Genomic DNA, 72,089 nt, shown 5'->3' on the forward strand with positions numbered 1-72,089 from the left:
ATTCCTCATGACCCACAACCTGAATAAAAAAGACACACGAAAAGCTCCCTTTTTACTTGCCAAAGAACAAAGTAAACAAACAAAAATCTTCTTCACATCAGTTAGGGAACTGTACCTTGTTTTCCAAGAAATAAACACAGAAGAGAGCTCACAAGAGAACCCTTGGGGTGGGGAGTAAAATGCTCCCCTTCCTTTGGCAAGTCCTCCTCAGCTTCTGCCAGCTTGACCAGAAGAGCTTCCAGCAGCCTTCCTGCCTCCTCCTTCTACCCAGACTACCATACGTTAGTTGCAGACTACCGGAAGTATTGTTAAAACATAGCCCTGTACCAGCTATTCTCCTGGTCAAAATCCCTCGCTGGTTCCTCGTTAACTGCTACATCCAGAAGGCAGAAAACCCTGCTCCCCCCCAAAATCCTCTCCCCGAGTAATAAATATTCCTCCCCTGAGTTAACACCTGTCAATAAAAGGTAGCAACCCGAATCCAGGGCACAGCTGTCCGTTGAGCCCGCCTGGTCTCACCTCTCAAGAGTGGACTCTCCCTAGTACACTCTTCATTTGCACTGCTCAACCGATATCTGGTCCTCCTTGAATTCTTTTCTTGTGATGAGACTAAGGGGAGACAGGATGGGCAGGAGGGAGCTTCAGGGCCCAGAGATCTCCCCAGCTCACCTGGCAACAATATGTTATCTTGCCTCCAAGCCTGTCCAGTGCGAACATTCTGTCCCTTCCCCCTGCCCCCCCCCCACACCCCCATTACAGCAACGCTTGCCATTCCATGACCACACCAGGTATTCTCGGCCATTGTGCCTCGGTGGAACTTTTCTCCTCATTTTGAATTTCTCTTCTGCCTCCACGCCTTCTCACAGACCAATACTTACCTGTCAAAAGTTCTAAAGCCCTTCTCAGGGCTTCCTCAAGGAGCCACACGGGGCCAGTAGAGGTCTATGATGGTACTTACCTTTTTTTAGTTTGATACCTGCCTACCCCACTAGATTACAGATTCCCAGAGGGCTACACCTCTTAACTAACAGTAAGGAGTTGACGAGTTTTAACTTCTCTAAATAGTTTCTTTTTCCCAAGTACACAATTGTTGCGACTAAATAAGAAAATGTATAAAATATATAAAATGTATACAAGTACCTCCTAGAGTGCATGCCATGATGGGTGTCCATAAATGTCTTGAATGAATGGATGAAACCTGGTATGAGTTCTCCTCTCCTAAAATTGTAACCAATATAAAACAAACTTTCAGAAATAGTTGCATTTTTTAAATATGTACAGTAGACTTTCAATTATCTACTTGTACAGATGTCAGAGGCCAAGATAGTTCAAATAACTCTAAGTTAATCTATTGTCTTTTGAAGGAATTTTGACATTATTTGAACACGTCAGTTTTGTTTTTCTTGGGCAAAGGTTTAAATGTGTTTTCATCCCTGACTAATTGGGAGACTAAAGCCTTAAAATATATGTCATAGCAGTAACAGACTGACTTAAGGTTTGTTTGTTTTTTTAACCATACCTAAAAAGTGATAAAATATACTATTTCACAATAATCTTCAAAGAAGTTAAGTCCAATGGTTGAACATCCTGACTTTGGACACTTAACCATCCATCCGTTGTTATTTGTGTTTTTTTCCCTCCTATTCCTTGGAAATCTCATTTTATCTTTTAAAGTTTATTTATTTTGAGAGAAAGAGAATGCACACAAAAGCACAGGGGAGGGGCAGAGAAGAGAGGGAGAGAGAAGGACATGAAGCTCAAACTCATGAATCCTGAGAGCAATGACCTGAGCCAAAATCAAGAATCAGATGCTTTACCAACTGAGAGACTCAGGCATTATAAAATGCCAATACGACATGCAATATTCACTGAGAGCAGAGATTCTGGGAAAGTGTCCCATTGGCCACTCTAGCTTCCATCAGCCCCAAGTGACTCTGTAAGGAACCAGTTATACTCTGATAACTTTGAGATTTCTTTTTTATTTCAACCATCTAAAATTTTCAGGGATCACAATCTCCCCCTTCTTCCCATGCCCAGTCTCATGTTAGATTGGAAATTCCACAGGCTGCTAGACCCAAATAAAACCCTAGAGATTATGTGATCTAATCTTTTTATTTCATAGGCACCCCAAAGCTAGTGAAAGCTAGGTTGAGATCTCTTTCCATAGCCCTGTGCAAAGTTTCAGACATATTTGCCCCATTACCTAATCTTAGGCATGAGTCATAATCATCATCCCTTGTAATTTTTGCTTGTACTTAGCCTCTATTATCACTCTTCTCCAGATATTCCAAAGCATTGCTTGTACGTCTCTGCTGGAACTTTAACCATCCTTCCTTTAAATGACTTTGACCCTTACTACTCCATTCAAAAGATCAAACCCTGGACTGGGATACTTGCCTGGTTGCATCATCATTCTCCAATCTCTCTCCGGTCCTATTCCAAGGAAAATACATTCAAGTGCGTAACTGACTCATTCAATTACACAGGAGCCATTTTGTAAATTTGTTTTTTAAGCCATGGACACTCTCCTTCTCCACATATCTCACTTAATCCTCAGAGCGATGCTATGAGATGGTAACTATTCCTACCCAATTTTATAGGTGAGGAAAAAAGGTCAGATCTTGTCCAAGATGAGCACAGCTAGTAAATGTTGGAACTTAGATTTCATTAGATTTAGTCTGTCTCCAGTGAATTCTTAACCACTGTGCTATATTAAGTTGTTTCATATGATTGTTCACTATTTGTTCACAAGTCCTGATTCTCTTTTTATTATATATAAGAGTCAAAATGTAAGTCTACTTAAAACTTAAAACAAAAAATCAAAAAAAAAAACAGTCAAAAGATTTGAGCACACACTTCACCAAAGAAGATACCCAGATGGCAAGATCATGAGAAGATGCTCAACATCGTTAGTCATTAGGGAAATGCAAACGTAAAACACCGTAACATATCACTACACAGCTATGAGAATGGATAAAATGAAAAAAGGCTCACCATATCAAGTGTTGGTGAAGAAGCATACCACTTCTTCCAGTTGTACCAACTGGAACTCTCACACCGCTTTGTTCGTAATAACCAAAAGCTGGAAACAGCCCAAATGGCCAACAGCAGATGAATGGATAAGCAAATCGTGGCAAACCCATACAATAGAATCCCATTCAGCAATTAAAAAAAGGAATGGACCACTGATACAAGAAACAACATGGATAAAGCAAAATAATTATGTTGAATATAAGGAGCCAGGAGAAAAAGAGTACATGCTGTACTATTCCATTTACATAGAATTCTAGAAAATGGAAACTAATCCATGGTGGCAGAAAGCATATCAGCAGTTGCCTGAAAATGGAGGAGGGAGGGGTGTGGTAGAAGGGAGGGACAGCCAAGGGGCAGGAATGACGACTATGTTCATGGTCTTGATGGTGGTGATTGTTTCACAGATGTATACTTCCCTTAAAACTTGCAAATGGAGGGGTGCCTGAGTGGCTCAGTCAGTTGACCATCTGACTGCAGCTCAGGTCATGATCTCATGGCTCATGAGTTTGAGTCCCGCATCGGGCTCACCACTGTCACTGAGGAGCCTGCTTCAGATCCTCTGTTCCCCCCTCTCTCTGCCCCTCCCCTGCTCATGCTCTCTCTGAAAAACAAATCAACATTTTTTTTAAAAAAAAAAGCTTACAAATTTAAATTTATGCCACTTATTTTAGGTCAGTTACACTTCAACAAAGCCAAGATTTAACACACTAACTTATGAGGAGAAACGTCATCTTGCTTGTTTGCTTTGAATGACTGATTTATTCTTGTTTGTGAGCCTGCACCCCACTGATTATAAGGAAAAACGACACAAAGTAAAATTGGCCAATTAATAGGAACTCAAAATCCTCCTTTCGGTCTCTGAGTTACTGTCCTCCCCAAGGCACCTTGGTGAATGGGGAAGTTCACACAAGGTGGTGAACACTGGGTGTCACCCATGCACACAGGTCCTTGGGTTGCCTACCTTGCAAGCCCTGTGGAAGGGCTGTGTCCTCACTGAATCTACTGATGGCAAGATGATCGCATCTGCCACTGATCACAGACCACTGCCTCACCCCATTGCCTCCTGTCTTCTGTCCTTGCCTTAATAGCCTCCTTTTCTATCCCCAAGGCCTCTACTGATCCTCCCATCCTCTCCTCATTCCCTCACCCTCCGGAGGGGTGTTAACCTTAAAAACTAATACTGCTAAGGGGCGCCTGGGTGGCTCAGTTGGTTGGGTGACCGACTTCAACTCAGGTCATGATCTCATAGTTCGTGAGTCTGAGCCCTGCATGGGGCTCTCTGCTGTCAGTGCAGAGCTCACCTCAGATCCTCTCTCTCTCTCTCTCTTTCTCTCTCTCTGTCCCTCCCCTGCTCACACACACTCTCTCTCTCTCTCTCCCTCTCTCAAGAATAAAAACGTTTTTTAAAAACTTAAAAAGATAATACGGCCAGTTATATTACCAGCAAAGTAGTTTCATTTGGGACCAGCAAAGAATATAATCCAGGAAAAGCAAGCAGAACCATAGGCAAGTCTGCCAAACAAAGGAGGGGGATGCTCTTTTACAGAGGAAAGGGGGGGGGGGGGAGTTGGAAAAGCTGTTATAAACAAAAAGTCCATTGGAGTAAACTGGGAGTTTGAGGTATATAATGGCTTCTCATTGGCTGAGTTGTGACAGATAGCATTGGCTGGGATGTTGCCAAGGAAGGAGTCAAGACTTTCTTCCTCCTGCTGGGATGGTAAAGCAGTATCCATATGCAAGGTCTGTGTCTTCCTGTTGGGTTTGCTACTGACCATGAGTGGTAGGGCATGGAAGCTTCCCCTGCTGGCCTCCTGACTCCATTCTGAATGAGATTTCCTTTATTAACTGTCACATTTCCCCCCTTTTGATCAAGCTCTTTCTTTAAAAGGATTGCTGATTGTCAGGCACCTGGCGGCTCAATCAGTTGAGCGTCCGATTTCAGCTCAGGTCATGATCTCGTGGTTCATGAGTTCAAGCCCCACATGGGGCTAGCTGCTGTCAGCGCAGAGCCCACTTTGGATCCTCCCTCCCTCTCTCTCTCTCTGCCCCTCCCCTGCTTGTGCTCTCTCAAAACAATAAAACCTTTTTAAAAAACAAATAAAGCATTGCTGATTAAGAGTCAGGTTTTCCATATGTAGTGGTTTTGTCCCGTAGTCCCAGGAGCGACCTCTCCTGGGTGGCCTGTCCTACACCAAGAGGGAAAGTGCGTAGCAGCTGGAAAGCACTTAAGGCCACATCTGAGTTAACAAGGAAGGTTAGGAGGGAGAAACTCTCAGGTTATCCCACCTAAAATCTTCCTAAGGTCATAACTGTTGGAAATCTCAAGGCCTTGAGCCAGCATCACCTTATCGGATACATTTTTAAGAAGTTCGACAGGCAACAAAATACAAACGTTAAAATAATTATACGAGACAGAAGTAACAGCAATTCCAGATTGTATGACGGTTCTAAACTAGGCCTCTAGGTCTGCAAGTAGCCAACTGAAATATTTATTGGCACTTACTCTGACTTAGGGGAGAAAGGTTTTCCTATGAAAGCAAACCTGAAGTCATGTGTGCCGTCTGGGAATCTCTACTGAAAGCGACCATGAAAGCAAAATAGTGAATCCTGCAAGAGCACACTGAAAGAATTAAGTCAGTACATTTGGGAAGATACAGCTAGGTATAAACATGAAATGATAGCTGATAAACTTTTTCCAAGAGAGCACAACTTCAAAGACATTTTAATGCTGTATTGTTAGCTCAAAAGAAGGGTTTGCACTGAAGTGTGTTATTGGTAATACAGCCTGTAAGTTTGTAAATTCAGAGAACATCAGTCTGGAGAAGAATCTAAAGCCAGTGAATAGTTCAGATTAAAGAAGACTTTTGTGATTTTGGAAACTTCTTGTTTTTTGTGTTTTTTTTTTTTTAATTTTTAAGTTTATTTATTTGGAGGGAGAGAGAGAACATGAAAGCGGGGTAGAGGCAGAGAGAGAGGGAGACAGAGAATCCCAAGCAGGCTCTGAGCCATCAGTGCAGAGCCCGATGTAGGGCTCAAACCCACGAACTGTGAGATCATGACCTCAGCCGGTCAAGAGCTGGACGCTTAACCGACTGAGCCACCCAGGCGCCCCTGAATTTGAAAACTTCTAACCCTTCAGAAAAAGCAAACGGAAAGTTAACTTGTCCTGGGATCATGATGAGGCTATTTCCAAAAGGCCACAAACAAAAGAGGTTCCTTCCTCTCACAAGGGCTTGGGAAATGCAGACAGGAGCATTGTCTTTCTACGAAAGAGAAAAAGCAACAGTGAGAAAAAGGTGTACAGGTCTGGCCCAGACATCTTCAGAAAGTGTCTCAGGAGAGGTCATCTGCTTCAATGCCAGGAATTCTTTACTTTCGGGTCACCAGATGCTGGGCAGGTCCAGCCAGGATTTGCTGTTTTCTTTAGTTAAGTCACATGAATCTAAGAGTCTATTCCCCAGCACAAAGGTTAGTTAGCAGTTCCTGATAACAGGCTTTCCAGTGAGGCAGAAGAGTCTTTCTGGAAGGGTCTTTTTCAATAGATGAAATCTCCAGGTTACCGGATGGGGTACTTAAAGTCATGGCCTCCCAGTAGATTACTCTGACAAAGCATGGTTATTTTTAATAGAAGCAATTAGCCTTTACACTCTTGAAGTCTATTTCCTTTTATCAACTATGGGCCAAAGGAGGCAGGGACCAAGTGTATTGGACATCCTGTAATTATCTCAAAGGCTGAGAGTCTAGGAGTTCCCAAATGATAGATGTGAGATTTAGAAGACCAACGGTAATGTTTTAGGCCAAGGTATTTGGAGGGTCTCTACAAAGTTTGCCAACTGAGTCTCTTAGTACATGTGACTTAGTACATGTGACTAACCCCATTGTTGGGTATCTCTTGTCAATTTTTCCAAATTATCATTTGAGAGAGCATCCCTTTGAACCATGACAGAGATCTGGCTGTTGGTTTCCTTGAGAGCAACATTCTTGGCAGAAATATCAGTGAGGTGGATTACCGTGGCCTCCTGGGAGTTAAGTCTGGAATGCCCAGGAACTTTAGTGGCCAGAGCAGAAGATAAAAGCATGGCACCTAACATATTTTAGATATAGGAGCCATTTTAAATTGTATTCCCATTGGAGGGAAGGACACCTCATTGTTTCCATAACATTCCAAAGTCATGAGCTGCCCCAAAGGCATACCAACTGTTGGTATAAATGTCTGTGGTTTTACCTTTGGCTAAAGTACAAGTTCAAGTAGTGGTGTGTATATAATCCAGTCTCTTGGGCTGAATTGTAAATGTAAAGGTGTTGTTTCAATGACTTCAAAAGGCACTGCAGTAGCATACCCAGCATGACATTTTTCCATTTTTATTCTTTAAACTTTAAATAAAAACCACCAGTAAACCATGAAAAGTCTACATATGTTTAAGGAGTTTCCTGTAAATTGTCATGGGATTCAAAAGGTAACCTGTCAGCATTAAGCAGCCATGAAGGGTCTCATCGGGATCCAAATGTAGTCTTTGTTTTGGGATCAGATGCCCCAAGTATTAAAACTGAGTTTGAGCAAACTAATTCTCTTTGGAAACTTTGTGTCCCTTTAAAGCCAGAAGCTTTAACCTCTTCCTGTGAAAAGGTTTGAGAAGGGGGGCAGGGGAGCAAATCATCTGCATACTGGAACTGGTACAGCCTGCAGAAAACCATATACCATCCACATCAGTTTTTAATGTTTATGGAAGTGAGAAGGACTCTCTGTGAAACCCTGGGGCATTAGTATCCAGATAGATTTCCCTTCCTCCCAAGTGAAAGCAAAAAGATATTGGCTCTCCTGATCAACTGGAATACTAAAAAAAGCACTGCATAGGTCAATTACAGTGAAAATTCAATGCAAATGGATGTTCATAATGGATGGGGGTTGGGAATAACAGGGTGCCGGGGGATGATAATGTTATTTATTGCTCAGAGGTCCTGGACAACCTCCATCGTCAGTCATTGAGCTTTCTCATAGGTATGGTAGAGGTAACGCAGGGACCAGTGCAGGAGATAATGAGGTCCTAACACTTGCAATCTTCTATTATGGGCTTGATGACTTGAAGGGCTTTTTTACTGACAGTGCATTGATTAATTATGGGAAGACATTGTGAGGGATATATTCGGAATCTGCCAATATGAGGCGAGGATTTTGGCCATAAAGAGGACGGTAGTTGATCCAACAAAAATGAATAGAAGATGTCCAAGTGTCATTTAATGTCCCTGGTTGGCTATTTTGATTACTACTGTCAAAATCTAGAATTATTTCCCCCTTTTGGGAGAAAGGAATTCAGGCATGCTACTTTTCCAAGAAATCTCAGCCCAATAAACGAGTAGGGTCAGAGGAACTAAGGAGAAAAAGTGTGGATCTCTCAAAGGACTTAGGCCAAAGGGGAGTAGGTTCAGAGAGAGAGGCCTCTCAAGGTTCATTGCAGGCCCTCACAGTAACTGTTCTGGTACTCCAGGCAGGGGCTGCTTTACAGCAATGGGGTTTAGCACAGAGAGCATAGCTCTGGTGTCAGTATCGATAGAGAGAGATTCATGCCCAACCTAGAGAGTAGCTTCTCTGAGCAGATGAAGAGTGAGGATTAGGAAGAGCACCTGTAGTTCCTCGGAACCCCACGATTGGGAATTAGGACACTGGAAAGACGGACTAGAGGGCCGCGGGCTCCTGGAGCACTTCAGTTTGTAACAGTCTGCTCGTTCCAATGCCCTGGCTCTTTGCAGTAACAGCAGAAACTCCAGGATTTGAATTTTGTTTAGGAGACTTCACTTGCTGGAGTTGAAAATTGAGAATTTGAGCGGTCTTTCTGTTAGGTGACTCATCTAGGACGCAAGTGAGCAGGTTTGCCAAATTAACTAAATCTGGAGGGGTTGTTTTAGCTAAAAGAGAAACATCCTGGGGTCCCTTCAGCTAAAGGGAAAGATCCCCGTTCAACCTGTTCATAAACATCGAGTTAAATGCTATATATGTGTATATATTCAGGCTTGCACACACACGTATGAGTGTGTGTGTGTATACACACACACACACACACACACACACACATTTATTTTTGAGAGAGACAGAGAGCGCATGAGTGGGAGAGGGGCAGAGAGACAGGGAGACACAGAGTCTGAAGCAGGCTCCAGGCTTTGAGCTGTCAGCACAGAGCCTGACGCGGGGCTCGAACTCACGGACCGCGAGATCACGACCTGAGCCGAAGTCGGACGCTTAACCAACTGAGCCACCAGGTGCCCTAAAGACCGGAATATTCTTTAAAAAGACAGTTTGGATTGACTATAACCGTCATGAACAAACTCATCAGGCTTTTGTGTGCAAGCCTGAATTTTGTTCCAATCAGCAGGCAGGGGAAAAGCTACTGCAATTGCTTGGGGGGGCTTTCCAGCCCATGCTGCAGCATCTTGTCGAAAGTTAGGGGTTTGGGGGTGCCTGGCTGGCATGCGACTCTTGATCTTGAGGTCGTGAATTTGAGCCCCACATTGGGAGTAGAGATTACTTACAAAAAAAAAAAAAAAAGTTAGGACTCTGCCTCTCTAAATTCCCTTCAGAATGTTCCCTTCTGACCAGTTTCATCCAATGTTTGGCCTAGTCCTCACCAGCAAGCATGCGGGCTAATTGATATATATCTGAGAAACCAGATTGGTAAGTCTGAATGACTAGGCTAAATTCTTGAGCAAACCTATGGGAGTCGTCTGTTACAATAGGAAACTCATGAAATATGGTTCACAATTCAGCCTTAGTCCAGGTAACATAAGAAACTTGAGTTTTGTTTAGATCCTTAGCAGACTGAATTTTAAAGAGGCAGGTTTTCCTAGGTCAAGGAGAGGAGCAAGTTGGGGGGGGGCGGGGAGGGAGGAAATGGGAAGTTTGGCAAAGACAGAAAAATGGCACAGGGATCGGGGTCCTGAACCCAGGTGGCTGCCCCTTGTTTGCAGACAAAGAAGATGGGAGAGGAGAAAAAGGCCTCAGAAACCATTTTGCCTCTTTTCAACTGTTTGCCTCAGTTAATTTAGAAATAGTACTTTGCAGAGGCAAGCTTAGAATCCTCAACCCATGCGGAAGCCTCAAGGTACCCTTTTAAAATAGCATCCCAGGGGCACCTGGGTGGCTCAGTCTGTTGAGCGTCGGACTTCGGCTCAGGTCATGATCTCACAGCTTGTGAGTTCAAGCCCCACATGGGGCTGGCTGCTGTCAGCTTGTCAATGCAGAGCCTGCTTCAGAGCTTCTGCCCTCCTCTCGCTGTCCCTCCTGCACTTGCACTCTGTCACAAATAAACAAATATTAAAATGGGGATCTCGTTCAGGTTTTGGTTTGTTTTGGAGTCATGGCTTTCTAATTTAATCTTGAGTAAAACAAGCTTGGGGAGATCAAAATTCCCCTTAATGGCCATTGAAGTTCTAATTGGCTAAATCAGTCCACTTGGTTATAAAATACGCACACTGATGGGCTATAGTTTTTAAACACAAAACCAGCCAGGGGAGCCTGGGTGGCTCAATTGGTTAAGCGTCTGACTTGGGCCCAGTTCATGATCTCATCATTGCTGGGTTCAAGCCCCGCGACTGGCTCTACAGCTCTGAGGCTGGAGCTTGACTCCGATTCTGTGCCTCCCTCTCTCGCTGCCCCTCCCTCCCCAGCTCCCGCTCAAATAAATAAACATTAAAAAATTAAGAAAAAACTGGCCAGAGTCCCAGTCGCAGGGGCAGCAACATCAAAGCATTTTGATGGCTGGAATCCCATTTCTTACAGGTTCTTCTCTACAGCAAAGACAAAAGTTCCTAAACAGGGAAGTGCAACAGAAATCGCCTGGTTCCAGAAGGAATCAGAGCAAAGGCCAGATTAGTTCTTACAGGAACAGTCCAGTTCCAAACCGAAGTCTGACCGAAGGCCAGCAGTTCTGACAGGAATGGTCTGGCCCCAAAAAGCAGTCAGACTGAAGGCCAAATGAGTTATCCTAGAAAAGAAAACCCAAGGCCTTAAAACACATCCCCAAGAAGGCCTGGAGAGCGTGTGGCTCGAAATCGAGGAGAAAATTAACCCTCAAACACCAGGGTGGGAGAGAAAGCAGTGAGCCCAGTCGGTTCCGTGGGTACCCGCACCTGTTTGCTCGCCAGCCTCAGAGTCGTTGAGGGTCTTTTCTGGATCCCACTTCCAATCACCGAGTAACGTTAACTTTAAAAAATAAAATAGACAGTTACCTCGCTTGCAAAAGTGAGGTTTTTTTGGGGGGGGGGGAGGGGGATGGCAGAGAATTGCAACCCAGGAAGAGCAATCTATGGCAAAACGATAAGCAAGTGCCCCAAACAAAGCAGGGGAAGGCTCTTTTCCACAGGAAAGGGGGACCCTGGGAAGCCTGTTATAAACCAAAAGTCCACTGGAGGAAACCAGGAGTTGGGAGTGTAGTGGCTTTTCATTGGCTGAGTTGTGCCTGTCTCTCATTGGCTGGGCGGTTGCTAGGGGGGAGGACAGCCTTTCTTGCTCCTGCTGGTATACTCAAGTTATTCACCTGTAAGGTATGTCTCTCCCTTCAGGGTGCAAGTGGGAGAGCGTGAGAGTTCCCCTGCCAGCCTCCCAACTCCGCTCTGAGATTTCCTCTTATCAGTTTTCACAGGAGTCCTGCGTAAACTTTTGGAGGAAGCTGTGAGGTATCACTCACATTATTTCGGGCTATCTGTGCAGGCATCTTTCCCATGTAATGCCCGAGGTCGCGAACCCCCCCGCAAGAAACCACCAGAGTCGTAAGTCAAAGCCAAGCGGCAAGGGTCATTTATTGCAGGTTCGAACCTGGACCTCTGTGCAGCACTCGTCGCCAGTGACGCTGAGAGGCCCTGATCAGGGTTGGTACAGCGTTTTTATAGACAGAGACAAATAGCACAGGGGAGGTTTCAAATTATGAGGGGCCTGATTAGTTGGTTTTAAAGTAAGGACATTTGTTGTTCTCTGATTGGGCGTCCTTTGTCCTTTGGCGGGAAGGCTTTGTCTATTACTTGTGGCGGGAGGAAAAGGGGGAAGGGGGGAGGGAGTAGGGGAGGAATGTGTTAAACAAGCAGGTTTACAGAAGCGAGAAATGCCGGTTAGTTTGTGTACAATCACTTATTCTATTGCATATCAGACTACATTCAGGAAAGGTTTCACAATGCTCGTAGCAAACAGCAAGCAAAACAGACTTCTCAGCAATTGTATTTCTTATCAAAGATCCATAATAAGCAGAAAAGAGGACTTAGCTTTAAACTAAGGCAGGGCTGTCATTTGGATTTAAAGCTGTTCTTTTCACCCACAGGATGCCTGCTGGACATGGCTCTGAGCTGAATGTACCGCTACTTTCGGAGCCCACAGGTTTTCCAGCATCTGCCTGAGAAAGTGGGATACTAAGCCCATGGCTCTGATTCTTCCGTGTCACTCAGGATGTTCCTATGACCATCCTTGTAGCAGGGCTGGGACTAGACGAGGCTAGCAAGCACCCAGGGGGCAAAATTTAAGCAAGTGCGCCCTGTCAGCATTGTCTGCCTGAAAGGGAGCACCACCTTAAATTTTGCAACCCAGGCACCTCCCGTCCTCCCCAGGTCCCTGCCCTGCTTGGTGGTTTGGTTTGTGCCTGGGCAGGGAGTGGGGGAAGAGTAAAATGGACTTTTGCTATGTATATTTTTAAAAATTTTAAAAATGTTTATTATTTATTTTTGAGAGACAGAGTGGGAGCAGGGGGAGGGGCAGAGAGAAAGGGAGACACAGAATCTGAAACAGGCTCCAGGCTCTGAGCGGTCAGCACAGAGCCCACCGTGGGGCTCGTACCGTGACCCGTGAGATCATGACCTGATCCAAAGTCAGAGGCTTAAGCAACTGAGCCACCCAGACATCCCTGTAGCTTCCTTTTTAAAGAATCTCTCTCCCCTCCCATCCTGCAAATCTCCCCACTAATTCCCTAGGCAGGTTGTCTTCATTTATTGTCATATACCAGGTTTTCTTTCCCTGTGGCTTATAGTACAGCTCAACCCAGAGCTTTCCAAGTTTTGCTATCATGAAAGGAGTCTTTGGGGAGGAACCGAGGAATTCTTTTTCCTCCTGACAAAGTGTGACTCTCAAAACCCTTGCCTCACTAGAAACCAAAAAGGCCACTTAGGTAGAGAAAGGCTGAGATTAGGTCTATCCCATGGCAGTCTTACTACGATCAGCCCCAAATCTCCCGAGGCAAAAGGATGCCTCTGGCAGGCTAGGAAGAAGGTCACATACAAAGGAATGCAAAAGAGAAAATCCCGTTAGTATATTTCAGAACTATTATCCCTGTTATTTACAGTTAAGGTTTTATTTAAATTCACATGCAGTTTTCATTTCTATATATTTTTGCTTCCACACCATTGTCTATAATTACTGAAGATTGCTTTTCTTAGATCAATTCACTTTATAAACTACTTAGAGGAGTCACCCATAGCAAACCAACTTAATATGATAATTTTTGAGATAAGGTTTAATTTTGCAACGATGAAAACATTATTTGGGTGACAGATATAAATCGTTATAAAAAGATAACTTTTGTATTGATCTCATTAAATAAAATTTTAATCATTAGCATTTAAATCACTTTCAAAGGCAGGTTTGCTTTTTGGTGTTCTAAGGTAAGAGATTTTCTAATTTCTTAGGCTTTAAGAATTTAAAACTTCGTGGTTGGGGGCGCCTGGGTGGCTCAGTCGGTTAAGCGGCCGACTTTGGCTCAGGTCATGATCTCACGGTCTGTGAGGCCGAGCCCTGTGTCGGGCTCTGTGCTGACAGCTCAGAGCCTGGAGCCTGTTTCAGATTCTGTGTCTCCCCCTCTCTGACCCTCCCCTGTTCATGCTCTGTCTCTCCCTGTCTCAAAAATAAATAAAACGTTAAAAAAATTTTTTTTTAAATATAAAAAAAAACAAAAAACTTCGTGGTTGTATGATACACAGTCAAGAAGCAAAACACAATGTCTTTTGTAATCTTTTTTTGAATACGGAAAGTACAAAACAAAAGGGATAAAGTTAAAAGAAACAATCTAAACACTTAAACATTAACTTACCTAAAAGTTATTGAATTTTACTGGATGCTTAAAGAGATGCACATAGTTCCTATTGTGCATTTATATAGCTGAATAATGGTAGGAAATGCTGGTCCCAAAAGAAAAATCACAGATTCCTTCCTTGAATAATCAGTTTCTGAAGAACAAAGAAAAAGGGCTTATTCCTCAGATTGCTTTATTTCATATCACCTTCTCAATGTTGGCTACTCTGTAAATTGAGGGGAATTAGGTAAAAAGATCATGAATATCTTTATGATCTGGTTCTAATATTCTATAGCTCCATGATTTTTTCCATATCTCACATATGCATTCTCTATAAAAGTTGTTTCTAGGAAAGCCATCAGTTGTAAGTGATGTTAATGTTCGTACTTCCTCCTTCATGCATCAGTTTTATATTTTTATTCTACTGTTTGTTTATACTTTCCACAGAATTATTGTTTATCAAAAATATTGTGCATGACCTTGTGCTAAGTGGACCCTTACTGGGTGTTTGGGAGAGAGAATAAATTTAAAGACAAAAAACATGGTCTACATCCTCAAGGTATTTAAAAAAATTTTTTTTAACAGTTATTTATTTTGGGGGCACCTGAGTGGCTCAGTTGGTTGAGTGTCCAACTTCGGCTCAGGTCACGATCTTGAGGTTCATGAGTTTGAGCCCCGCATCGGGCTCTGTGCTGACATCTCAGAGCCTGGAGCCTGCTTCCGATTCTGTGACTCCCTCTCTCTCTGCCCCTCCCCTGCTTGCTCTGTCTCTCTCAAAAATGAATAAACATTAAAAAAAAATTTTTTTACATTCATTTATTTTTGAGAGAGAGAGTGTGAGCAGGGGAGAGGCAGAGAGAGACAGAGACAGAATCCCAAGCAAGCTCCAGGCTCTGAGCTGTCAGCCCAGAACCCGATGTGGGGCTCGAACTCATGGACCGTGATATCATGACCTGAGCCGAAGTCGGACGCTCAATCGACTGAGCCACCTAGGCGCCCCTCAAGGTATTTTTAAATGGCCATTTTTATTTAACTCTGCTCAGAAACAGGAAGAAAGAGTTTCAGGAAGCAAGGAATTTTCAGTCAGAAGACCAGTGTTCAAGTCTAGATTTTACTTCTGTGTGATGTTGGACAAGTAATAATGCCTCTCTGAGCCTCAGTTCCTTTATTTCCAGGGTGAAAGTCGTATTATAGACCTTAGCCTGCCGCATCCCACATGAGGATCAAATGAGATCACTATCAAGCTTCAGATGAGAGTGAGGCCAGGGTTCTGCAACCCCAGCACATGACTTGTTCTAATCTGGTAGAAGCCTGTGAAAGACGGAACAGGTGTGTGTGGCTGGGAAGGAGGGTGTGGTGGTTTTGATGGGTGGAGAGGGATCAAGCTATGGTAGACAAAGGAATTATCCTAAATGAAATTCAGGAGCTAGACCTCCAGCAAGAATATTCAACACATGTTCTGTACTGGGAAAGAGTCATAGACAGGAAGTGGATGGGTGAAGTGGGGGGGGGGGGCTGCTGAGGGGAGGAGCAGAGGCAGATTCAGATGTGGGGAGTTCTGGGGGCACCTGGGTGGCTCAGTCGGTTAAGCATCCGACTTCGGCTTAGGTCATGATCTCAAGGTTAGTGAGTTCGAGTCCCACGTCTGGGCTCTGCGCTCAGCTCAGAGCCTGGAGCCTGCTTCGGATTCTGTGTCTCCTTCTCTCTCTGCCCCTCCCCAACTTGTGCTCTGTCTCTCTCTGTCTCTCAAAAAATAAATAAATGTAGAAGTGGGGAGTTCTGTTAGGGGCCAGCTCAAAAAGTCAGGGCTAACCTCATACGTGAAAGGGTTGGTTCTCTGAATAAGGACTGGCAGACAGAAGCAGGAAGCAGAAATAGAGAGGTGTCATAGGCCAGGTGTGCTTGTGTTGACTGAACTGTGTAGGCAGAAAAGTCTGATTTCCTAGTCTCCTAAGGGTATTGAGGGCAGGCAAGGATGGGATCTTTGTAGGTTGCAGCAGCAGGGGAAGACAGAGCGGCTACATTGTATTATTAGCACATTAGAAACAGGGTCAAAGGAAGATAAAATTTCTACTTAACATTGTTGCTAAGGCTAACCCTGCATTGAGATTTAGTCTGTTAACTGTAAGGTTTATTAGCCGTATATAACCGCGTTTAAATGGCCACTCTTAAAGTTTATAACGATTTCTTACTTGCTCATTACGAATAATCTTTACTGCATACATAACTTTGAAGACTACTGTGGAGATGGTTAGTTGTTTTATATTGCTGTTCTAAAAGTCTTATTCCATATAGCTTGAGATTGACTGACTGGTGTCTGTTAGGCTGCCTGTAAAATGGGACAAATCCAGGCATGTGCTGGCCCCCAGCCCCTGAGACCAGCCTTAGAGGCACGGATGGCACCGAACAGATGACAAATGGAATTCAGTCAAGGAAGAAAAAAAAAAACAAAACAAAACTGCAAAGAGGTGCCCAAATCAGAGCTAGGTAGGGTGCCACCAGGAGGCAGAGATTTACAACAAAGTTTACGACTGGTCCTGATTTATCCTGATGATCTTGGGAGCTCAAGCTTGCCTTTATAGGGCTGGCTGATTTCATCCCGTATTTCCAAAAGGCCAGATATGAACCTTAACTTTAAAAAGATTTATAGGGCAACCTGGGGGGCTCAGTTGGCTAAGCATCTGATTCTTGATTTCGACTCAGGTCATGATCTCACGGTTCATAAGGTCAAACCCTGCATTAGGCTCTGTAGTGACAGCATGGAGCCTGCTTGGGATTCTCTCTCTCCCACTCTCTCTGCCCCTCCCCTGCTTGTGCTCTCTCTCTCTTTCCCAAAATAAACTTTTAAAAAAGATTTATAAATTCTTTCTCTATAAAACTAATAATCAGTTAAAAAAGAAGATACAATTATAAATCCATTTACAATAGTAGCAAAGCTCAAGATCTCTAGAAATAAGGAAGAAAGATACAGATTCTTTAAGAAGGAAGTTATGTGGGGCGCCTGGGTGGCTCAGTCGGTTAAGCGTCCGACTTCAGCTCAGGTCACGATCTCACTGTCCGTGGGTTCGAGCCCCGTGTCAGGCTCTGTGCTGACTGCTCAGAGCCTGAAGCCTGTTTCGGATTCTGTGTCTCCCTCTCTCTGTGACCCTCCCCCGTTCATGCTCTGTCTCTCTCTGTCTCAAAAATAAATAAATATTTAAAAAAATTTTAAAAAAAAGAAGGAAGTTATGAAATCTTGTTGTAGTATATTAAAAAATAATACAAATGGAAAAATAGATCATGTTCTTAGGTGGACTCCTTAGTAGTCCCCAAGTTTAAATTTTCCCAAATTGATCTATAAATGAAAGGTAATTCCAATTAAAATCATAAGGAGAGTTTTGTTTTGGTTTTTGAGAGAGAGCACAAGTAGGAGAGGGGCAGAGAGAGAGGGGAACAGGATTCAAAGCAGGCTCGGTGCTGAGAGCAGGGAGCCTGATGCGGGGCTGGAACTCACCAACAGTGAGATGATGACCTGAGCCAAAGTTGGTCGCTCAACTGACTGCACCACCCAGGCACCTTGAGTTTTTTTTTTTTAATTGAATAAAATATTCTTAAACTCCATATAGAGAAATAAATATTTAAGAATAGCCAAGAAATTAATTAAAAAGAGGAATAGTGAGAAGTATTTGGATTAGCGGGCAATAAAATACATCATAAGACATTGTATTGGTGGAGGAAAAAACAAACTGCACAATGGAACAATCAAGATCCCAGAAATGGATTTCAACATGTAGAGGAACTTAATGTTTGACCAAGTTGAAATTTCAATTCAATGAGAAAAGGATCACTAATTTAATAAATGGCTGGCACACCAGGATAATCCATCTAGAGGGAAATAAAGTTGGAACCCTATCACATACCACATAGAAAAGTAAATTCCTGGTGGATTAGAGAATTATGTGTAAAGAAAAAAGTCATAGAAACAACTTACACAATTTAGATGATTATTTAGACAACCTAGGTGTTAGGAAGAGCTGTTCAACCAAGACAGAATTATAGAAAAATGTTTCTTACAGCAAAAGATATGAAAACAATGCCAATAGATAAAAATTATATTTATTAATGTGATGAACTAACCTTGTATTAAGATTAGTGATATGTCATCACTAGGTCATGATGTATCATCCTTTATAACGGATTCGTTTGCTAATATTTTGTTAAATTTGAAGTCTACTTTGATAACAGTATAGTTACACGAGCTTTCTTATAAGTGTCTGCATGATATATCTTTTTCTTTATATTTAAAGTATGTCTTTTGTAAACAGCATGTAGTTGAGTCTTATTTTTTTGGCCTGGTCTGACAATCTCTGCCTTTTTTATTTTTAATTTTTAATGTTTATTTATTCTTGAGAGAGAGAGAGAGCACGAGCAGGGGAGGGTCAGAGAGAGAGGGAGACACAGAATCCAAAGCAGGCTCCAGGCTCTTAGCTGTCAGCATAGAGCACGATTTGAGGCTGGAACTCACCAGTCATGAGATGATGACCTGAGCTGAAGTTGGACGCTTAACCCACTGAACCACCCAGGCAACCACCGCAAACCACCCCCCCCTTTTTTTTTTAAATCTCTGCCTTTTAATTAAAGTATTTAGTTTACACTTAATGCAATTATTGCTATAGTTGGGTTAATATGTGCCATCTTTTCTGTTTTCTCGTTGCCCTGCTTAATCTTTTTTTCTCCTTGCCTAACATTTTTGGAATTACCAAACACTTTTGGGGATTTCATCTCATCTCCTATATTGACTTTTTGGATCTATTTTTGCTTAAGATTTTGCTTAAAAAATCAAAGCAAAAAAAATTTTTGCTTAAGAATTATCATATGCATCCTTAACTTATTATAACCTACATTGGATTCATATTATACCACATCATGTATATTGGAAGAAACTTTAAACACAATTCTTCCATTTTTCCTCTCCCGTTATTTCTGCTATTTCTGTTCTATCATACATTTTACTTCTACATAGTGATAAATCCCGCAATAAGTTCCATTGTGTGTATGTTAGAGTCAATTATCATCTAAATAAATTTTAATTTATATTTCTATATATTTACCATTTTGCAATTCTATATTCCCTTACAATGATTCTTATTGTTGTTTAATATCATTTTTCTTTGTCCTTAAGAACATTAAAAAATATTTCCGGTAATATAGTGCTTATAACAATGAATTCTCTGTTTTTGTCTCTATTTCAACTTATTTTTAAAAGATATTTTTACTATATAGAGAATCCCTGGTTAATAGGTTGTTACTGCTGCTTCTTTTCTTTCATCACTTTAAAAATATCCTTCCAGGGGCGCCCGGGTGGCTCAGTCAGTTGGGCGTCTGACTTCGGCTCAGGTCATGATGTCAGTCGGGGCTTGCAGGTTTGAGCCCCATGTCGGGCTCTGTGCTGACAGCTCAGAGCCTGGAGCCTGCTTCGGATTCTGTGTCTCCCTCTCTCTCTCTGCCTCTCTCCCGCTCACACTCTGTCTCTCTCTCTCTCAAAAAATAAATAAACATTAAAAAATAAATAAAAATATCCTCCCATAACCTTCTGGCTTACATTGTTTTGATGAGATGCCATCAATAATCCTTGTTGTTTCCTGTATGTTATGCATCTTTTCTCTATGATCGCTTTTAAGACTTTATCTTTTTATTTTAAAGTCTCCTGTAGTCAAGACCGGAGGGTTTGAATAGCCCTACTAGGACATGACCTTTCTTGTGGCCATGGTATTTAGTGAAATCTTTCTACTCTGGGTGGCTGGAACTCTGACATGTTTCTTTGTTGGGAAAGCTCTGGAATTTCTATTTGGCACACAGCTCTCGGTAGCCAGGCATCGCAGAGCCCTGCCCTGGCAAAAAAGACACAAGGGGATGCCTCTGCAAACATCTGGAGCTGTCACTGCACATAGCTCTCTTTGTTCCGATTTCTTATAGCGCAGTTGCAACCACGTCAGCAGCCTTGAACCCTGTTCTCTGTTTTCTTTTCCCAACAAGACTACTGCTCTCTATTTGGGATTGACTTCCTGGTGCCACAGTTTGGGGAAGTGCCCCCAGGCAGAAAGCAGGTGTGAATATGTACCTCATTTTGCCGGTTCTTCTCTCAAGGATCACAGCTGCACATTGTCTCTTGTCCAGTGCTGGAAACAGTTGATTGACGTATTTTGTCGAGTTTATGATTATGGTGGGATACTAATGATTCCATCACAGGCAGAATCAGAATCAGTTATACAGGCTAGTTTTCTACATGACCAGCACTTAATCTTCCATCACAGGCATCGAAAAAAAAGCCAAGATTTTTGCTAGAAATTGTTGTGAAATATAATTCTTCCTTTCCTGACTTTTAAAATCAAACTTTAAAGACAATTTAACCCTTTACCAAGAACTTAGTCATGGTTATAGGTAAAACGTGTTATATTATGCTATCTACACTGATGCCTTTAAGATCTCTTGAAATTAGGGGGACCTGACAGTATGAATGAACGAATGAATGAATGAATGAATGAACGAACTGCTCCATATGAGTGTTGTTCCTTTCCCGCTTCATTCTCCCTTCCTTTTGTGGTCCAGTTGACCTCGGGAAACTTAAGTCGTTCCTGTCTTATTTTAGTTTACATACAGCATGAAAAATCTACTCCCCAAATTGCCCTCATTTGGTGCCTTCCAATACTTAACATGACTGATTTTTGTTTTGATCTCTTGTTCAGAATTATCACCTCCGTTGCTACAGATGATAAATCTGCTGAATATTTCCACTTGTTTGTATTGTAATTGTAAATTGCAATTGTATTGTATTGTAATTGTTCCACTGTATTGTAACGGTTATAATACTTCTGCCAATTTTCAGAGAGGAGTTTAGATTATTTTCAACTCTTTAACTTACTTTCCATTCAATTCAACAAATTGGCCCGTGTCACAGGCCATCTTTGTGCCACGCAAGGTGTAAGTGTTGGCGTTACAAGGATGGATCAGAGTGTTGCGACTCTTCTGTAAAATGGAAAATCACAACAATGGCTTCGTCGGTGTGTTTTTTGCATAAAATCTTGGTATTGTTTTGCAATTTTGTTCATACTCTGAGCATAGTTCTCTCAAGGCTACATAGAGTGTAGGGCTGACGATAATGACATCAATTTGGATGTTACACTATGTTTCAATATTTCTGCCTTTTAATTTATTTTATTGTTATTATTTTTTGTTGTAATACAGTTGGATTTCATCTAACTTTTGTGGGCCTTGTGGGCAGGTGTGATAACATAGAAGGCTTGAGCCCATATACATACATGTGTGTGTGTATTTTTTCAGACTGTCTTGGCATTGTGATGCCCTTGGTATAAAATTTTTTTCATATTAAACAGAGACTAAGGTTTGTATGAGTGAAGGTTTGGCTTGAGAGCTTTGCTCTAATTCTTTCTAGGAGTAAGACTCAAAGAAAATAATTTACTCACATGCAGCCATTTTGCTTCATCTGTGAAATGAAGTAAGTTGCCTTATGTTTCTGAGAACTAGACCAAAACAAGACCAAATCATGATATTAACAGTTATAATAATGAGGCTATGTATGAGGATAGATATGAGAATAGCTAAACATACTGATGGTTGAATTGCTAGTCCCTGTTCTGAACACCTATGTGAATTAACTCACTTGTTCCTCCAGCAAAGCCACGATGGGTGTGATATTCATATCTCTATCTTGTAGATGGGGAAACTGGGATACAGCTAATTCAAGCAACTTACTCAGGATGAACACTGCCAACATGCCATAAACCTAAGATTTCAACTCAGGCCAACTCAAGGGATTGAAAAACTGCCTTTGCACGCAAAATTGCTTTTCAGATGCTGAATTTAAAATTTTGCTCCAGAACTCGAGAAGGTGGTATTTACTAAACAAACAGAATGCCGGCTAGTCCTTACGCTAATCTAAAACTAGAGCCTGTGTGCCAGGGGATATGTTTTCCCCTCCAACTTAATTTAATTACATCTGAAGCTGTTCAGATATCCATCGATCACCATCACATTTTCCGGGGCAGCTGTCATATTAAAGAAATTGAATCTATCACCCTCAAGGCACATAAAGACACAGCTAATAGACTCCTCTCCCTTGACTGTACTTTCGCCCCAGCTGTTGCCTTATCTCTCCCTTTCCATTCACAGCCAAGTTGGCTTGTCTTTCAGACCCTGTCTTCCCTGGTTTTCTCCTTCCCTTGACGTTGTTAACCACTTCCCGCTCTTTAAACCCTCTGTGGCCCACTGATGTTCTCTGGCTCTATCCTGTCTCTTTCCCCCCTCTTTGGATCTTCTTTTTCGTTTCAGGCTTGACCGTTTACCATAACTTATTTGTATGTCTTCCTCTTCCTCACACTTTGAGCTTTCTGAACATAGGAATCTTTGCATGAGCTCCCCGCCCCAGCCCCAACCTGGCACGATGCCAGGAGAGGAGTAGGTACTGGTGAAATGGTGTTCAATGTCACTTGAAATAGCTGCCATTAAGGATATTGGCAGGTAATCCTCTAACGACTCCTTCCGGACGGTAAAGAATCCTATTCCAGGAAGATCGTGGATATCACTATCAAGGGAGGTTTTTCTCTACATTTGGGAAGTTGTGTACATTTCAAGACCCAGGGGAAGAGTGCCGTGGGGAATAAGTGGTTGAATTTATTTAACAAATGGAGGCACAATACTATCTTGAGCAGGAGAGGGGAGGGTTTTCACATTTACATCTCCGGTCTTCCTAAGCTAAGGTTCCTTCTCTCTCAGAGAACAAATGTGTTGAAAACTTTCTTTAGGGGCGCCTGGGTGGCTCAGTCGGTTGAGCATCTGACTCTTGATTTTGGCTCAAGTCATGATCCCAGGGTCATGGGATTGAGCCCCACGTCAGGAGCATGGAGACTGCTTGGGATCCTGTCTCTCTCTTTCTCTCTCTCTCTTATCTTTCCCTCTCTCTCTCTCTGTCTCAAAATAAAAATAAAAACAATTTCTTTGAGCATCAGAAATATTTTGATAGGAAAATTGTTAGCCCTTCCCAAAACATACTGCGTTGGAGATCTTTGATGAGTAGACATTTAACATTTTTGACTTTGGTGATTTGAGAGCTACACCCAAATGTGATTGATTTCATCTTCAAGATGTGTGTGACCTCTTTAAAGTACAAACCTGAACTGTCCCTTCCTCCGGGACTTGGGAGTGCAGGCAGGGCTGCAGAAGCTTAGCTCCTGGAGGTATCTCAGCCTCTAAGGAGGCTTATCATGCTGATCGGATCTGCCCTTTGTGTGTAAATGGCAAACTACACACAATAATGCTGTTGGGGTATTGCTGAAGGTCTGCTGGATACAATCCTCACCATGTCAGAATTTTTTTAACATTTATTTATTTACAAAAAAATTTTTAATGTTTATTTTTTGTGAGAGACAGAGAATACAAGTGGGTTAGGGGCAGAAAGAGAGGAAGATACAGAATCTGAAGCAGGCTCCAGGCTCTGAGCTGTCAGCACAGAGCCCGACGCGGGGCTCGAACTCACAGACTGTGAGATCATGACCTGAGCCAAAGTCAGATACTCAACCCCACTGAGCCACCCAGGCACCCATGTCAGAGTATATTTGAAAAGATTGTAATATTAATGGGTGACAAACTGAAGAGAAAAATCTTTAAAATCATAACAAAGCTACAATGATGTATTGTCTAAAGTATGTTAAATATCATTTCAAAAAATAATATGAACACAATAGTTGAGTTACAGTTACTACCAAAGAGACCTTTTGGGTTAAGAACTCATCCTTTTAAGCTCTAGTTTCCTCATCTATAAAGTAATAGTTCTAATTTCTCAGCATTGTGGTGGGAAATAAATTAGATTTTGTGTAGGGTTGTGTGTGTGTGTATATGGGTGTGTATGTGCGTGTCTGTGCGCATATACAGACAAACACTTGGCACAGTGCCTGGCACACTATTATTACCTGAAATTTTTTATTAAAATACATAATTTACAAGATATGATACATCCACTTTGGTGCTAAAATATTTTTGCTTCTAATTAATAAGAATCGGAATGTTAACTCTTTCCTTGTCTAACATGTCCTCATCCTGACGGAAGCTATAATGGGGTAAAGATTGTCCCTATTAAAATAAACTTGTTTCTTAAACAAATTTGTTTTCGTTGATTAGGTTTTATTAGGGTTTTAAAAAAATCTTAAGTTGGTAAATAATGCAAAAGTCCTTTCTTGAAATGGCTTGAAATGTATTTTTTGTAGTTTTAAGGTTCACATTATATTTAACATGTTTTTATATGTGTATATATGGTATTCAAAATATTTTTTAGGTTTATTTATTTTTGAGAGAGCAAGAGAGAGCAGGGGAGGAGCAGAGAGAGGGAGAGACCGAATCCCAAGCAAGCTCCACACTGTCAGCGAGGAGCCTGACGCAGGGCTCAAGCTCATGAACGCTAAGATCATGACCTGAGCTGAGATCAAGAGTTGGACGCTTTAACCAACTGAGCCACCCAGGCACCCTATATGATATTTTTATATGTGGTGTTTTTACCATATTTTTATATACGGTAAAGTATGTTTATATACAGTGTCTCATTTAATCTTGCTCATGAGTAGGAAGAGTACGTATTATTGATATGGTTTTAAGATGAAGGCAAGTGAGCCTCTGAGAAATTGAGTGTCCAGTCACAGAGTAAATGGTGGTCAGGACCTGGTACTAACCACCGTAGCTGGATTTTCTAACCGAAGTCATGTGCTTCTTCGTCCTCACACTGCTGATCTATCTGTTGTGATTGTCAGTCCTTGGGTTTGAAACTATTCAACTGAAGTGTATTTAGGTGCTTACCCCTAGGATTTTAATTAGCTCTTAGTTATTAAAAAACAGAACTTTTTATATATTGTAAATTCTTTTTTTTTTTAATCCAGTACCAAAGGCAAATTTCCAACTATTGCTGTGACTACATTTATATTTCGGTGAAAATTAATTTCTAAGGTATGGATCCCGAGGCACTGTAGGTAGAATTTGAAAATGCCTTCTGAAATAATGTTTTTTTTAAAATTTTTTTTAACGTTTATTTACTTTTGAGACAGAGAGAGACAGAGCATGAATGGGGGAGGGTCACAGAGAGAGGGAGACACAGAATCTGAAACAGGCTCCAGGCTCTGAGCTGTCAGCACAGAGCCCGACGCGGGGCTCGAACCCTCGGACTGTGAGATCATGACCTGAGCCGAAGTCGGACGCTTAACCGACTGAGCCACCCAGGCGCCCCTGAAATAATGTTTTTTAAAAGATCAAGTTACTGTTACTTTTATTTTGCTGCTGAATTTTATTGTAGTCTTATTCTTAAATCCTCTAAATCTATATATAGCATATATTCTCTATTAAACTCACTGGCAAATAAACAAATGCTTTCAAAGCCTTTAAAAAGCGCCACAAGATGTTTCTGAGGCAGCACACAGCTTTTGATGTGTACACGGGAGAGGTGTTAACTCTGGATTTAGCAACAGGAACATTTGGAAGGCGGAAGCACTAGGAGACCACAAAAACCAGTCGATTACTCCCATGGGTACCATCTCTGAGTGGTGGGCTTTCCTGAGAAACTCTGTTTTTCTCTGCACTCAAATTCAAGATCAGGAAGATGCATCTTCTCTCTCCGTGTAGTGAGAGAGGGCTGCCAAAACAATGTATCACAAAATAGGTGGCTTAAACCGGCAGAAACTTATTCCCTTCCAGTTCTAGGAGCTAAAACTCCAAAATCAAGGTATTGGCAGGACTCTATTCTCTCTGAAGACTGTAGGGGAGGATCCTTCCTTGCCTTCTTCCTAGCTTCTGCTGACCCCTAGCAATGCTTAACATTTCTTGACTTATGGATGCATCACTCCGGTCTCTGCCTCCATGTTCACATGGACCTCTCCTCTGCGTGTCCATATGCAAGTTTCCCTGCCTAAATTGTGAGATTGAGAACGTGGCCCCGAGCTTCACATAGACTGGAAGACAACACTGAATGAATAGACATCAATGATGGATGATTGATCAGTGATGGGCTTAAGGGGAAGAATGGAAGTCTGAGAATGGGGAGCGACCATCCTCCAGGGCTTTCCACACTGGTGAGTATGAGGAGACATGGTAAGAGTGCACCTCAGAAATTCCTGCCCCACCTTTCTGCCTTTCCCTCGCATTTTCATATTCACTATCATCATTATCTCCATGATTTTCTTTGTTCTCATTCTCTTATGAAATCTCAGATAACATCTAAAATAGAGGATAGGTAAACCCAAGGCTGGGATGATGGCTAGGGCAAAAGACGTGTTCCTGCTCTCGCTCCAGGTCAGGACTTACTGAGAACTGAAATTGCCAAATTTTTCATCACTGCCACAATCTTCTGTATTGGTTGATGGTCCTTCTGCATTGTGAAATGATCCTAAAGATAGTTTAAACTCTGTCAAGTGAAGCAGTCTGAGGATGACCATTTGAGCAAAGTTACAAGAAGACTGAATTTAGAAGATTTGATTGTAAAAACGAAATAAAAGAATCATTTAATTTTAAAATGATATTTTATATATAAGTCATCAAATATAGTATTAATTACTATTTTAATAACAAATGTTTGCTTAACTTTAATAAACAAATCCATTAAACTAATAATCTGCAAATGATAAGCATGGTTTTATCCATCCAGAAAACTGACTGACAGTATTATCCTAAGTTACAAAAAGAATAAATAAAAAACTGCTTAGAAATACCACGTTGGTTTGAGGAGACATCTAAAATGATACTAGTGATCAGTTCCACATTAGTTAGTTATGTAAGTGACCTATTTCTTGGTCCCGATGTCTTCTTGTCAGCTGTTCAATGAAGAGAAAACACCTTCGGATTTCCACACGGATGACCTCCCAGGCACAGTGGCTATACTTTTGGCCTTGCAAATAGCCATGGATGCCTTGGAAATAATTCTTTATTGCAAGTCTGGTACCCTCCCTTTGCGAGGATGAATGATCCTCCTGCCCAGAGTCCTGCTCCAGGCATACCCCTGTCTTCTCCGTTTGCTGATACAGTCCACTTAGGAGTCTCTCTAAACGGCTTTCATTCCACAACGATTGGGAGACATTCAGGCTGAAAGTGTTGAAGACCTGTCGCAGCATTTCTCCGATGGCCGGGAAAGCAGTTTCCTCCGGAAGCTGGTCAATTTTTGCCACCTGGAGGAATCTGAAGTTGCTTCTGTCCTTCAGACATCTCAGGGGAAATTTTCCTCCAAGGTTCTCTAAATGTTGTACAATCTCCCAGATGCCCCTCCGTTGAAAGTGACAGTCCAGAGAGCAGGCAGTACTGGAAAGAAGTAGCATCAAAGCCCAGCTCAGCAAGCTCCGGCTGGTCATGGTGGGTTCCTTTGTAGGGTGACTCCCTCTCCGGAGAGAGCCCGGCTGTGGATAGCCTCTGGCTGCACAGATTCTGTATCGCTGAATTTTTGTATCTGTGGGAGCCTCGTTTTTGCACAATATTTCAGGGTCCCCCTCTTTTCTCGTGGTCTTTTCCGCCTGTTGTTTACTACTTTTCAATAATAAACAAAACTCTGCAGTGTCTTTGCACGCCGATACACACGTCCAGTTTTAGAACTGTGGTAGCTATGAACTATCTCCTATGTGACCAGCAATCAGTTAAGTGGAAACAAAGCCGCGAATGTTTTTGCCTTAGTTTAAATTTTCTGCGCATGGCTCATCATGGCTTTCCTTCCTTTAGTTATGTTGTTTGTCCTTGTTTCAATCAAGGATGACTCTCTCTGGGTAAAATGCTTGTTTAGATATTTGGGATGGTTCTCAAGGCTTTGTTTTAGCTAATTGGACTTTATCACAAACTTGTATTTCAAAGTCCTTCTAACATGTTATGTATGGTGAGACTTTTGTTAGGTTTTTTTTCCCTTCTGGCAAAACCAGAATTGTGGAATGTGTGAAATATGTTTTTGTCTCCTATCTCCCCCCATTTAATTGCGCTCACCTCCTTTCTACTTATGGTATTCCTCTTTTCCTCCTTAAGCAGAAAAACAGAGTGATGGAGAGTGCCAATACTGAAGCCAGTCTGCCTTGGTTTGGATCAGATTTAACCCCGACCACCTTAGGCAGCTAATTTAGCTCTCTCGGCCTCAGTTCTTTGCCTATTTGAGTAGAGTGCTTAGGACAGTGTCCAGTGCCCTCTCGGTGTTCCAAGAATGTTAGCTGCTCTCAGGATTATCAAGCACTGCTCACAGCTGGCTGCCATGATCCTATAGTGCTGTGAACTATAAAGATTGTAAAGCTGCTAACAGTCCCCACTCCTCCTTCTAATTTTATTGAAGATGGGCCATGTGTAGGACACTGTGTTAGACACTAGGGATATAGAAATGACAAAGAAAAGAAGCTAGGACCCCTGCCTTTAAGATGCTCATATCCAGAGATTACAAAAAGACCATGAAGGCAACAAGGAACTCTAGTAGTGTGATGATAGCCACGATATAATATAGTGCGATGAGTTACAATAAAAGTCTTCAGAAAATTCTAGGACTCATGTGTCTTAGAATAGGGAAAGTAGTGAAAAGACTTAGGCATCTTAGAGAACTGTTGGTCCAACAGGAGACAAGTTGGAGACACCGTCCAGGTAGAGAGACAAAGGCGTTAACGAAGGCATGGAATGGTCCATGTTGCAAAGTCATGGAGAGATCCACAGGTGGAAGTGAGAGTGAACACTGTTCAGCACCTAGAGATAAGTCCAGAAATAATTGCTTGAAGGCAAGAAAACCCTTCTGGTTCACAGGAATGATTCTTTATTGGAAGAATTTCCAGTTTTGTAAAACTGGAAAAATATTTCGAGGCATCATGTAAGCCCTAGTGCCTCTCATATCAAAAATGTAAGTGACGGGCACCTGGGGGGCTCAGTCAGTTAAGCGTCTGACCTGGGCTCAGGTTAGGATCTCACAGTTCGTGAGTTTGAGCCCCACAGCAAGCTCTGTGCTGCTAGCTCAGAGCCTCGAGCCTGCTTTGGATTCTGTGTCTGCCTCTCCCCTGCTCATGCTCTCTCTCTCTCTCTCTCTCTCCCTCTCTCTCTCTCTCTCTCTCTCTCTCTCTCTCTCCATCTCAAAACTAAGTAAACATTTTTTAAAAATTAAAAATAAAACAAATAAAAAGTGGACACCTAATGGTCAAGGGTGACTTTTACAAGTATAATTGCTGAGTTATCTGGTTTATATGGATTTAAATTATTTTTGACCTGACCATCATTTATTAACTCAGAACAGAGCTTCCACCTAAGAACCACTTTATACTCAACTCAGTCATATGCTTTAGCAGCTATTCTAGTTAGGATTTGTTAGTGGCAAACCCTTAGTTTTTTGTTTTTTTTTTTTTTTTTTTTTTTTTTTAATCTAAAAGCGTCTCTATTTATTTGTGGAGAGCACATCAACAGATATTTGTCGAAATAGTTGAATAATGGATTGAATTAAATGACCAGTTTTTTTTTTTTTTTACCTCATAAGGATCCTTTTAAAGATCAATTTTGAATTTTTTGAGCAAAAAGCTTAAAAATGCTATTAACTGTATTAGCCCAATAACTGGCATATTTTTCTTTCCTTGGCCTACTTTTTATTAATTTTTCTTTCTCTTTATTTTATTGTAAGCCACATTGCAAGATTTTAGTTGTTTTTAGAAAGCTCCACTTCGTGGAGCACAAGAGGAGTATATCAAATTTTGGTTAATCCATATTTATTGATTTTTTTCAGCTCTATTGAGGTATAATCGATACATAAAATTGTAAGATATTTAAAATATGCAGCACGATAATTTGATACATATGTACATTGTGAAAGGATTATGTGGATTTAAATATTGGTCTTCCTCTGAACTAATTTCTGAATGGATTAGCTGGCACTTTAGAACAGTTTTTGGCCTTTTACCCAATCAGCCACAATCTCCCTTTATCCTGTTTGTTCTGCTGTCTCCATTTGCCTTTGCATTTGACTTGTCACGCCTAGTTAATTTACTTATACTTTGGCATATACCTTTATATTTCTATAGCTATCAAAAAAGATGTTATGAGATATTTAAAAGCCCAGCCCATGCTCTAGGTGTACGGCCTCGGGCAGGGTGATCAGGCAGCACCTGGGCAGTGCCCGTCCGGTTCTGTAGATGCCGGAAGGGGCCAAGGAAGGAAGAGGGTCTGGCTCCATCATCACACCATCCTGAGAGAACCTATCCTGTTTGACACAACCTCCACACATGCATAGAGAAGGGCCAGGGTAAACCAAGCAGGAATGCGTTGAGATAGGAATATAAGTTCTAGAACCAGCCTGCTTGGGTTTAAATCCTTGCATAATAATGGCATGGCTTTTACCGTGATGGTTATGTGTCAGTTTGAGTGGGCTAAGAGACACCCAGATAGTTGGTAAAACATTATTTCTGGGCGTGCCTGGTAAAGGATCTTCGGAAGAGGTTAGCATCTGAATCAGTAAATTGAGTAAAGAAGATCCCTCACCAGTGTGCATGGGCCTCATCTAATCCACTGATGGCCCGAGTAGAACAAAGAAGCAGAAGGCGGCCAAATTCTCTTTCTCTGCTGGAGCTGAGACATCCATCTTCTCCTGCTCTTGGAGGAGGGCCGATGCTCTTGATTCTCAAGTTTTTGGCTTCAGTATATCATCAGCATCCCTCCTAACCCTTTCCCACTCTCATTCACAGGCTTTTGAACTCAGGCTGAATTATATCATGAGCTTTCCTGGTTCTCCAGCTGGCAGAGGCCAGGCCATAGGACTTGTTAGCCTCCATAATTGCATCAGCCAATCCTATAATAAATCTCATCTCTATCTACCTCGCTATCTATTTATTTCCTATGGGTTCTGTTTCTCTGGAGGATGCTAACTCAACAGCTTCACAGTTGCATGGCTTTGGAAAGTTGTCTAGCCTCTCTATGCCAATTTCCTGATATCTACAGTGAAGATAACAATATTATCACATGTGACTGTTATAAAGGTTAATGATCAATGACTGGCACATGGGAAATGTTCAGTGTTTATTGCCATCGCCATCAGCAGCATCGCCGTCCTCATTGTCTTAGGGAGGGGAAGGCCTGGATGCCCCTGCCACTGACGTACTTCTTTCCAGGGTTTTCCGTCTGTGCGGAAAGAAGGCCGCAGACTCGTGAAACCAGTTGAGATAATTGTTTTTAAATCCTCTGAGATGCTATGTTTTGCAGTTTATTTAACTGGGGCAGATTGTAGGTGAAAACCCTGTGGACATTAATAGTTGGTGGGTGAGCAGGAGTGAGGCAGGAACAGGTGGAGTCTGTTGTGGAGACTAAGAACTAGTCTCCAGAAGACTAATGCTTATGGAGAACAAGTTATGTGCTAGGTGATGCGCTACGGTGTGTAAGGCAGGCCAGGATTTCCTGAGGGAGAGAGCCAGTGATGATGGGAACAATTAAAACGAGTGGAATAAAACTAACCATTGTATAAAGCTAGAGGTAATAGCAGTCATTCTGTATGTTGGCAGAGTGTTTTTACACACACTGTCTTATTAGAGCCTCGATGCGGGGTAATTATATGACACTCGTTTCAGGGGCGAGGAAAGTGAATTTCAGTAGGATTAAGTGTACCGAGGATCGCACAACTAGCAGAGGCAACGTTCGTGGGTGACGACGCTACAGAATTGAAGGATTGTGCTCTAAACTGGCTGGAGTTGAAGACGCTTCAATCCAAATCAATTGGTGTTAGTCTTCTGGAGTGAGGAGGATTCTGAGGCTTCATCTGGGCTGAGTGAAAACAGTACTGTGATCAGCCAGCCATGTCTGCCATGAGATAGGGGGGAAGATGGGTTGTCCTCCCCATATAAACATTACGACACCTTAGGTATGCATCCTTTTGCTTGAGCATAGGTTGAGCAGGATGTAAGTCTGGGTAGATGGACGGAGATTAAACAAGACAGGTGATCACAAGCTGTAAAGGAGACTAGAAGAATGATATAGTTATGTCTACAAGTTAATACTGTTTTTACAACCTGGTATCGTAAATTTTTGAAACAAAAACACCACTTTATTCTTCTTCTTTTCCTTCCTTCCTTCCTTCCTTCCTTCCTTCTTCCCTCCTCCCTTCCTTCATTCCTTCTTTCCTCCTTCTTTTCTCTCTCTCTCTCTCTTTCTTCTTTTTAGGCAGGACCAGATAGAATAATTTGTAAGACTGAAAATTCAGAGATAGTGATTTCCAATCAGACTTCTAACTGTGGTCTTGGGGAAGTCCCACAACCCACTAAGTTTTATCTTTATGGCAGGGGAGCCAGATTGAGTAAGATGCCCTATCGTTCAGAGTGGTTGTGAGAGGCCACAGATATAAATAGGAAAACTTTGCCTCAAATTTAAAATGTCATCCAGATCCTCAACAAAGCAGCTCTAACTGCTGGGCAAGTCAACACCTGCCCATGAAGGAAAAAGGCGAACTGCCATCTCTTTTTTTTTACTGTCTGCCCTCCATGTTAATGTGGGACATGCGCTTGGCTTTGTGTAGCCAGCAGTGGAAAACCACTTCCCCTGTCTGTGGCCTTGGAAATGACAACCACATGTTATTCCAGTCTTTGCTCTCAGTTTTATTTTCCAGGTCTTAACTCATGATTGCCCTCTGGGTTTCTGTAATGGTAAGGGAATGTTTTCAACTGAAACAAGAGTTCCTGCCAAAATGAAAGGACATGAAAACACGACTCTTCATCACGTATTTGCTAAATCCTCTGCTCTCTATTTGAAATTCAAAATTTGGGAGTTCAATTACAAGAGCACTTTCAAGTGCTGCTTTAAGAAAATGTTTATCTAAAATCATAGGCAATCTTAGTATGAGCCTGAGTATTAAAACTGTTCAAGTGCAATTTTTTGAGGAAACGGATAAAGAATCCATGGAAATAAACACTTTAATTAGATTATTGTTTACTCTTTAAATGTTTTTTAATGTTTATTTTTGAGAGAAAGAGAGAGAGAGAGTGGGGAAGGGGCAGAGAGAGAGAGGGAGATGCAGAATCTGAATCAGGCTCCAAGCTCTGAGCTGTCAACACAGAGTCCAATGCAAGGCTTGAACCCATGGACCGTGAGATCATGACCTGAGCCGGAGTTGGATGCTTAACCTCCCTAATTGTCTAGCTACTCTTATGAGATGAGCTGATTTCAGTAGAACATTCTAAGTTGTGGTTGCTGGTAAACATTTTAAGACAAATTGTTTTTACTAATAATAAGAAAAGGTGATTCTCAAGTGCTTATAAATTGCAAATTCCTTTAACAGTACCCAGGAAATTCTTATCATAAAATCATTTCTCTTTTTTCCATTGATTCCTTCATTTCTGTGTGTCATTAACATGAACAAAATGGACACATAGATGTATGCTAATGAAAACATACACTAAAGTGCCTGGGTGGCTCAGTCGGTTTAGCAGCTGAGTTGAGCAGCCGACTCAACTTCAGCTCAGGTCATGATCCCAGGGTTGTGGGATTGAGCCCCACATCTGGCTCCACACTGAAGAGGGAGCCTGCTTAAGATTTTCTCTCTCTCTCTCTCTCTCTCTCGCTCTCTCTCAAAAAAAGGTATGCTAAGGAAAACTTCAGTTTGCCTCTTTTCAGTCTTACATATTTTCTTATCCTAAGGTTTAGGGATTGGTCTGGGTTTGAGTAGAGGTATGTAATCGATGTAGCCAATGATAACGAGAGCTAACATTTGTCTAGCACTTCCGGTGTATCAGGAATTGTGCCAGGAATTTAGATAGAATATCTCATATCTTAAATCTTAAAGAGATAAATTGTTTCCTTTGTTCATTTTTGAAGTAATGAAGCTGAACCTCTGAAAAGTTAAGAAATTTGCCCCAGGTCACACAACATATAGGTGTTGCGTTATAAATATAAGGATTCAAGTATAGATTCAAATATAGGTATGTCCAATCCAGACCTTTAGCTTCAGGTATATTAAAATCGACCAGGAAAAATTCTTTATGTGCGATTATAATCTTAAAAAGAGATGGGTACCAGATGACATTGAAAATCCTTGAGAGACAGAACTAAAATTCCGGGAGGCTCAAGCCTCTGAAATCCCCACAGGGCTCTGAGAAGTCCTACTGGGAAATCTGCCCACTAGCTAGTGGCTGAGGAGAGAGAAGTATTCAAGTCTCCTAAACCCCAGCCTAGTGCATTTTCTTTTCACAATAAAAGCTTGTGAGTGGGTAATTATGTTTTAAAATTACGTAAGGGTACAAAATAATACCATTATGTGATTCTCAGAAACAAAATGGGGGCTTAGAACTGTATCAAGTAGTGCTTACTTTCATGTTCCTTGTTATTTCATTATCGGGGACAGAGTGTAGCCTATGGAATGTTAAGGTACAACTAAGGCAAATGACTCCTTAGGGTGGTGATGAGATAGGATACAATGTATTTTCCTCTTTAAAATTAAGATCACTTTATTATTGTTAAATGATTAAGAAAAGCCATTTCCTGCCACTGAATGTATTAAACATTCAGAAAAAGTACAAAGAAGAAAATAAACCTATCCACGAGTCTGTCACTCAGAGATGCTCATTCTACTGTTTCATTTACAATTTATGCTTTACGCAATTCCAGGCTTTATTGTACGCATATGTAAATATATTCTTGCACAAAAATGGGATTATAGTAGGTATATTGTTTTATTTTTAAAAATTTTGTTAAGGTTTATTTTAGAGAGAGAGAGACACACACACAGCACAAGCAGGGGAGGGCAGAGAAAGAGGGAGACCCAGAACCTGAAGTAGGCTCCAGGCTCCGAGCCAGCCGCACAGAGCCTGATGCGGGGCTCGAACTCACAAACCATGAGATCATGACCTGAGCTGAAGTCAGATGCTCAACTGACTGAGCCACCCAGGTGCCCCTTATGTATATTGTTTTAAAATGTATCTTTGTCACTTAACAGTATGTTGGCTATGGAACTTTGTAAATCAATGCATATAGATCTAGCATAATCTTTTTTTTTTTTTTTTTGCTATTACATTTTATTTAAATTCATCTCTTAATATATTTAGGGATTATAAATATTTTAACTGTGATGTGACACCTTTGTATTTATAACCAAGTGAGTCAATATGGAACATATCTTATAAGTTCATCTGCTTAGTGTGTCCACAGGATAGAAGTTACTCAGTGCACTAGGATCATTCAGACTCTTAACTTGACTTAATATTCCTCAGTGTGTACTAAAATGGCTTTAACATTAATTTTAGTCCAAAAGAATCTTTCCCAAATATTAAATTTCTTCTAACCAGCTGAAATACTCTTTATGAGCTGAAATGCTCCTACCCAGCACATACAAAATAAAACTAGAAATCGTATTTAAATGGTCTTACATGTTAAAAAGGAAACATTTCAGTAATATCATTGAAATGCTTGTCTCATTTTTAAAAAGGCATCACACTAAAATATTATTCTCTGGGAGCAAATATTTTTGCCTACATAAATACAACTGTATGAGTGGTTTGCTTATTGACAAAGGATTATTTGCTGGTATAGTGTAATCGTTTTTAATGACTACATAGTATTTCATTTTCAGGCTGTAGCATAATTTAATTAATTTTCTATGGTTGCAAGTTTATATTTTACTCCCAAATGTTGGGTATTACAAAGTCTGCACCAATAGACATCTTTGTATGAGCATTTTTTCAAAATTTATCTAATTATTTCCTTGGGATAAATTTCTAGAAACAGAATTGCTGAGTCAAAAGGAATACACACTTTTAAAGCCTTTGGCAATTGCTTTCTGTTGCCCTCTGCTATCCTACCAGTTGCTAAATATTTGAATATCCTGAATAATAGCCTGAAAGTTCTGTTATTTTGTGTTCAATGCCTATTTCTTTTTTTTAAATGCCAGTAGGCATTTAAATTTACTAATTTTGGACCTTTATTATTTTTAAAACATGGAGTCAGTGACTTGTGTTTCCTTTTCAGAGCTAATGAGATTCAAAGCACAAGTAGTTGTCTGCATTTTTCACAAAAAATGTATCCCTCTAAAGTAAATTTAAGGCAGGTAAATTTCCCATTTGACAGAAAGGGAAACTGAGAAGAAAGGAAGCTTAGATTTCCTCACTTCTTGATGGTAAAATTACAAAGCAAATAAAGTTCGATTTTGATCCCACTTCAACTCCGTGTCTGCCTTTTCTTCACTTTGGTTGTGATATCTTCTTCTATCCTTCATGTGATTCATAGTCATTCTCTCTAAGGCTTTTCAAAGGTTGCTTTCAGGTAAAGAGTCCAAACACATGCACATAAAGATATGCATACTTAGGGGAGCCTGGGTGGCTCAGTTGGTTGAGCATCCAACTCTGGCTCAGGTCATGATCTCAAGGTTTGTGAGTTCGAGCCCCATGTCTGGGCTCTGTGCTGACAGCGCAGAGCCTGGAACCTGCTTTGGATTCTGTGTCTCCCTCTCTCTGCCCTCCCCCACTCACACTCTGTCTCTCTCTCAAAAATAAATAAACATTAAAAAAAAAAAAGAATTAAATCTTTGTTGATTGTCGCAGAAAGTTTTATAATTTAGCCCAGAAAGTCTGAGCACCCTTGGCTTAAGAAGTTCAATATTATTAGGCCCATAAGAAATAAGAGCAAAGCTAAGTAAATAGAGAGAAGTTGAATCTCTCACGCAGACCACATTTACCGGTTCAGGGGTGGGATGTGTAGATTAATCCTTGAGATTCAGCTACATGGGATTTTAGGAGAGCTCAAACTGTAGCCTAAGAGGTGAAGAAGCTAACATTAAATGTTGTCCCTACATGTGGTTCCCCTTCCTCAACAGAGGCAGAGATACCCGCACACCCAACAGAGGCCAGTTGAAGCTAATTCACCAAATATCTTGTTGTCCTTTAAACTATTTATAAAATTTACACCAAATATAATGGAAAGGGCGATTTTAACAGCCTGTGACGATGTCAACGGCATTTTAGTTGACTGGTTTTCATTTTGACTTCATAGCAACACTTCCAGGAAACATGAAGTCTGTGCCTCAGCTCCCTGTTGCTGGTAGAGAAAGGGGACTCTCTTTCAGGGCAAAAGACAGAAGAGTTGCTAAACTTTTCCCCACCCGGCATAAAGTAGAACTTAGGAGAGAAGAGAAAGAGATATCTCGTCTACCCCTGAGTTATGTATTGAATTGTGTCCCCCTCAAATTTCTATGTTGAGGTCTTAACCCCCTGCAACTCAGAATGTGACCTTATTTGGAGATAGGGTTGCTGCAGATATAACGGGTTAAGATGAAGTCATACTGGAATAGGGTGGGGCTCTAATCCAACTTGACTGGTGTCCTTATAAAAAGTGGAAATTTGGACACAGACACACACATGTACACACACACACATACACACACACACAGAGAGAACACCATGTGCGGATGAAGACAGAGATCAGGGTGACGCAACAGAAGTCAAGGAATACCAAAGATTCCGGGAAACCACCAGAAGCTAGGAGAGAGACATAGGACAGACTCTTCCTGACAGTTTTCTGAATGAACCAGCTCTGCTGACACCTGTTTGCAGACTTCGAGCCTTCAGAATGTGAGACAGTACATTTCTGTTGTTCTAAGCCTCCCAGGTTGCAATCCTTTGTGACGGATCCTGCTATCTAAGTCTGACTTTCACCAGGGTTAAGAGACCATCATCTGCAGGTGAGAGAAGGGACATTGCGTGGAACTGTCCTGGCCTTGCTGGATTAGCCAGAGAGTGGGACACAAGCCCGGTTGGTTGGCAATACCCACCTTGGTAATACCCACCAACGAATAGGAAAGCTTTCGGGGTATTCCCAGGAAAAGCAGTTGCAATGCAAGCAGATAGGAGCAATATTCTGTCTCGTACGGAAACGGGTTTATACCGTGCATGGACATAGAGGATGTTAATCTCTTCAAGTGATTTCTTATATGCAGCCGGTTGTGCATGGTCCGTGCTTTAGAGCCTCCTCATTGGCCTTATGGGAAGAGCGTCTGGGGCTACAGGGATGGTTCATTAATGACAGCAACCGTTGCTTCTCAGTCTGATTGAGGATTGTTAATTTCAGGCCTTTCAAAAAATCTGTCCCTGCAGTAATGGCAAAATTGGAGGGAAGTAGTAAATATGAAGAGAAAAGAGCATATTAAGGCTGAGGGATTTATACGGAACTGAATCTGCATGACGTGTGTCTGTAAACCGACCTGTCCTCAGTCCTGGCTCAGGCTGCCATCCCGTCATGCTCAGACCCTCAAAGCCTCTTGAGCTCTGGTCTCCCCCTGCTCTAGTCCATCCCTTCCTGCTGTGATCAGTTCCTGTCTCCAAGACATCTGCCCAGGCCACGCCTTTCCTTAAAAACCTGGCTCTCCAGGCCCTCAGCACCTACCCCAACTTCAATTCCAGCTTCTTTTCCTTTCCACTCTTCCCTGGAACCTGCCATCTACTTGTGCTGTACTTCGTGACATTCCCTGAACAGGCTATGTGTCCTCGTGACTCCAGTTCCGTTGTTCAGAGTGCTTTTTTTTTGGAAATGCACTCTCTCCCACTCTTTTCATTTTATTTCTTTAATGTTTATTTATTTTGAGAGAGAGAGAGAGGGAGAACATATGAGCAGGGGAGGGACAGAGAGAGAAAGAGAGAGGGAATCCCAAGCAGGCTCCACTCTGTCAGTGCAGAGCCCAACGTGGGGCTCCATCCCACGAACCGTGAGATCATGACCTGAGCCGAAATCAAGATTTGGACTCTTAACGGACTGAGCCACCCAGGCGCCCCCATTCTTTTCATTTTAAAATGTCACTATCGCTCCACATCCAAGCGCAGATACTTTCTCTGTGGAGGCTGCTCAGATCCCGTCAGACTGAACAGACTGTACCCTCATCTGGGCTTCTGTATAACGTCCACTATGTTAGAATGAAATTTATCATCATGCTATCATTTTTAGCTATACACTTATCTGTTTGTTTCCCCTGGAAATGAATTTCTTGAGTATAATGTCTGTATCTCCCTTGTCTACGTAAGTTCAGTGCTTCGCACAGTGTCTGACGTGCATTGCACATTTAAGAAATGTTTGTTGAATTGCATCAAAGGACAAACAAAGCTATGTGTCTCCAAGAAGACGCAACTTGTCACTAGAAATGAGATGATGGCTTAACTCTGAAGGCCTGGCTGTCTTTCTATAGAGATTTAGCTGAACCTCAATTTAAAGCATTTAGTGACAAGGTTGTATGAGGCTTCATATATCATTGATCTTGATTAGTGCATAGACATCAGCTTACACTGGAAAAGCAAGAAAAGGGCCAGTCAGGCAAGGGCTTTGAGTGCCTTTCCACACTTCTAATGGGCAGACCTATCCGGAGCATCTCTCCTAAACTTTAGGATGAAGGAACAAGGATGGGTTGCTTCCAAAGGCAAGAGAGGTTGATAAGTGGTTGGGTGAGTGTCTAGTTTATTTTCCAGTCCCCTCTAACTCTTTTTCAAAGCTCAGATTGGTTAAACATTTTAGGACACAAACCTTCAGGCATGGCTGAAACATTTTAAGGTACGTGGCTTTCTCTGTCTTTCCCTTCTGCTGTCCTTTGAGTTGGCTCTATTTTTATTTTTATTTTTATTAGTTTTATTTATTTCTTTTGAGAGAGAGAGAGAGAGAGAGAGCTCAAATGGGGCAGAGGCATATAGAGAGGCAGAGAGAGAGAATCCCAAGCAGGCTCTGCACTGTCAGCACAGAGCCAGATGCAGGTCTCGAACCCACAAACTGTGAGATCATGACCTGAGCTGAAGTTGACACTCAATTGACTTAGCCACCCAGGTGCCCCTAGTTGGCTTCATATTTTTTTTTAACACTTATTTATTTTTGATAGAGACAGAGCACAAGTGGGGGAGGGGCAGAGAAAGAGACACAGGATCCGAAGCAGGCTGCAGGCTCCGAGCTGTCAGCACAGAGCCCGACTCAGGGTTCGAACTCACAAACCGCGAGACAATGACCTGAGCTGAAGTCGGACACTCAACCAACTGAGCCACCCAGGCGCCCCTAGTTGGCTTTATTTTTAAGCATTTCTTCCAATATGGGACATGTGAGGATCACCAGAGAAGAGCACCACCTAAAGGTGTGCAGAGGATAAGCTGTGTAGCTGGAAGAGGCGTCCAGAGGCTTAGACTGGACCAAGCACCCACTACTGCAGATAGAGACCCTCTTCCCCCACCCTCTGCCCAGTCATGGTGGCCATAGAGAAACCAGTGCTGTCAGCTGCCCAGCCTGGGTCAGATGCTCACTCCCACAGCCGCTGGTGGTGCTCAACGCCGGGCAGGCGACAACGGACGCCCAATGTACTATGTGAAAAGCTGAGCTCAGCTCAGGCACATCATAGGAGATCAACAAAGACCGATTATTCTTTCTGCTCACCCTTCCCCACAGTCTGTTTGTTTTGCCCATCTTTTTCCCGGACATTTCAAAGATTTGTGAAACAATTGGTTTTGCTTCTTACGTCACTTTCCAGAGGCCACTCATACAAATGTTGAAATTGGAATTTTAGAGAAGTCTTATTTATACATTGTAATCATAGATGCTGAGTATTCTTTCCTAATATATCCATAAATATGATGTGTAAAAATGAAGTTAGATCCCATTATCAGAGCCTATGGCTATCAACTATCTATTTATTAAGGACTTGTTTTTTGTATAAGATTTTGGGAAGAGTACTCTAGGAGTCCACCTATTTTTATGTGACAAATTTCTATAATTTTTATTCACTTTTAATTAAGGGAAAAAATGAGCATTTTCATAGGCAAGGCCCAGTGCTGGACCAAGGCATACATCCTGTGATTACATTTATTCCTCAAGAGTTCAAGGTATGATGATCTCCAACTTACATATCTTGCTCAGGACCATGTCCTGTGCCTTTACCTCTTGGGTATAAGAAAAAAAAAAAAAAGTTGGACTTTCAAATTCACACATTTCCAATGCATTCCTGGATTAACAAGTCACTGTCTTCTTTGAAGACTATTTGCCCGACCTGTGGGTTTTCAGTGGGGGGGGGGGGGGGGGGGAGGCAGAGAGAGAGAGAGAGAGAGAGAGAAAAGCAAGACATTAAAAAGTGAAAGGGAAGAGAAATTTGTTGTGTGTTTCCATTAAACAACACAGGTTCTTAAGTGTTCCTATGAGATAATGAAAGCGGCTGATGCCAGACTTGAAAAGGAAACTGCGCTCGGAGACTTGCAGCCACTCCGGGGGATAACTGTAGTCAGCCTTGCCAGGGAAAACTATGACTCACGGCTCAGACAATTGCTCCAACAAACTTAAAAGAAGATATTTTGTGTAGTCTGGTGAGGGAGTGAGTGGGAATTTCCTAGTAATCTGCGTAGAGAAAGAGAGGGAGAGAGTCTTCCTCTGAAGGAAGAGAAGGGAGTCTTCCTCTGGGCGTGGAAGGGAGAAAAACAGCAGCCAGGACGGCAGAAGGTCCTCGTGGGCACTTGCAGCAAAGCCAGGAGCTGGAGCCATTGGGCGGTAGAGCTTCTCGTTCCCTCTCTAAATCACAAGATCAGTGCTATGGGCTTGGATAAAAATAACATTTTGGGAGGTAGTAGATGATTACAGGTAGTTAAGAGTATGATCTCTGGTTCCAAATCTCTCTCTCTCTCTCTCTCCCTCTCTTTTATACACTGTAGACATGGGCAAGTTATTTAACCTTACTGAGCCTTGGTTTTCTTATGTATAGAAAGGGGAGAATAATGCTTTCCTTCTAGGGTTCTCAGAAGAATTAAGTAAGATAGTATATACTTATAACACAGCAGAGTCCCATGCAAAACATACGTCTTTGAGAAATGTGGCTGTTGGGGCGCCTGGGTGGCTCAGTCGGTTAAATATCCAGCTTCGGCTCAGGTCTTGATCTCATGGTTCGTGGGTTCGAGCCCTGCATCAGGCTCTGTGCTGACAGCTCAGAACCTGGAGCCTGCTTTGGATTATGTGTCTTCCTCTGTCTTTGCCCCTCTCCTACTTGCACTCTGTCTGTCTCTCTCTCAAAAATGAAGAAACATTAAAAAAAAAGAAATGTGGCTGTTATTATGTTTGCATTATGTTATTACTGTAAATGTTTGTTTGCACTATGAAGACATAACTTAGAAATAGTTGTGGGGCACCTAGGTGGCTCAGTTGGTTGGGCGTCTGACTCTTGGTTTCCGCTCAGGTCATGATCCTGGGGTTGTAGGATCCAGTGGGGAGCCTGCTTGACATTCTCTCTCTCTCTCTCTCTCTCTCTCCCTCTACCCCGCTCCCCAGTTTACTCTCTCTCTATGTATATTAAACAGAATGAAAAAAAAATTTTTTTAAGTTGCTTTGATGATTCCTCAATAAATTAATTATATTAAATTTAACATATGACCCAACGATTCCACTTCCACTTAGGTATACTGGGTTGTATACCTAAAAGAAGGGAAAGTTGGGTCTCCAGCAGGTGTTTACCCATGGCGGCCAAAAGACGGAAGCAACTCAAGCGTCAATCAGCGGATGAACAGGCAGCTGAAATGGGACAAATACACACAATGGAATGTTACTCGGCCTTCAAAAGGAGGGAAGTTCTGACCTGTTACACCATGAATGAAAGTTGGAGACACTGTGCTAAGTGAAATAGGCCAGTCATGAAAGGACAAATATTCTTTTTTTTTTTTAATTTTTTTTTTTAATATATGAAATTTATTGTCAAATTGGTTTCCATACAACACCCAGTGCTCATCCCAAAAGGTGCCCTCCTCAATACCTATCACCCACCCTGCCCTCCCTCCCACCCCCCATCAACCCTCAGTTTGTTCTCAGTTTTTAACAGTCTCTTATGCTTTGGCTCTCTCCCACTCTAACCTCTTTTTTTTTTTTTTTTTTCCTTCCCCTCCCCCATGGGTTTTTGTTATGTTTCTCAGGATCCACATAAGAGTGAAACCATATGGTATCTGTCTTTCTCTGTATGGCTTATTTCACTTAGCATCACACTCTCCAGTTCCATCCACGTTGCTACAAAAGGCCATATTTCATTCTTTCTCATTGCCACATAGTACTCCATTGTGTATATAAACCACAATTTCTTTATCCATTCATCAGTTGATGGACATTTCGGCTCTTTCCATAATTTGGCTATTGTTGAGAGTGCTGCTATAAACATTGGGGTACAAGTGCCCCTATGCATCAGTACTCCTGTATCCCTTGGATAAATTCCTAGCAGTGCTATTGCTGGGTCATAGGGTAGGTCTATTTTTAATTTTCTGAGGAACCTCCACACTGCTTTCCAGAGTGGCTGCACCAATTTGCATTTCCACCAACAGTGCAAGAGGGTTCTCGTTTCTCCACATCCTCGCCAGCATCTATAGTCTCCTGATTTGTTCATTTTGGCCACTCTGACTGGCGTGAGGAAGGACAAATATTCTACGATTCCACTTGTACGAAGTACATAGAGTCAGAAAGTAGGAGGGTGGGTGTCAGGGGCCGGTGGGAAGAGAAAACGAGAAGTTAATGTTTAATGAGTACAGTTCAGTTGGGGAAGATTAAAAAAAAGTTCTGCAAATGGATGGTGGTGATGGTTTCACAAATATATGGAATGTACTTAACGCCACAGAAGGGTACACTTAGAAGTGGTGGAAATGGTAAATTCTATGTCGTGTGTATTTTACCACAAGACAAGAAGAGAGGGAGAGAGACAAATAGTTTTCTTGAGCGCTGGACTTGGTTTTCTGTGACTGGCATTGCACATGGTCCAGCTCTGCAACGTATCAAGTGCTCTGAGCTTTTTTTCAGGGTTTAAAATGTGAAGCTACGGATCAGTTTCTTGGGCAACCTTTTAAAATACGTGTGAATGTGACATAAAAACCCCTAACGATCCAAGTGCTGACAATGACGAACTTAGAGTCTAAGATAATTTTTTGTCCGAGAGCCTGTTGATTTAGTCCTATCTTGGAGTCTTACTGAGAGATCTTGGGACATCGAACAACGGATGTCGATTCTGACAAAGAGACACGAAATGTGCTTTGGCTCCATTTCACTTGTTTTTTTAAAATGAATTAATAAACAAACACAATAAAGGGCTTTCGTGAAAGATAGTCGACATACAATAAACTGAACACATTTGAAGTGAAAACTGGTAAGTTTTGACATACGTGCAGACCGCTGAGACCATGACCACAACCAAGATTGTGAGCATATCCGTGTCCTCCCAAAAGCTTCCTTGTATCCCTTTGTAATTCCTCCCTCCTACCAACATTCATATACAAGTCTGTGCATGGAAACACTTTCTCTTGGGTAAACAACTGAGCCCAATGGCTGGGTCATATGGCGGGTGTATGTTTACCTTTTTAAACACTGCAAAACGATTTTCCAAAGTGGTTGTACCATGTTTTATTTCCACCAGCAGCATGTGAGGGTTCCAGTTGTTGCCCATCCTTGCAAAAATTTGATACAGTCAGTCTTTTTAATTTTAGCCCTTCTAATAAGCATGTAATGGTACCTCATTGTGGTTTTAATGTGCATTTCCTCAAACACTAATGATGTTGATCATCGATTAGCCATCTGTGTGTCATCTTTGGTGAAGCGTGCGTTCAAATCTTTTGTTCATCTTTATTGAGTAGTTATGTTATTACTGAGTTTTGAGTGTTCTTTATGAATTGATATAAGCCCTTTGACAGATACGTGACTTGCAAATATATTCTACCAGTCTGTGACATGTCTTTTCATCTTCTTAAGAGGGTCTTTTGAAGTGAGCTCCATTTTTTTCTTATTCCTAGATTACTTGTCCGGAGATAAAATTTAAATAATGCATTCTGGGTTCCCTAAGAACACCCTACATGGTATTATAAAACAAAGCAGGATTTTGAAACAATGTCAATTGAAGTCAAATTACCACTGATTTGGTGGTAATTGATGTGAACACATGGGCTTCATCAAGTTAATTCACAAGTTAAGTGATTAACTTGGTCCTACTAACTTAGGAGAGTATACTTCCATGCAGGCAACTGTAGTCCAATCTCAGAGTTTATTATTTTATTTTATTTTATTTTATTTTATTTTATTTTATTATTTTTTAAATTTTTTAACGTTTATTTATTTTTGAGACAGAGAGAGACAGAGCATGAACGGGGGAGGGTCAGAGAGAGAGGGAGACACAGAATCTGAAACAGGCTCCAGGCTCTGAGCAGTCAGCACAGAGCCCGACGCGGGGCTCGAACTCACGGACCGCGAGATCGTGACCTGAGCCGCAGTCGGCCGCTTAACCGACTGAGCCACCCAGACACCCCAGAGTTTATTATTTTAAATTAACTATTCTAGGGGTATCTGGGTGGCTAATCAGTTGAGCATCCAACTTCGGTTCAGGTCATGATCTCGTGGCTCTCATGAGTTCAAGCCCCGCATCGGGCTCTATGCTGACAGCTCGGAGCCTGGAGGCTGCTTCAGATTCTGTGTCTCCCTCTCTGCCCCTCCCCTGCTCATGTTCTGTCTCTCTGCCTCTCTCTCTCTGTCTCAAAATAAATAAACATAATAATCAAAAAAAACAATTTAAAAGCTGACTGGGATGACTTTCCTCCGAAAGGGCTGTGGCTAAGATAGGTCCTCAAGGAGTGGACTTGTTTGCAATTGAAAACCATTTCACATTCATTATCTGGCCTAAACCACAAAAAATTCCAAAAATTCCATGATGAGGGCTTCAGTAGTTCTATGTACATATTTGCTGAATTATTTACCTATCTCTTGGTGTAGTATCCATTCAAATGTATCACCCATTTTTTATGGGGTTGATTATTTTTTTATTGGTGAGTTTTGAGAGGTTTTTTTTTTTTTTTTTTTTTTTGAGAGGTGGGGAGAGGTGGGCAGAGGGAGAGGGGAGAGGGGTGGGGAGAGAATCTTAAGCAGCCTCCACGTCCAGCGCGGAGTCCAACACCAGGGTTTGATCTCACCGCTGTGCCGAAATCAAGAGTCGGACATTTAATCAACTGAGCCACCCAGGCGCCCCTGAGAGTATTTTTTAAAAATATTTGAAAAAAAAAATATATATATAAATATATATATATTTATATATATATTTATATATATATACACACACACATATATATATATATAAATATATATATATATATTTATATATATATATATATATACACACACACATACATACTCTGGATACAAGTCCTTTATCAGATATGTGATTTGCAAACACCTTCTCCCAGTCTGTGGCTTGTTCTTTTCATTTCTTAAGAGTATTTTCTGAACAAGTCCCTGTATCAGATGTATCTGCGTAGCTGAATGTGCCTACTGACACCCAAAGCGCCTAAATAACAGCTTTGTCAGCTGCCCAAAATACCATACAGGCATATGCTGTTACCATGTATCTACATGTCCATATGGTTGGGCAGTGTTTATGCATTTATATGCGACCCAAATGCTTGCCAGGGCCTTCTAACTGCTTAAGAGATAAAACTGGGGCGCCTGGGTGGCTCAGTCAGTTAAGTTTCGGACTTCAGCTCAGGTCATGATCTCACGGTTCATGAGTTTAAGCCCCCTGTTGGGCTCTGTGCTGACAGCGCAGAGCCTGGAGCCTGCGTCGGATTCTGGGTCTCCCTCTCTCTCTGTTCCTCCCCACCTCATGCTCTCTCTCTCTCTCTCTCTCTCTCAAAAATAAATAAAACTTAAAAAAAAAAGTTAAAAAAAAAAAAGGAGCAAGATAAAACTGCCCACCTCCTGGGACGCCTGGGTGGCTCGAGACCATCTGATGGGCTTTTCTCTTTCTCCTCACCGGAAACAGACGCACGGAAACACGCTATTGCCGTTGCACTACCTTTGGTGTTGCTTTTTCCACAATCTCGAGAGGCGCAGCAATATTTTTCTGAACGAGCACTCTCCTTTGAGGTATTCTGGTACCAGCTAAAATAATAACTTTACTCCTTCTATGTAGCTATCTGTTTAGCATGTGCACACACTCACACATGTGCTTTGGGGCCACCCTCCCTCATTCTTACTGGAATTAAGGTTAATCATCATTTATTCTCTCCTGGTGATGGGCATACTTTTGGTATTTTGGATGGGCTGACATTCTCGGCGGTGGCATAGGCATTTGTAATTCTTCAGAAGATGCCTTTCCTCTATCCTTCTGGGCTCCCAGCACAAACACAGAACAGACCTTTCCAGGGCTGCCCCAGACTCTTGGTTTCTGGGCCAGCTTAGAAGGCGGCAGACAAGAGCATACGACTGAGCCTTCTTTGGTAAACCCAGCCCAGAGGAGATGATGGGAGGTTGGGGCCCATTGCCGACAGAGACTTCGTGAGCAGCCTCTCAGCTCTTCCAGCCACTGCCCATTAGTCTTTGACTCCCTGGCAAAAGAAAGTACGTCTGTGGAAGGCTTTTGGCAGAGCTGGGGTGTGGCATGGTAGAGTGTGAGGAGTTTTGGCGAGAGGGAAGGTCTCTCGAGACAAAGCAGCAGATCCACAAGGGACGTAAGAGCACTTCTTGGTTCCATAGCCGGTGTGTTACTGGCCTTGAGTCAGAAGAGGGAGCCCCAAGTTCATTGTCTGCACTGTCCTGTAGTGTCTTCTCTGAAACTCTTGACGGATTTCTTGTCCTCAAGGCTGACTCCCTTAAAGGGAACTCAGACTTCTGTACTGCTCTAGGTGAAAATGCCTAGATACAAACCAAGTCTTCTAGGATTCTTCCCTTTGTACTTTCTAAAACCTCCATGCATTAGCTGTGTGACCTTGGGGCACTTAACTAAACCTGAGAATTTGTTTCTGGACCTGTAAAACTGTATTAATGTAATTGTACCCACCCGAGGGGTGCTTGTGAGGAGGACTAAACCCGATTATATACATAAGGGGGTGCATCGCCTAGACGGAGTTGGGAATGACAGGAACAGAGGCATCTAAAGTCCCCAAGGGGGTTCGGCACAAAGACAGAAAGTCAGCTAATTGGCACGTGCTGGCTAGGTGCCCAAAGAGCTCGTAGGAAAACTTTATTTTCTCGGTGTAAGCCCTGAGAAAAGTTCGTGAGCTCTCTGCCCCCTCCCCCCTGAATTTCCCTTTCCCCCACACTTCTGGGTTTTTCACCTGACGGAAATGACTCAATCTGCCGCACCTGACTTGGCTTTGGCTTCAAGGAATGTGTGGCTTCAGAGATACAGAGCATCAGGAAAAGCAGATAGGGGAGTCCTGGAATTCTGTATGAACAGCAGGGGGAGGGGAGATGAGGAGCCAACTTGCTTTTCTGACAAAATGGGGAGAAAACCTAGCCAGATAGCAGAGGTATAAAGCAGAGTTCTTTCTCCCTAAGGTGTTTGAGCCCTGGAAGCAGACAGAGACCCCAGCTCCACTAAGACACCGTACATCTTTTTTTTTTTTTTTTTGAGTTTATTTTTGAGAGAGAGAGAAAGAGAGAGAGAGCACAAGCAGGGGAGGGGCAGAGAGAGAGAGAGGGAGACACAGAATCCAAAGCAGGCTCCAGGCTCCAAGCTGTCAGCACAGAGCTTGACGTGGGGCTCGAACTCACAAACCGTGAGATCCTAACCTGAGCCGAAGTCAGACACTCAACTGACAGAGCCACCCAGGCACCCCTAGACACCCGTACATCTTAGTTGTCCAGGAGGAGTACAATAAAAAGACTGCTACTTTAATGGTGTCACAGAAATGGCTGCGACTTCCCATCCTTAGCTTAGAGGGGCACATAAATATTTTAAAATCCTGCGGGGCTGGGGAGGGTGGCAAGCAGAGCATCCTGCAAATAACAGGAATGAGTTTAGGGCAAACACGAGAGCTGAAATATCCCTCTAGCTACCCTGATAGCCAGTCAAATTCTAACTTCAGGGTCAGAGAGCCTGGAGGCACAGATTAGAAGCAGAGGAGAAGCAGGAGAGCCCCCTGTTCTAATTTTGTTTTTTTACATTTATTTATTTTTGAGAGACAGAGAGAGACAGAGAGAGACAGAGCACAAGTGGGGGAGGAGCAGGGAGAGAGGAGACACAGAATCTGAAGCAGGCTCCAGGCTCTGAGCTAGCAGCACAGAGCCCGATGCGGGGCTCAAACTCACAAACTGTGAGATCATGACCTGAGCCGAAGTCAGTTGTTTAACCGACTGAGCCACCCAGGTGCCCCTGAGCCCCCTGTTCTAATTCCAGAGCCACTTACCTGCCTCTTCCATTTTAATCCTGAAGAAGCTGAGGCCACATTTATTCTCCTGAAAGGTCCACTCCACCCCCCCCCCCCCCCGCCCCCAGCATCTATACTCTTACATGTTCCACATGGCTTCCTTGGATTTCACATTCCTCGAAGGCAGAGGCCAGAACCTATGCTGTTTTGTGGGCGCATTTTACAAAGAACCTCTAACAGGTGCTCTGTAATTTCGAATACGGTGGTAATGAAATCAAGTTGAAATGAAAACTGCTCCTTTGACTTTTGTTCATAAAAAAATTTATTTTCCGGGGAAAAATTTAAATAAATAGAAAAATAACTTAATGCATATATTAATAAAACAATTTAAAGTCTTTGTTCTTTCACATGGAGTACATTAGCTGCCAGTCACTTACAGAGTCTCTGTGAGTTGAAGAATCCCTGAATCCATTGCCAGCATCGTCCATTCCCAGAGGTACAGGCTGGGAGAGCTTCAGTTTTGGAGATAATCTGTAAGTCTCTCAAGGAAGAAAAAGTTCCTGAGGATTTCTGCTTGGACTACTGTCCAGGCACAGATGCTGTACTCCTTGGCCTTCAGGTACCGCACGATCCTTAAGTAGTATTTCTTCAGGTGCAGAAGGGTCGTATTGTCCCAGGTGAAGTTTTCCTCCTCCATGATTTCCTCCAGGATCGTTTCCAGGTGTTCCTTCTGCCAGTGGAGTGTCGCAAGGAGGTTCTCAACAGTGGTCTCATTCCATCCCGTGCTAGAGGTGTTTCTACTGAAAATATTAAAGATCTTCTGGAACATCTCGTTGATGACCAATATGGCTTCCTCCTTCTGGAACCGCTGTGATTTTTTAATCTCCTCAGGGACCTCGAAGTTCATCCTGTCCTTGAGGCAATATTTAGAGGTTCTGTTCAAGTTCAGCAGGAGCTCCTGACACTCCAAACTGCTGCTTCTTAGTTGGAATCCAAGCAACTTGTAGCTCACGGAATGCACGGTGGTGAAGAAACACACCAAGAGAGCGATTTGGAGGATGCACCTGCCGGTCATGATGAAAATAGAAGTCTTGCCTGCTACTGTCTAGGTGCTGAAGCAAAGACTTCGAGAGTTTGCAGTGTGAATGCCCTTCTTCCATGAGTATGGCCTATTTATACAGGATGGTCCCCTTTCTATTTCATAGGAATTTCCCACTTTCAGTTCTCCCTTTCAGTTTTCCTATGTCATTTAAGTTAATAGCAGTCTCTAAAACTCTTTTTCTTTAAACTCCATAGATTAGGAATAAGATATACAAACTGTGAGGATTTCTAATGTTTTGTATAATTTCAATGAATTCTCAGTTACTAAGGGAAAAAAATAAGCTCAATCATTCAGAACTCTACCATTACAGGGTTCTTTCATTTGGCAAAGATTTTTTATTTTTCTTTTTTAGTTTTATGAGATGGGTTTTTTTTGGAGGGGGGGGTCTTTGAGTGAGAGTTTTCTTTTTCCTAAGAATTAAGTTTAACTCCCAATTACACTATCACAAAACAGTAAATATATGCAGTTTATCATTAAAAAAAAGACACCTACCTTTTTTTTTTTGCCTCTGTAAAATAGAATAGCGTGAAAACTAAGTTGATCTCAATATTTTTGTAGGGCCTTAAGTGTATACAGCAAGACACCACATAGTTTTATTAACCTTATTTACTATTTTTTTATGTCTATTTATTTTTGAGAGACAGAGTGTGAGCAGGGGAGGGGCAGAGAGAGAGGGAGACACAGAGTCCCAAGCAGGCTCCAGGCTCTGAGCTGTCAGCACAGAGCCTGACACAGGGCTTGAACTCACAAACCGTGAGAATCATGATCTGAGCCAAAATTGGATGCTCAACTGACTGAGCCACCCAGGTGCCCCTAACCTTATTTATTGTTTTATATCCAGAATATAACTGAAAACTAAGGATTAAGCAATATTTCTAAACAGACAAAATGAATGTTGTACAAGCCATGCATAAAAGTTTGTGGCTCCCCATATAGGGTCTTTTGTAATCATTATCGAGGGCCAATTTATTCTTATTTTGTATATTCTTCTAATAAATCTAAACATCTGATTTTCCATTCTCACACAAACAACAATTTATAAAGAGGTCTAGAAGGAAAATGGGAGGGAAAAAAATCAAGCAATCAGAGGATGTTACTGTAGAAACACATGGTTCTACGTCAATATTTTTAAGGCCATTTTCTTTTTGCTAGAATATAGTAACAGAGTTTAATAAAAGAATCATTAAAAATTAAATTAATATTTTTATATCCTGCTTATATAAGCAGGAAGGCATATGTACATTTCTAAAGATTTTAATACAAAAATAATTTGTAATTATTTTTACATTTAAAGTTAATAACTTTTAAGTTTTCAGAAAACCTTGCCTTATCTTTCAACCTGAATTTACCAAAACCTCACTGAGTGCAAAGAACTCATCTGAGCTGCTACAGATTGTAATCCTCACTTTCATGGATTGTACAGTTTACTAGGGGAGAAGAACATTAATCAAAGAATTACACAGAAGTAAAATACAATGATGACAATGTTGCAGAGGAAAGGCTTGTAGTACCAGGAGTTCCTATGACATGGGGACATATGTAGTAGGAGAGGTCAGAGAAGACTGTCCTGTGATAGTGACCGTGAAGCTGAAATCAAAAGGAAGATCAGATGGAACTACATGTGCAAAGGCCCTGTGGTGGGAAGAACTTGACCAAAAGCCAAAGGGTAAAGAACTTGATCAAAGGCAAATGTGACCTTCAAGTCAGAGAATGGCCAGAGAATGGCCTGAGATGAGGTCAAAGGGCAGGTGGGAGCCAGATAGCACAGGGTTTGGCTAAGAAGTTTGTGTGTGTGTGTGTGTGTGTGTGTGTGTGTGTGTAGAGCAATAGAAGCCATGGAAAGGTTTTAGGCGAAGTGGAATAACTTGATTAGATTTGGGGGGAAAACTGCCTACAGTAAGCAATAAGTAATGGAGGGAGCACAGAATGGATACAGGCAGAACAGTTAGGAGACTTAACGAAAATTTTAGACTATGGAGCTAGTGGTGGAGAACGAATTCATTTATGTGAACTCTCTCATTTCCTGACAGCACCCGATTCAAATGCTTGAAGAAATCCTCTATCATTTTTCAGATAGCAGCATCAGTTCTGTTGACTATGGTGATTTCTATATATGCTTAATGTACCGGGACGTTACTTCTATTGTAACAAATTGAGATAGAGGCTGGAAGTAGCCGGGTAAATGTGGATTTATGAGCCAGCAGCAACTGTGAGCGCCAGGTTTCCCATCATCAATACATTTCCTGTCTTCTGATCTTTACAATATGCTCCACATATCTCCTGAATATTCCCCTAGTCCTATTCTTTCTTCTTAGTTGGCTGTATGTAATCAGCTCTCCCCAGGAGGGAGTATCTATTGGTGATATCTGAGGTGTTCCTAAGAAAATTACTTGTGCTTGAACTGTGTTGGTGCAATCCCTTCTAAATGGGGTGGAGAGGAAGCAATTTATCTTTCCTTCTAAGTTGGTGGAATAGGAAAGATCCTAGTGATATTCGTTCAAATAGGAGTATGGAGAGCTGAGAAGATGTAGCAGACAATCCAAAAATATGGAGACAAGATTCCGGGAAGATGGCCAAGGTGGCAGTATAGCTCTGAATTTCCGCTAGTCCCCCTGCAAAACCAGGCGCTGATACTAGATAGAAACCAAAATCCCATTTGACACAAAACTTGTTGACACGGACCACAGAATGCAAGCCAATGAGGACAAACCACCAAATTCCACGGAACCCGTCTGGTAACACTGTCTGTGTGGGAGAAAGCACAGAAGAGCAACGGACTCGAGAACCTTAAAATAGCCAAGAGGTATTTACTGGAAAGCCATCCCGGCCGATTTGAGAACAACAGTTGAAACAGGGATTTTGACCAAATCAATAGCCGGGAAGTGTGAGAGGTCTCAGTAAATTCCGAAAGGCGCTAGAACAGTCTAGAATACAAGTTGTTTTCAAACCAACCGGGTACAGCTCCCCTTTGGGAAAGGACCCTACATGGAGGAGAAGCTGCTAGAAGTAGAATCAAATTTGAGCAGGATGGAAACAACAGAGGCAAGGAAAGAGAAAACCAGACCAGCTTGGGAACGCACAACTCAGAACAAGTGGCCATTTTTGAACACTTCACAAAAGCAACAGAAGAGGGAGCTCTGTGAAGTTAGAAAAACTACCAAACCATTTCTTCTAGAAGTTTAGGAAAAGTAAACTCCTATAAAATGGCGCAACAGAATGCATTAAGATTGAGATTCATACAAGGTGATTAATAGAAAAAAGTGAATGAGGAGTAAATAATATCTCGGTAGATAATGAGAATGTACCAGGAATGTGCATGCACAAAACAGATCAAAATTTTAACCTCATGTTACCAAAGGAGTTTAAAATATTAAGAAATGAGAAAAAACACCATAAATCAGAATTAGACAAACTCAGAAATAAAGTAACATATGTAGGAAATAATTAGAAATAAAAGAAAAAAGTCTCAATTTTGTTGAATAAGATAGAGTCTCAAGATACAAGAAGTTTAGGGGAAATCTGGCACTGGTGAAAAACTTTAATCTGGGGGAAAATGTTAGCAACAGTAGATAAAAAATAGTATATTGGCCAAAGGGAATTATTTTCAGAAAATAAAAAATGGTACCATATGGTATAGACTATATATAATGCTCGGACAACGAGCTCATGTCCTGAGCTGAAGTCAGATGCTTAGCTGACTGAGCCACTCATGCGCCCCTATATATGTATATATATACATACGTACATATACATATATATGTTAAACTATATAGGAGTAATTGATAAATATGGCTAGAAATAAGTTATAAATTTCAGAATGACCAAAAAAGTCAAAGTTAAAGACATTGTTACAATACGCAATGAGAAAAAGGGATTAATTTTCTTCACATACAAACAGCCCTTAAAATTAATAGAAACCTATCAACTAGAGAAGTTTGTAAACAGCCAGATATCAGGAAAAGACATTTAAAGGGCCAATAAAAGAAATGAAAATCTGCTCACTATTACTAAGAAATGTGTCAAACTAGTAACGAGGTAATCATTTTTCACCAGTAAGACTTGCAAAGGCCTTGGGGAAATGGTTACTCTGATATACACTCAATGGAAATATAAATTTCTGCAAATATTTGGAGAACAAGGAAGATTGTTTTTTTCAAAAATGGCCAGAATAGGGGTGCCTGGAATCATCCAAGGCTCATACCACAAAGGCCAATGCAAGGAGTCATAGAGGTGAGTCAACCTAGAGATGGGTCCTTGCATTCAGCGAATGGAGGTCATCCAAGGAGTCTGGTCACTGGGGCCTACTCCTCCAGGGTGACTTGGAGCTTGGCCAGAGCTGAGCTCCTCAGGTGTGGCAGAGGGCCTCCTCATCCTGCCCACATCCAATAGCCTCCAGTCATCTCTGATAAGAGAGTCCATAATCTAAAATCAATAATGGTGGCAATAGTGGCCGTAGTATTAGTTACCACAAATTGAGCAGTTCTAGGCGTCATTCTCTGAGTAATTCTCACACTAAACTTTTTTTTTAAGTTTATGTATTTAGGGGTGCCTGGGTGGCTCAGTCGGTTGAGCGTCCGACTCTTGGTTTCGGCTCAGGGCATGATCCCACGGTTTCGTGGGTTCCAGCCTCCCATCGGGCTCTGTGCTGACAGCACAGAGCCTGCTTGGGGTTCTCTCTCTCTCCCTCTCTCTGCTCCTCCCCAACTCACGCTGTCTCTGTCTCTCTCAAAATAAATAAATAACTTTATTAAAAAATAAAAGAAAGTTTATTTATTTTGAGAGAGAGAGTGTGTGTGTGTGCGAGCAGGGGAGGAGTAGAGGGAGGGGTAGAGAGAGACTCTCACACTGCCAGTATGGAGCCCGATGTAGGGCTCGAACTCACAAACCCCGAGATCATGACCTGAGCCAAAACCAAGAGTTGGTCGCTCAACCGACTGAGCCACCCAGGTGTCCCCTCACAGTAAACATTTGAGATGGGTTATCACTACTCCCATTTTACAGAGGAGGAAATTGGGGTACAAAGAGGCTAAGTAATATACACAGGATACACAAAGATAATCAAATGAGTGGACTGCATTCAAACCTGTGCTCTTTCCGTGTACCACACATGGAATGTGGAGTAGACAACAGCTAGTGCCTTCAGGGTGGTACAGGGTGCCAACCATGGTGGCAATGGTGGCTCTCAAAGGACAAAGGGATTACAGCTGATGGGAGGATAAGGAGGCAAACGGTGTGCCTGGAAAGGTGATGGTCGTGGTGAAGGTGATATGGTAGAGGGCATTCTAGATCAATGCTGTCCAATAGCAATACAGTGGGAGCCACTTACCCAATTTAAAATTTTCTAGTTAGCTACATTAAAAGGATAAAAAGAAACATTAAAAAAGGGGAAAGTTAAGTTTAATGGTGTGTTTATTTAACATAATATAACCAAACAGTATCATTTTAACATGTAATCAATACAGTTATTAATGACATAGTTACATTCTGCTTTTTTAGGCTGTCTTCAAAATATGATGCATATTTTTACATTCATCATACAGCGTCGTTTGGACTCGTTGAGTGCTCAATGCCCCAGATGGAGGGGCAGCATGAACAGGGCCAGGAGAATGGACAAATTTGTAAGGAGCAAATAGAAGGAGAGTCAGGTTGTGGACAGGCTAAGTGCCAGGAGTCAAGGGGACTGAACGTGGAAAAATGAACTCAGGATGTATTGTGGAGGCTCTTGAATGCCAGAGTGTAGCATTTGTACTTACTTAAGTCAAGAGATCTTTGGGTCAGAGGGGAGACTGGAGCCCTTTGCCCTGGGCAGAAGAGTAGGCAGAAATATTGGAGGTGAACTAGAGTGGGGAGAGACAGGAAGAAGCCTTGCCAGGAGGCTCTGGTGGCTATGGAGGTTGGAGATAAAAGCATAGCTCGGGGATTGGAACAGAAGGGAGGGATGCAGGGTAATGAAAAGGGAATTCTTTTTTTCTGGTTTCTTCCCTGTGTCCACTTCCCGGTTCTCGCTATTGTATTCGTGAGGTGCTCCGTAGTCCACTCTTCTAGTCTCCTTCATGAAATTTCTCCTCTACCCCCTCTCCAGAGGATCTGGCAAAAATCACAGCAGGAGTCTATCTATGCATGGGTTAAAGTCTCTTCCTTTGTAAGACACTGTCTCTTATTTTTAGTTTCATTCCTCTAATTTATTTGAGTTTTATCACAGTAAACAGAAAAATTCATAGAACTTGTCTCTATCAGGGATATCTATGTCTTAGAGTAGCCTCATGTATACCTGCATTGCCAGGATTAATGCCCCAGCCCTGAGAGAGAGAGAGAGATAGAGATAGAGAGAGAGAGAGAGAGAGAGAGAATCCCAAGCAGCCTCCATACTCACCATGGGGCTCGGGGCTTGATCTCACAACCGTGAGGTCACGACCATGAGATCATGACCCGAGCCGAAATGAAGAGTTGGATGCTTAACCAACTGAGCCACCCAGGGGTTCCTGTGGAGATCGCTTTCTGCACTCATTTTCTCCCACCAGCTTTCTGTGGTGCAGACAACTACTTCCTGCCCCTGCACCAGTTTCTTCTGGTTAATGAGGTTTTCCAGACAAGGCAGAGTGACATTTAGAAAATAAAACTTGAACAGGCTAGCCATCTGGAGTCATCATTTGATGATTTGAAGTTGCTTTTCTATAAACTCACAGGAAGTGGTTCTTCCTCTTGTTTGATGCAATTCATTATCTATGCAGGACGAGTATGTACCCAGAAAGCAAAATTACAGTTGTCTTATCATCTGTTCAACTATTTTTTCAAGGGAAAGGCTTCATAAAAAATGATAAATTGGACAAGATGAAAAGTTATTCACAAGTGTCTGAACAGTGGCAGAACCAAAATCAACACCCAAAACCCCTTTTCGGTGATAACCTGGAAGGGGCAGCGAAGGTGATAGTAAGGGAGAATGTTGACAGATAAAAGGGAGAATCCCCCATTTCTCCTTTTGAAAAAAAAAGTTTATATGTTTTACATAGAAAATCATGCACGCATCTTAAGTATACAGCTCAAGAAATTATTATAAAATAAAACCTTCTGCCCATCTTTGTAAACACAAACTAAGTGAAGGCGTAAGCATTATCCACAGGACAGAAACCCCCGTCTGTCCCCTTGCAATCATTATTTCACTCTCCTGCCACAGGGTCACTGTGCCTTTGAACTCCCTACATTCTGCCTGTTTTTAAACTTTGCATAAATGGCTTCTTCCACTTAGTAGTATGTCCGTGAGATTCACCAATGTTGTTTGTGCAGTTACAGTTCCTTGATTTGCATGAATGTGTTGTATCTACTTAGAAATGCCCCAGTGTTTTACCCTTTTCACTACTGGATGAGCATTCAGGTATTTTTCTTCTTGATTTTTTGTCATCATAATGAATTCTGCTATGAAAACCCTTGTATGTATCTTTTGAGGCGCATTTGTACGTATTTCTTTGGGTATATGCATAGGATGAAGTAACCGGGTCACAGAATATGCATATTTTTAACAGATAATATCCAGCATATTTCCCAAATGTTTGCACCAATTTACATTCTTGCTGTCTGTGTTTGGAAGGCACGTTTGCATCACACTCTTGCCAATACCCAGTGTCACCAGTGTTTTTAATTTTATCCATTCTCGTGGTGTGTAGTGATATCTCATTACAGTTTTAATTTGTGTCCCCTGGTCATTAATAAGGTTCAGCACATTTTCCTACGTTTATTGACCACTGGGATATTTTCTTTGTGAGGTGCCTATTCAAATCTCTGGCTATCTCAGATATTTTACTTCATTATCTACAACAAAATACAAAAGACTCTACAGATAAACAATGAGAATTAAAAAGTGAAATTAGCAAGGAGACTGAGCACAGGATCAATATTGAAAATCAATCACCTCTTTTTATACTAGCAAGAAAAAATTGGGAAATGACACTAAAAAAAATGATGCCACTGACAATATCATAAAAAGTCCACCACTGAGAAATTGTCACAGCCAAGAGGAATCTAAGGGGATGTGACAATTAAATGTGAGGTGGCATTCTGAATGAGATCCTCGAACAGAAAAAGAACATTAGGTAAAAAAAAAAGTAATTAGGAAATCTGAATAAAGTATGACTTGAATTAAAAAAATAAAACCGGGGTGCCTGGGTGGCTCAGTCAGTTAAGCACTGGACTTCAGCTCAGGTCATGATCTTGCAGTTCGTGAGTTCGAGCCCCACTTTGGGCTCTGTACTGACAGCTCAGAGCCTGGAGCCTGCTTCAGATTCTGTGTCTCCCTCTCTCTGTCCCTCCCCCGCTCACACTCTGTGTGTGTGTGTCTCTCTCTCTCTCTCTCAAAAATAACTGGACATTAAAAAAAAAAATTTTTTTTAAACATAACATTGACGGGGAAAGTTATCCTCCTCTTTGGCCAGGAACCAGTGAAAAGCATTGCATAGTTTTGTCTCTTAAATTGAGACAGATTGTTTTCACTTTGATCACCAGTGAAGATTAAGCAGCTTCTCTCATTGGTTCATTTTGTAGGTGAGCAAGGGACACTTAAGCATGTGGTGGGCTGGGCAACATCATTAGGAAGGGAAATCAGACTCTAAATAGGCCGCCAATGCCAGCCTCCGCTTGAGAAACACACCTACATTTATTGAATAATTATTAAGCGCTTCAAAAAGAAAAATGGTGAATCTTGTCATTTCATTGAGCTATTTTTAAAACGTCTTTCAATAAAGTTTTACTGTTGGCTTGATTATATCTTGCATATTCTTTCCTCCTCCAATGTTTTATGCTTTCTTATTGTTATAATTATGAATGAAATGATTCTTTCATTACATTTTCTAATCTTGAATGGGACTAACTCATTACATTTTCATATATATATAAATAACACATACACACACACATATATGTGAAAGTTATTAATTTTGACTCTGTACCTGGACAACTCTGTAAAAATTATGTCTAAAAGGTTTTTTTATTGATTTTTCAAATTTTTGGAGAAACAAATACATCGGATGTGTGTAAAATAATTAGAGGACTAGAAATGTCAAGTGTGAGGACAATATGAATAAAAAAGACTCTCATCCACTACTGTTGAGTGTCTAAATTTGTCCAGCTACTTTGGAAAACATTATGGCCTTATCTAGCAAAGGTGAAAATATGCATGGTCTATGACCCAGTAAGTCTACTTTCAGGAATTATCCTGGGGGAAAAAATAATACAGATATACATCAGAATATATGCACAAAAATATTCATTGCAATACTATACATAATAGTCCCAAATGAGAAACATCCCAAATACCCCATAAAAGTTGTATGGATAAATATGTTGTAGTCTATGCATGTAATAGGACCATAAATAACAAGAAAAACGAAGAACCACAATTATATGTATAAACAAGGCTAGATCTCACAAACATAATGATAAATGAAAAAACTAAACTCAAAAGAATACATAGTCCATTTATATAAGTTTAAAAACAGGCAAAACTGGACTGGGTGATTCAAAGTAAAATTATAAAGCAAAGCAAGGATATGGTTACCATAAAATTCAGGATACTGGTTCCCTTTAGTACAGAGGGTTGGAGTTATATCCACGAGGGGCACACTGGATGGTAATGGTGGTGGGGCTTCTGGAATGCTGTGAAATTTGATTATTTTTGTTAGCTGGTGGCTACGTGAGTATTTGCCTTAATTATCCATTAAAATGTTTACTCATGTTTGGTGCATTTTTGTATATGATTGTTGTATTTCACAATGAAAGATGGTTAGTAAACAAGAATCAAAGGTGTGAATGAACACATACTCTTACCTAAACCTTTTAGCTGATAATCCTGAGCAATGTCAACCACATGAGTGTAGTGTTTTCCAATCCTGCTTGTTTTTCTAAACTATAATGAAAATAGGCAGAATTGGAAATAGGCAGATGAACAGTAATTCAAACTCACTGTGGGCAGTAAGTATCCTTTCAACCTTCTGTGATGATGACGTATATGAGTGGTTCTCAGAGGGTAATCTGGGCACCTCGAGGTTCCCAGAGACTCTTTTAGCATTCTTTGAGGTTCTCCATTTTCCAAGCACATATCTGTTTGAGACTGGATTTCCTCCAAAGACTGAAACAAACGAGGTATTACAGCAGATTGAATGCACAGTAGATACAAGAATCCAGTTGCCTGCTACGAAGCCAGACATTCAATATGCAAAACCTTAAAATACATTCTTTATTTCTTTTTGCCTTGGCAAGTGTACTTTCATAAAAATATTTTTTTATGTTAAGATTTAATAGGCTTATTTTTCCCATTTTAAAAAGAATGAATATTTAAAACTTTTTCAGTTTTAATTTCTCCCATGGTACATATCAGTAAGAATCAATAAATGTAACCCACACAAATGCAATCTCTCTGGGGGTCTCAATATTTTTTAAGAGTATAGGTGGGTCTTGTGACCAAAACATTTAAAAATAGCTGATGTTGATATTTACAAGAACCCATTTGGGTGGCTAATTGAAGATGAGTATTATGGGTTAATAATAACATTAATCTTTTTTATCGGTTGTTCTATTCACATCACACAAATGTGATTTTTCCCCCTGAACTTGGATAACAACTGTGGTGGGAGGTTCCACTTGGGGCGAAGTCCATTGACAAAGGAGGACGATGGGAGGTAAGGAAGACACAGGAAACGAGGAAGAACTTGGCTCAGAAAAGAATATTCTCTACAACAATAAACGAGTGGTAATCTCACCAAAATTTCCCTTTCACTGGAGAAATTTTGCTTGGGGAGCAGAAGAGCTCCTGAGAATCTCTGGAACCACAATGCGAAAGCCTGTTTTCGGGGTGAGGGGAGAGTCTGTCACCTGCCACCGTATTCTTGCCCTCACTCAGCCCCGGAGGCTGATTCTGCCCTCTGGGGTTGGGGTTTCCCTGTAACTACAAGCCAGCAGCTGCCGAGGTCAATTACCCTCGGGCTACTGACCCGGTGTGGCGAAGCGGAACATGCAGCCGAGATCTAAGTGACCCTGGTTTCAGGATCTCCTCTCTCCTTTTCCCTTTCCCACATCCTGGGTGTCTTGTCACAGGCCTTTGACTAGACTCATTCCTCGGTTTCCCTCCTGGTCCCCTGGAATCCCCTGGGACAAAGCCACTTTGCTGAAGGTCCTGCCTACCTCGCGCTACCCGCAGCCCTGCTCCAACACGCACACACCGCCAGAGGGTCCTGCACTGTGCATCCCCCTGCCACCCTCGGAATGCTCCCATCAACAGGCCGGTGGCCGAGAGACACACACCGGGCCGCCCACCCAGGGTCTCCCCGCGCTTGCTGCCGGGAATGCCACTGCTGCTTACGACTGCAGACCGGCCCCCAGAGACACAGACGCCAGTCTGCATCAAGCCTGGCTTCACGTTTCCCTTCAAATGCCAGGCAAGGCTCTGAGCCGGATTTCTTTTTCTCACGACCCCTCTTAGGGGTGGCCTGAGCCAGGCCCAGCCGGGCTTGAGAAGAGAATTAAATGGGCAACACTTTTACAATAGCAGCTGAGTCAGCATAAACTCCGCTAACAGTGGGAGTGGCTAGCTGTCTTCGCTCCTTGGACGTTTCCGGTGGCTGCAGCAGTTTCTGGGTCTTCTTTAAAGGGAAACAGCCCGAAGCAAAACCTTCTAAGTAGTTAAGACTTAACAGCTAAATTTAGTTTTATTTCATCATCAGCCGTTGCGTAGTGAATGCAGAAAATAACAATGAGTCTGATGCAACAAACGAAAAGGAAACTAAAATGCAAGTGGTCAAATTGAATTTGAAAAAGGAGGCTGGGATTTCCCTCTGGCCCAGAGGCTTGTCTTAGTTCAGTGCGTGGAAACTTCACGGAGCACAGGATTCTTCTGGTGGAAACTTCTAGATCGTGAATGCAAGGGAGATTCACAGCGGGGAGCGGAGCCGGGAAAGGCGTGTGCTTGGAGACAGCTGGTGTGTGTCCCAAGTCGGATTCCTGGCCGAGATCCATTTGGCCGGGCCATCCCCGTGAATGGCTATTTCTCGTCCCCGGTGCAGTGGTTTAGCTGGCACTGCACGTGCTCCAGGGCATCTCTCTTGGAACTGCCGCTTCTTCCCGCCCACAAACGTGGAACATCAGGGAATAATCTTCTAACCAGATTCAAACGGTTGACATGTAAGGAGCACTTACGAAGCGCCAAGTGCCATTCATTTAAAAAAACAAAATTTTTTTTTTAACGTTTATTCATTTTTGAGGACAGAGAGAGAGCACAAGCAGGGGTGGGGCAGAGAGAGAGGGAAGCACAGAGTCTAATACAGGCTCCAGGCTCTGAGCTCCAGCATGGAGTCTGACGCAGGACTCAAACTCACCATCCTTGATATCGTGACCTGAGCCGGTCAGATGCTTAACCGACGGAGCCACCCAGGCACCCCTGCCAAGTGCCATTCTGACTGCATTATATAAATTACAGCAATTAATCTTCACCCCAGTTTTAGAAGGTGGTACAGTGGTTATCTTAATTTTACAGATAAGGAAACTGGGCACAGGGTCCTCTTTTCCTGGACTGTTAAGAAATTTAACAATAACATCCTGGTCTCAAAGTTTTAGCAGGGACGTTGAAGGTCTAGTGTAACTTTCCCATCCTCATTTCCAGACCCCTTGTAGGGAGGGAAACTTGATTTTGTTCCTAGCTCTGATTTCTTATTTTTATAAAATGTCCAATTTTGCCAACTCCTTGACTAGCTCCTGCGTCCAAATCCCTGCACATCTCTGGCTCTTCTCCCATTGTCCAATTCTTTAAATGTCTTTCCATCTCCATCTAGCAGCCTTAAAGTACCAATTATTTGATTATCTCTCTCCACTTCACAAATCCCCCCCCCCCCCCCCCCCCCCGCTTATGGCTCTTTGCAAATACAGCTCTTCCAGTAGAACATATCATTCTATTCTGTACTTGATGGTTTATTTATTTTTTTTCTGTCTCTTCCAGAAGATTAGACTTTTTGAATCTGAGCATTGTATGCCCAGTCATTAGCACAGTTTCCAGCCCATGGTAGGGACTTAAATATTGTTTCTTAAATAAATACTGTGCCTGGAATATGTGCTTTGATGAGCTTCTGGTTGTCAAGCTCCAAGAGGCTATCTCAATGCTATTTGCTGAGAGTTCATGTAATAAGTTGTCTTGACAAGAATTCAAGCCCCTGTTATATGCATGAGCGCATTGCTAGGCAAGGTGAACAAAGGAAGAAAAACAGAATTCAAAATACAATACTATTCCTTTTGATAAAACTTAAATATTATTTTAGACAAGGATAGCCCCACTGCGTGAGGATCTTCTTACTACTTCTTAAGCTCTTTTCAGCATGGTATTGCATCCAAAAGAAATAGAAATCTATCATCAAAAGTCTTTAGAAAGCAATACAGGTCTTCAGGGAAGTGTCTTGAAGAAATAGCAAAGTGGGAAACCATATCATGAAACTATTCAGTAAATCATATTGAGTTCCTGTTGTAAGAAAGTATGGGAAAAGATGGAAAGTTAATCAATTCATTTTATAAGGCTCTTATAACCTAGAAAAGAAAATCAGAAGGAAAAAACCATATGACATTCTTACTTATAAACGTGAAGATAAAAATACCACGTTAAACATTAGGAGATCAGACCAAAAGAATTTATCAACAAACAACTGGAGTTTATCCAGGACATTAATGATAGTTCAAAAGAAAAATCTGTTTGTGGAATTCACTGCATTAGTATGCAACAGGGAGAAAAACCAAACTAATCTTAATAGGTGTCTCAGAATCCCTGCATTAATTAAAAAGCTATACCTTAGCCTACTGAAGCTTGAAGAAGGAGCTTAAATCTGATCAATATTATTATATCTGTTAGGAATTCTTTTTGTTGTAAGTTAACAGGTAACTCAGTTATTAGAGGCAAAATAATGAAGGTGGGTGCTTATCTTATGTCAATTTAAAGTCTACAGGGTGATGGTTGCAGGGTTAGATCAGCAGCTTAAAGCTGTGAGTGTGCTGAACTGTCATCTCTGTCCTTCTTTTGGTCTCTTGCTCATAGTCATAGGTCGGGTACACCGACTGCAAACATCAAAGACTTACAAGAGCATCCCTAGCAGAAAGAAAGGAATAAAAGCTGAAATTCTTTCTAGAACTGCCCCCAGCAGACTTCCCCCAAATCTCATGTTTAGAATTGTGTCACATGGCTATATCTAGCTTATATTTGTGTCCCCCTCCCCAGTTTTGATTATATAATTAGGCCTAAAGCAGCAGTGAGAACTCTAAGAATGTGATAGAGGGATTATGCTATTTTTAAATGGCTTAGCTAACACCCACTTTTCCCACTGGCTTGAAAGTTCCACTAAATCCAATTGTCTTATCCTCAACTTTTATTCTGTTTCCTTTTAAAAATTTTATTTATTTTGAGAGGGAGAGCATAAGTGGGGTAGGGGCAGAGAGAGAGGGAGAGAGAGAATCCCAAGCAGGTTCCGAGCTATCAGCACCTGATGAGGGGCTGGATCCCACAAACTGTGAGTGAGATCATGACCTTAGCTGAAATCAAGAGTCTGACGCTAAATTGACTGAGCCACCCAGGCAACCCCATTCTGTTTTCTTGATCGAATAGGACACCACTTGGTTTCAATTTCTATAGCCTTAGAAGATCATTTGATATTTGAGAAGTCAAGCTGACCTGTATATTCTTCCTTTCTCAGATTTTCATGTAAATGATTTCTTCTTGATACATTTCACAGTCAAGTTCCATCTAAAGTTCTCATTGATCTATGGATTAGGAATGAATTCAATTTATACACTAATACAAAATTTAAAATAATGTAGATTTGTATGTACAAAGAGAGAAATATCTCTAAGATCTATTACTAAGTAAAAAAAGACAAATTAGAGATTGATATATATGGAATAATAATATTGATGTATTTACACTGAATATTTCTGTATGTAGAGATTTCCTTAATACATAGGACAATGTCTAGAAGGATACACATTAAATTATTAGCAGTGTGGGGTTGGGCTGGGGTCAAGAGGTGAAAGGTGGACTTTTTCCTTATATGAATTGTTTGAAAACTTAACAATGACAATAAATCCATGTGTATTTTGTAATATAAATAAATTTAAGAATTCTCCCTTAGGGGGAGGAGCCAAGATGGTGGAACAGCGCGCAAGTTTTTTTTGTGTCTCCCGTCCATGAAGTACAGCCAGAACAACACTAAACCATCCTGCACACCGAGAAAACTGATCTGAGGATTAACACAACAATCTGCACAAGCTGAACCACAGAATCCAGCAGGTACGCGGCACAGAGAGCTGAACTGGCGGAGAGAGAGAAGCCACTGAGGTCAAGGAGCCACTTCGGAGTGAGGAGAGAGGACGGAGACGTTGGGGCAGGGGGAGAATATGGGAAAGCACCCCCCCTTCAAAAGCAGCTGGAGAGAAAGTGGAAAAGTGGAAACGGCCACAGGGACTGAACTAAAAAGGGAGAAAGGAGAGGGTTTAAATTCCATTAAGATTATATAAACAGAGAGTGCAGAGTCTGAAACTCCAAAGCTTGTTACCTGGAGGTGCTCTGGTGAGAAGGGCGAATCTCCAGGAACAGAGCGAGGTCTGGGGTTCTTCAGGCTACACTGGGCGAGGCGGTTCCCCTTCTGGGAGGACAACTGGTAGAGGCCGTGTCGGTCCCCCAAAGGCAAGGCCCCAGTGAACAACCACATTCGCTGGTGCTGGAACAAGGTCATTAAGGGTGAAGCCCGGTGCCAGATGCGTGTTGTGATTTGCCATAATCCCTGAAACGCTGCTGCCACACTATCTCAAGAACTTTTTCTGGGGCGGGCTGGCACCCGGCCGCGGTCTCTGGTAGCTGTCAGCAGCACAGTCCCGCGAACATTCCTGGGTGCGGCCGGCACCTGGCCATTGCTCAGTGAGACCCTCCTGCAGAGGGGTGGAACAGGGCAAAGCCGCAGTCCCTCAGAAATAAGGGGATGGAAAAAACAGCTGCATCTGAGACAACACTCGGGAGGGAAGTGCTGCCTGGGGCTTGGTCACGGACTGTGTAATAGCAGAGAGTGGAAGGAAGCTGAAGAAAAAGGACAGGTGCACAATTGCTGGTTGGGGAGAGCAGAGTTCCGATACTAGAGACCGGGTAGCTGGGTGACGCCATTTTCACTGCTCCCGCGCACGCGCATAGGCACCTACAAGCGCCACAACAAACCACCCCAGTAAGGTAAGCAGCGTCATCTAGTGGAGAACGGAGCCATTACACTAAGCCCCGCCCAACTGGGCCAACCTTGCTCTTCAGGAACATGAGTCTCTCTGCCTGCTTAGTTTATGGACTATAAAGAGCTTCATAGTTTGATTCTAGGGGAAAACAAAGTAATTTCAGTCGTATTTCAGTCAGTCCGCTGGTCCATCTATTCAATTTTCTTTTTTCTCTTTTTCATTTCTTTTCTTCTTCCTGAATACAGAAAGAGAAAAAATTCATTTCTATTTTCAGTTTTTATTAAAATTTTTTTCTTTAAATTTTTTTTACTATATTTTTACTTTTGTGGAAATTTTTTCAAATTCTATTTTACTTCCATCATTTCATTTTATTCTACTTCAGTGTATTCACTTTTTCACATTTTCAAACAATTTCCTTTTTTTTCCTTTCCCCTTTTTCTCTAATCTATCAAGCCCCTTTCAACACCCAGACCAAAACACACCTAGGATCTAGCATCATTTATTTGTTGTTGTTTGTGTGTGTGTGTGTGTGTGTGTGTGTTTTTAATTTTTTAATTTTAATAATTTTTAAATTTTATTATTTTTTACCTCATTACTTCCTTTTCTCCCTTCAAAATGATGAAATGAAGGAATTCACCCCAACAGAAAGTGCAGGAAGAAATGACAGCCAGGGACTTAACCAACACCGATACAAGCAAGATGTATGAACCAGAATTTAGAATCACGATAATAAGAATACTAGCTGGAGTCGAAAATAGATTAGAATCCCTTTCTGCGGAGATAAAAGAAGGAAAAGGTAGTCCAGATGAAATAAAAAATGCAATAACTGAGCTGCAATCATGGATGGATACCATGGCGGCAAGGATGGATGAGGCAGAACAGAGAATCAGTGATATAGAGGACAAACTTACAGAGAATAATGAAGCAGAAAAAAAAAGGGAGACTGAGGCAACAGAGCACGATTTAAGAATTAGAGAAATGAGTAACTCATTAAAAAGGAACAAAATCAGAATCATAGGGGTCCCAGAAGAGGAAGAGAGAGATATAGGGGTAGAAGGGTTATGTGAGCAAATCATAGCAGAAAACTTTCCTAACCTGGGGAAAGACACAGACATCAAAATCCAGGAAGCACAGAGGACTCCCATTAGATTAAACAAAAACCAACCATCAACAAGGCATATCATAGTCAAATTAACAAAATACTCAGGCAAGGAGAATCATGAAAGCAGCAAGGGAAAAAAGTCCTTAACCTACAAGGGAAGACAGATCAGGTTTGCAGCAGACCTACCCACAGAAACTTGGCAGGCCAGAAAGGAGTGGCAGGATATACTCAATGTGCTGAATCAGAAAAATATGCAGCCAAGAATTCTTTATCCAGCAAGGCTGTCTTTCAAAATAGAAGGAGAGATAAGAAGTTTCCCAGACAAACAAAAATTAAAGGAGTTTGTGACCACTAAACCAGCCATGCAAGAAATTTTAAGGGGGACTCTCTGAGAGGAGAAAAGATGGAAAAAAAAAACCCAAATAAATAAAGACCAAAAGCAACAAAGACTAGAAAGGACCAGAGAACACCAGCAGAAACTCCAACTCTACAAGCATCATAATGGCAATAAATTCATATCTTTCAGTACTCGCTCTAAACGTCAATGGACTCAATGCTCCAATCAAAGGACATAGGGTACCAGAATGGATAAGAAAACAAGATCCATCTATATGCTGTTTACAAAAGACCCACTTTAGACCTAAACACACTTTCAGATTGTAAGTAAGGGGATGGAGAACCATCTATCATGCTAATGGTCAACAAAAGAAAGCTGGAGTAGCCATACTTATATCAGACAATCTATACTTTAAAATAAAGACTATATAAAGAGATGAAGAAGGGCATATATCATAATCAAGGGGTCTATCCACCAAGAAGACCTAACAATTGTAAATATTTATGTGCCAAATGTGGAAGAACCCAAATATATAAATCAATTAATCACAAACATAAGGAAACTCACTGGGGCACCTGGGTGGCTCAGTCAGTTAAGCTTCCGACTTTGGCTCAGGTTATGATCTCATGGTTTGTAAGTTCAGGCCCCACATCAGGCTCTGTGCTGACAGCTCAACTGTCGGATTATGTGCCTCCCTCTCTCTCAGCCCCTCCCCCACTCACACTCTGTCTCTGCCTCTCAAAAATGAATAAATGTTAAAAAAATTAAAAAAAAAGAAACTCATTGATAATAATACCATAATAGTAGGGGACTTCAACACCCCACTCACAGCAATGGACAGATTATCTAATCAAAAAATCAACAAGGAAACAATGGTTTTAAATGACACACTGGACCAGATGGACTTAACAGATATATTCAGAACATTTCATCCTAAAGCAGCAGAATATACATTCTTTTCCAGTGCACACGGAATGTTCTCCAGAATAGACCACATACTGGGACACGAATCAGCCCTCAACAAGTACAAAAAGATCGAGATCATACCGTGCGTATTTTCAGACCACAACGCTATGAAACTTGAAATCAACCACAAGAAAAAATTTGGAAAGGTAACAAATACTTGGAGACTAAAGAACATCCTACTAAAGAATGAATGGGCTAATCAAGAACTTAAAGAGGAAATTAAAAAGTACATGGAAGCCAATGAAAATGATAACACCACAACCCAAAAACTCTGGGATGCAGGAAAGGTGGTCATAAGAGGGAAGTAAAAGCAATCTAGGCCTTCCTAAAAGAAGGAATAAAGATCTCAGATATACAACCTAACCTTACTCCTTGAAGAGCTGGAAAAAGAACAGCAATTAAAACCCCCAAACCAGCAGAAGACAGGAAATAATAAAGATTAGAGCAGGAATTAATGCTTTCGAAACCAAAAAAAACCAGTAGAACAGATCAAGGAAACCAGAAGCTGGTTCTTTGAAAGAATTAACAAAATTGACAAACCACTAGCCAGTTTGATCAAAAAGAAAAAGGAAAGGACCCAAACAAACAAAATCCAGAATGAAAGAAGAGAGATCACAACCAATACAGCAGAAAAAAACAATAATAAGAGAATATTAGGAGCAATTATATGCCAATAAAATGGGCAATCTGGAAGAAATGGACAAATTCCTAGAAACATATATACTACCAAAACTGAAACAGGAAGAAATAGAAAATTTGAACAGACCCATAACCAGTAAAGAAATCGAATTAGTAATCAAAAATCTGCCAAAAAAAAAAAAAAAAAAAAAAGAGTCCAGGGCCAGATGGCTTTCCAGGGGAATTCTACCAAACATTTAAGGAAGAGTTAACACCTATTCTCTTGAATCTGTTCCAAAAAATAGAAATGGAAGGAAAACTTCCAAACTCTTTCTATGAAGCCAGCATTACCTTGATTCCAAAATCAGACAGAGATCCCACTAAAAAGGAGAACTACCGACCAAGTTCATCCATGATGAACATGGATGCAAAAATCCTCAACAAGATATTAGCCAACCAGACCCAACAGTACATTAAAAAAAGTATTCACTATGACCAAGTGGGATTTATACCTGGGATGCAGGGCTGGTTCAATATCCACAAAACAATCAGTGTGATTCATCACTTCAATAAAAGAAAAGAAAAGAACCATATGATCCTCTCAATAGATGCAGAGAAAGCATTTGACAAAATACAACATCACTTCTTGATAAAAACCCTCAAGAAAGTAGGGATACAAAGATCATACCTCGGGATCATAAAAGCCATATATGAACGACCCAATGCTAATATCGTCCTCAATGGGGAAAAACTGAGAGCCTTCCCTCTGAGGTCAGGAACAAGACAGGGATTTCCACTCTCACCACTGTTATTCAACATAGTATTGGAAGTCTTAGCCTCTGCAATCAGACAACACAAAGAAATAAAAGGTATCCGAATCGGCCAGGAGGAGGTCAAACTTTCACTCTTCATGGATGACATGATACTCTATATGGAAAATCCCAAAGATTCCACCAAAAAACTGCTAGAACTGATTCATGAATTTAGCAAAGTTGCAGGATATAAAATCAATGCACAGAAATCGGTTGCATTCCTATACACCAACAATGAAGTGACAGAAAGAGAAATCAAGGAATCGCTCCTATTTACAATTGCACCAAAACCCATAAAATACCTAGGAATAAATCTACCCAAAGAGGTGAAAAATCTATACACTGAAAACTATAGAAAGCTTATGAAAGAAGTTGAAGAAGACACAAAAAAATGGGTAAAGATTCCATGCTCCTGCATAAGAAGAACAAATATTGTTAACATGTCGATACTACCCAAAGCAATCTACATATTCAATGCAATCCCTATCAAAATAACACCAGCATTATTCACAGAGGTAGAACAAACAATCCTAAGATTTGTATGGAACCAAAAAAGACCCCAAATAGCCGAAGCAATCTTGAAAAAGAAAACCAGAGCAGGAGGCATCACAGTCCCAGACTTCAAACTATACGACAAAGCTGTAATCATCCAGACAGTATGGTACTGGCACAAAAACAGACACTCAGGTCAATGGAACAGAATAGAGAACCCAGACATGGACCCACAAACGTATGGCCAACTAATCCTTGATAAAGCAGGAAAGAATATCCAGTGACATAAAGACAGTCTCTTCAGCAAGTGGTCTGGGAAAACTGGAAGCAACATGCAGAAGAATGAACCTGGACAACTTTCTTACACAATACACAAAAATAAACTCAAAATGAATGAAAGACCTAAATGTAAGACAGGAAGCTGTCAAAATCCTTGAGGAGAAAGCAAGCAAAAACCTCTTTGATCTTGGCCGCAGCAACTTCTTACTCAACACATCTCCAGAGGCAAGGGAAACAAAAGGAAAAATGAACTACTGGGACCTCATCAAAATAAAAAACTTCTGCACAGTGAAGGAAACAATCAGCAAAACTAAAAGGCAACCGACAGAATGGGAGAAGATACTTACAAATGACATATCAGATAAAGGGTTAGTATCCAAAATCTATAAAGAAATTACCAAACTCAACACCCAAAAAACAAATAATCCAGTGAAGAAATGGGCAAAAGACATGAATAGACACTTCTCCAAGGAAGACATCCAGATGGCCAACCGACACATGAGAAAATGCTCAACGTCACTCATCATCAGGGAAATACAAATCAAAACCACAATGAGATACCACCTCACACCCGTCAGAATGGCTAACATTAACAACACAGGCAACAACAGATGTTGGCGAGGATGCAGAGAAAGAGGATCTCTTTTGCATTGTTGGTGGGAATGCAAGCTGGTGCAGCCACTCTGGAAAACAGTATGGAGGTTCCTCAAAAAACTAAATATAGAACTACCCTACAACCCAGCAATTGCACTACTAGGGATTTATCCAAGGGATACAGTTGTGCTGTTTTGAAGGGACACATGCACCCCCATGTTTATAGCAGCACTATCAACAATAGCCAAAGTATGGAAAGAGCCCAAATGTTCATCGATGGATGATTAGATAAAGAAAGTATGGTGTATACACACACACACACACACACACACACACACAATGGAGTATTACTCGGCAATCAAAAAGAATGAAATCCCATTTGCAACTACGTGGATGGACCTGGAGGGTATTAT

At 41.6% G+C, this 72,089-nt stretch overlaps 2 protein-coding genes across 2 annotated transcripts; both read right to left on the bottom strand.

Moving 5' to 3' along the window:
• Window positions 1-26,866: 26,866 nt before the first annotated feature.
• Window positions 26,867-27,445, bottom strand: LOC132663856 (interferon beta-like). The gene has a single exon (XM_060610424.2). The coding sequence runs from the start codon at window positions 27,443-27,445 to the stop codon at window positions 26,867-26,869; it is 579 nt and encodes a 192-aa protein (XP_060466407.1).
• Window positions 27,446-49,566: 22,121 nt separating this feature from the next.
• Window positions 49,567-50,317, bottom strand: LOC132663855 (interferon beta). Its single transcript, XM_060610423.2, has one exon. It carries the CDS (start codon window positions 50,220-50,222, stop codon window positions 49,662-49,664), a length of 561 nt encoding a protein of 186 aa, XP_060466406.1. The 5' UTR covers window positions 50,223-50,317; the 3' UTR covers window positions 49,567-49,661.
• Between the last annotated feature and the right edge of the window lie 21,772 nt (window positions 50,318-72,089).

Source organism: Panthera onca, chromosome D4 (assembly GCF_046562875.1).
Source record: "Panthera onca isolate mPanOnc1 chromosome D4, mPanOnc1 haplotype 2, whole genome shotgun sequence".
Classification (NCBI taxonomy): domain Eukaryota; kingdom Metazoa; phylum Chordata; class Mammalia; order Carnivora; family Felidae; genus Panthera; species Panthera onca.

Coding starts and splice junctions, on each gene's coding strand:
- LOC132663856 (XM_060610424.2), bottom strand. CDS start 27,445: ATGACCAGCCGGAGCTTGCTGAGCTGGGCTTTGATGCTACTTCTTTCC.
- LOC132663855 (XM_060610423.2), bottom strand. CDS start 50,222: ATGACCGGCAGGTGCATCCTCCAAATCGCTCTCTTGGTGTGTTTCTTC.